Below are 72,089 nucleotides of genomic sequence, written 5' to 3'. Positions count from 1 at the left end.
ATAGAAATGATTTTGAATTTTCATTCCGAATCTGCAAAGAATAATATCATAAACGTACCGAACAAAACAAGAAATGATAAATAAATTAAACGGAATTTATTAAAAAGAAATAGAACTAATGTACAGGATCAAATCCTAACCTTTGGGTAGTCCCAGTGCTGGAAGCATCACCAAAACCACCACGTCCTGAATCCCAGTCTAAGAAGAAGGGAAAATATATAATCAAAAATATAAAAATTATTTGATCATTTAAAAGTTAAAAGTTAAAACTGAAATTTGTAAGCGTCAAGGCAAAAAAATACATTACATCACCATCAAACAGATATCCAACCATAAACCAAAAATATGAATTAAGTTTACAGTAAAATTTGCATCTGTACCTACATACCGTAGATGTGAATGATAAATGCAAATAAAATCCCTAAAATCATGTTTAACATACGAGCATCTGGGTTGTAAGGATCACGAACGTCTCATGAACACCAAAGCTATCCTTGACTTAATAGCACTACTAACACCAGTCTCTCAGCACCTCGGCAAACATTCAACAACAACACCAATCAATTTAAGGAAAATATTGATGCTACCAGCCACCTCCACCAACACTAATCGCTCGCGACCCCCAGAAAGCATTGAACAGAACTAATAGGTAGATCTCAAAACAACATCCCATATATCATTTTACAACCACTTCTTGAGAATGTGCCAATTTTGCCAGTACTTTCTTCACCACCATCTCCTAATCATAAAATAAATTTCATATGTCCACAATAAAGGTGCAAAGGAGATGTACCCAGGAGGTGCACATGATTAAACTGTTAGAGCCTTAATGCAATCCTTAAAACACTTCTGAAAATATTAAGGAGTAGTCCGAGGTCAAGTTCCCAAAAGAAAGCAAAAATACTACCATCACAAAAAGGTAGACCAACCAGTAAGCATCAAACAGCAAAAGAAAAATGCTCTTTTCGAGTCTTCATATTTGCTCTTACTGATAATCTCGAATGGTTACAGAAAATGCATTAGCACCTTACGGAATTACATGATCAACAAGAGGTTTGTAAAATACTAAAGTTGAGCTATTTGTGGAAATATTGTTACCTAGGACAATAATCATGGCAACATATATGTTTACATTAAACTGGGCTTACCTTAAAACAAGGGGCAATTTATGGCATCAAACTTGGCACCATGTCAAAATTAATTGGTCAAGTATATAACTTTTTATATCCAAAAAAATGAATATAAACATACTATAACTACACGCGCACACACACACACACACACACACACACACAAACACACAAAACTGTTCTATCAGGAACAGCAACCCTCATTGAGAAACAGGAAGAAGCTTATCAAATGATTTCTTGTATGTCGTCCCACATAAGTGACTGCATGCTGGAGCAACCCCACCCGCCCCCAAGAAAACTCCCTTTATCAGGAGGTGATCCAGCAGGACATGCAGTAGATAACTCATATATGAAAATATATTATACAAATATATATATGAAATTTTTTATGGTCGAAATAAATATATATATGAATAAACATGTGTACATGTGTATCAATGTGTACAAGTGTATCGATGTGTATATGACTGATAAAATCAATCTATCTATTGCCAAAAATCACCAAGCAATGTACCAAACCCACCAACAATGAAGAATTTACCAATTTATCTAAAACAGATGGATCAGCCCTAGATTTCTGAACAGTAAGAAACAAATACTATTAAAAAGTCAAAAAGAAATGTATACACATTATTAGTCCTGTTATGTATCTCCCGATATGTCACGATGATTTTCAGCATAAACAGCCAATGGAACTCACCCAAAATGAACTTGCAGCATAAGTCAAGAGAGCTTGAAAGCAGGTAAACCGGTTAAATTAGGCATAGAAGTCAACTATCTAAAGGAGCTAGTAACCTAGAAGCAGGTCATGATTTGAAGCCAAGTAAAAACGTAAGTCAAATATTAATCATGTTTGTGGCCCGCAACATACACAACACAGACAACGTTTTGAATTAGAAAGGATATCTACCGGACTATTACTATTCAAAATACCTTGACTGAAATGAAAAGTTTATGTATAAGCTAGAAATATGAGCAACACACATGTAAACCATATCCATCCTTCTACAATAATCAAGGACCCATATCTCCATTACAACATATAGGAAAGGAAAAGGAAAACACTTAAACCACTTAGTAATCTAATGCTGCAGTGATTAACAACTAGACAAACCATACCTAAGCTTCCTTATTTATCATGTCTCTTGTGCCATCCAATTAGCTAACTAAAACATGTGTAGCCTTCCATAACACAATGTCATCTTAGATGGTTTAATTTTTGAAGATACTTAGTTTCAACACTGAACCTCCCATCCAGAATTCACCACATAAGAAAACTACATGACTTTATATATTATAGACTTGTTAAAGTATCTTATCATGCGTAATCTTACAACTACTTAATTGGCTATCTCTTAAGCACATTAATGAATAAGAATTTCATCATATTAAAACTACAAAACACCCACAGAAAACTGCAAAAACATTTAGGAACTTACCAGGAGGACCATAGCCACCAGATGACCGTCCAGCATACCGACCATGAGGTCTTTCGTCAGCATAACCAGGTCTACCCCCCATCTCACGGTCATATCCAGTATAATCATATCCAAACCTATGCATCAAAAGATTAAAGGAACAACGTTCAAGGAAGTTCGACACAGGAAGACCATATAAAGCCAAATATTTCAAACTATATATATTAGGAAAACCAACCATAAACTGATTCTTAGAAATATGCAGAAATTTCCTACATATACGCAAATGAGAGAAAATACAAGCATTAAAAGGTACCATAAATGGAACTACAGGAATGGTGGTATTTTTTAGAACAAAAGGTGCATCTATAGCAAGAAACACCTTCAGGTCCCATTCCTCATCTAACATTAAGGCCTTTTTTCTATTTATTAGTTACAAGGAAATATTTACTTACATAAGCATGTTAAACAAATTGCAAGTGTAGTAAGAATAGAGGAAAACTTTTGGTTATGACAAACAGAATACCAACTTACCCCCTACTTCTCTAAGAACAAATTAGAGGTACCAATTTTACATAATCACTCTTATTCAGGTGTATATGCTACTTTGATTTCATAATTCCTTCTAATTGTATAGAACATTTAACTTTTAGGGACAAGTGATGAAAACCTCTCTAATTTTCAAGCTTTTACAATTTTTCAACAAATCAATCAGAATTGCAAGGTATTTCATAGATAACGTCTCTCACCATTAAAGGTCTCTTATAGTTTGTACCAACACATAAATCATTATCCATCAGACAACAAGTAGTGGTTACAACGGGATAGCTCATGATAATGCCACAAAGATGATTAAAACACGATAAAATCAAGCCACACGTAGCAATACACAATTCTCACATAAACAAAAAGAACAATATCACAGCAAACACAACGACCTTATCATTCTATAGTCCAAATGATGACCCGTATCCATAAAACAAAATATTCGGATCTGAATTTTTAAACAGAACCCCTCCAGAAGAATTTCTATGAATCAAAGAATAGATGCCTTTTGTATTCTATTCTTCACCAAATATTAAATAGAGGCAATGTATTCAGTGCCATGACTTCGCTTTAAGTGGTATGGTCCTGTAACATTGTTATAGGATTCAATCATCAAAATGCAGCAAAACTCTCGCAGTGGATATATGGGTCTTATAGATGGAAGTAGTTGGGGATAATTCAGAGCTTATGTTCTCAAATCTCCAGGCAATGCTTCAATTTGCACCTACTGAAGTCATTCCCTCACAATCTCTCAGTAAACTAATAGCAAATAAAGCACTCATCCAAGATCACCAGTAAAACTCAGGAAAAACCATCAAGACACACTCACCTCCTATCCCCAGGACCAAACCCTCCTCTGGGACTCCCTCTCCTGCCCTCATACCCTCCATCTTCCCTCCTGGACCTCTTGAACGGCGGCGGTGGAGACCTCCGAGTTGGCGAGTGCCTTCGGTCCCTGTACGGAGGAGGAGGACTGAGGCTGCTCCGGCGCTTATAGCCCCTCTCTCTATCTCTCTCCCTCTCTCGAATAGGCGGAGGCGGAGGAGAACGATTTCGATCGTAGTAGTCAGGCCGGCGACTCGGAGGGCGGTCGAGGTCCCTATCGTCTCGACCTTCGTCCCTGTCGCGCCTTCGCGTGGGTGGAGGGGGCGGGGGCGGAGGCGGTGCTTCTTGCTGCGGCGACGATTGGGGGTCTTCGGAGGACTTCTCTTTGCGGTCGCGACGGCGGTCCAAGGACTCGACCGGCATGTTCATGATCTCGGCCATGGAGTTTGGGGATTTGGAGAAGGCGGAGAGAGGGTGGAAGAAACCCTAGAATAGAATGAAACGCTGAAACGACTCAATGACTAATGGGAGAGAGAGAGAGAGTTGATGAGAGGCCGCGGGTGAAAAGAGTCAATTTCACTAATTCGGTGTGAAAATTCATTTGAATAGTGGATTGGGTGGGTGACGTTTTAATTTTTTTCACTCATCAACCATGCACGTTGAGTCAATTTCACAAATTGGGTGTGAAAAAAAGTACGTGGAAATTCATTTTGTTTTATTAATGTGGTTTGCTTGTAATAAACTTATGTTGATAAATAAGTAAAAAGTTATTTCAGTTGTTATATAATTTTCTCCTCTCCTTGCAAGCTAATTGGTTTTCATTTCTTTTGCTAAAGTAAATTAAATGTATAGGTTGTAGAGGTTGTAGAGGTTGCAGCTAACCTATTCAAAGAAATGTCTAACATATGTTGTGGTTAAATGCTTTTATTTGTTTTCATGTTTTTAATTTTTTTTAAAATTCTAAATATATGCTATGGTTTTAGGTTTTCTTTTGGTCACTAGTGATACGTTTTTCATTAAGATAAAGAGAGCAGTCCAACTGTGGAAGCGTCGAGATGAAAGAAGAACTCATGAGTATTCCAACATAATTCTAAACATGCACAAGAGAGGCAATATTATGGTTTGCAACCAAAATGTCACCACATTTCATTATCACCAATTAAGCAACAATAGTACATGTACAACCTTTACCCTTCAATTCGATGATGTTGCACAATCCAAACAAAATGTGTAATCACTATTAACTCAATTCCCATGCATAAAATGTACAAGTATGATCTCATTTCATATGTTGGTTTTAGAATATCATTGCACTAATGGAGAAGAAGAGCCAAGAAGAAGAAGAACTTGTGCAATTTTCATCTTTTAAAATTTTATGGCTGCACAAAAAATTACAACAAAAAAAAAAGTATAATGCAACAAATATATTTCATTTGTTGCACTACCCAAAAATCCAACAAAACATGCAAAAGGATCTTGCTCAACTTCCCAATGCTTTACCCCTTTATTTATATTGGGAAATAAAAAAAATCAATATGTACTTGTTCCTACAAAGTACCCAAATTTCAAGTCAATAAGGTAAATTTAGCATATATATCTACATGAAGTAGTTGAGTAAGAGAAATTTTTTCTTGCAAACTTGTCATCATATTAGAGTTTTCTTGTGTTGAAAATGCTAATAACCACTCATTTTCATCCTCATGATTACGTACAGATGCGTTATAATCAAGAGCAAATTCTTATGATCCATGAAAAACATGGCTTAAATTCTTAGCAGCATTTTGATACACATACCAAACACAAAGTCGATGAGAAGCTTCAGGAAATACATGTAAGATTGAGTTAGCCATTGCAACGATATGTTAGAATCGTCTTTGGTTGCTTTCCAAACATCGCTTCAAGGAAAGTCTCAAATAACCACTTAAACGATTTTGCAATTTCATCGTACAACAAGCTATACCAAATACTATTGTTTGCTTATGATGATTAACCTCGACAAATGGTGCAAATGATCAACCATATTCATTTGTTCAATATGTCGTATCAAAGCAAACAACATCCTCAAAGATGCCATAATCACTTATATAACGTGAATCAACCCAAAATATATTTGCAATCATATCATCCTCATCAAGTTCAAAATAAATAATCCAACTGCACTTTCTGAAAATATTGCAATATAGCACCAACATCTCCCTTTTCCATATTCGTCTTTCTCTTTTTATGTATGTAATTTCAGTAATCTTTATCCAAAAATTCAAGATTCTCTCATCCCCCAACTTAGCTACTCATTAGTTCCATAGTGGCTTTAATTGGTATTCCTGATTTTTTAGCATCATCAACATGTTCTTTTTTAGATTTAGACATACATCTATTAATCCTAGGAAATTTCTACAATCCTTTGTTGTATTGATACACCAAATGATACAGACCATTGAATTGAGAAAAACATATATAGGCTAATCTACGACATTCAATTTGGGGTAACCTAAAAACATGTTATTATAAGTTAAAATTAAAATATATTTATATAAAAAAACCCACGCTAGAACGAGAAAACGTAAAAACCAAAAATGTGAAAACCACTCTTCACACTTCTTCTTCTTCATTAAAACTCGATCTTAGCTCTTCTTATTCTCCATTAGAACTCGTTTTGCTAGCATTGTCATTGCACTGGAACTATTGAGAGAGTAGGTACATAGCTCATCTGGTGGTGGGTCTTATTCATGATCTAAGGCTTTGTTGAATCTTGTTTCATCGTCGTCTTCGGGTTGGTGGAATTGAGGTGATCGTTGGGCTAGTGGAACTAAGGTGATTACTAGACTTGTCATGTTCATCATTATGACAACACATATAACAATTATTTTCACAAATTTGGTTTAGGGTATACCTCCAAGCTTTTGGATCCAATGGATTGCAACAAAATGCAAAACTTAGTAGATCTCTATCATCTTCAGAAATATCGTTGGTCATCCGGAATGGACCGACATTCAATCTCTTCATAATCTGCTCGTGAGCAATTATTTGTCAGGTTTTGCCTTTGCTTTAGCTTTCAACGCATTGTAGTCTTCATACGGAATTCTCTTGTGGGGACCCGACTTTCTATCGCTATTGCACGAGTCACTATCGGATCCTTTGTTGAAGTTGAACCACAATTCTCTATGAACAAAATTTTTACGTCGTTGTGACCCATTTTATCCTAGTGCCAATAAATCATTACAAAATAGCATTTACAAATCAATATAACTGAAACAAACATATATTAGATGATAGAATCTACATAAAATAAGGACATCTAACTTTGTTATTACATTGGGAGAAAACCAAATAAAAATACAACGTAATCCATAATACAATGTTTCTGCAAATCAAATACTCGATGATTTTCATCATCCAAACATGTAAACTTACAAGTGAAATTATGAAAACACATACAAACAAGCTACAACCAATACTCATCGTACCTCATTATGAAGTCGTTTTGCATGCTTTCTCTCACGGATGACTTCAACAGAGGGAGCCAAAGTTTTATCAAGATTTGCAAATCCTTTCACATTGTCACCTTGGTCGTTGGGAGTTCTATCTTGTTTCTCTGGCCTACTTTTTTGAGGTTTAGTATTTTCAGGGTCTACTTGTCCCCCATCACACCCCCATATCAAATATGCTATCATTTTCCTTATTCAGTTTAACTTCCTATTGATGAGGGCATGGAGTGCGCAATGTTATTTCTTTCTCTTCATTTTTTGATGATAACTCATAAATAACCTTGGAGAGCGATTCGTCCATACGAGCAACAGTGGCCACCAAAGTTGCCCATATCCTTTCTTATTGAACTTAACTCTTCAGCAAAGTAAGTCATTATTTTTGCATAATCTCAAAGACTTCTATATTTAATTGTGATAACAACTACCTTATCACTTTCAAACCCCCCTCTTTTTTGTAGCCACTTCTTCATTTTTTTTGTTCTCTACTTTCCCCCACGCAGCGAATGGTAGAACAGGCCTATCCATAAGTACGCTACCATGAGCTATAGCATCAAGGTAAAACAATTGAAGGAATAACATGCAACCACCAATGTAAACTTGATTGTTCTCCTTAAATGACCTAAAACTATCTAATAAAAATTTGAATGAATAACTTGCTAAATTTTTCCTTGCTATTGCCTTGCTATCTCTTAACAGAAGCAGATATTTTAGATTCACATACACAGAAGTGGTTGGACATAGCAACGTGCATAGAGCAAACATGGCAAAACCAACTTTGAAAAAGTCACCTGCTTCTTCTGTCCCCACCATCATCTGCTTCAACTCATTACTCTTTAAAAGCTTCTTCCCAATTTAAAAAGAATTTCACACCTTTACAATGTGTTGCTCATGCATGGATCCAGTGAAGTCAACTTCCTCTCCTCCATCCTTAACACCCATTATGCGCACGAAGTCATCCACAGATATCTTAAGTGTTTTCTCATGTAGCACGATTGATGATTTACAAGGATTCAGTTTATCAACCAAAAAACGACACATTGAATGAGATAGTTTTCCGCACTTCATTTTCAACAACTAAACAAATCTCATTTCTTCAATGACTGCTTTTTTCTCATCACTTAAAACATTTATAGTGTCATTTACATCCTTCGGACTGCATCGTGTGGCTATCTTCAAACAACTCTTCTTCGAGAAGTTCCTTGAAGGTTTTTTAGGTTCATACTCTGCTTTCTGAGTAGCATCCAACTATTGCCATATATCAGTGATTTCCTTCTTGGTCTGAGGAAGAAAATAATAAAATTTTATCAATTCATTATAAGTTGTGAGCTGTAATGTCTCTATTTAAATGTATTGTTGCCAATTTATCACCTTTGTATCCATCATCTCCACTATTTTTTGTTCATCGCCCTTTATATTCCTATTTAAAACATTCACATAAAAAGTACTTTATATACTAGAAGAGACGTTTAACACTTAGAGCAATTCCACCGATGAGCTGAGCCCAAGGCCGAGGGGGAAAAAAAGAAGTCGTTCCAGTGGTGAGCCCAAGCCCGGGCTGGGAGTGGGTTCTACGAAGTCTGGCTGGCCCGAAGGCCAGTTCAGCCCTAGGTCGAGCCAGTGTGTTGTGACGTCATGCGCGACGTCGCGTTGACGTTAGTGCGACGCAATCTCTAACGGGTAGAAGCCACGTGTCACCCCCACAGCGCTCCGATCTGATTCTCTAAATCCAATCCAACGGCTGGCTTTTTTTTTGCAATAAAATTATGAAAAAAAAATTTAAAAAAATACTAAAAAATTCTGATTTTTTTTCTATAAATACCTATCAATACCCTTCACTTTCAACACCAATCCTCATACATTTTATTATACTTCTACTATTTTTCACTATTTACTCAACATTTTCCTCTCTTTCACCTTGTATTTTATTCCTTATTTTGATAGCTTCTTCTATCGAAACTGGAGGGGCGTGGAGCACCATGGAAGATGTTTCCTTGTGTGAGGCTTGGCTTCAAGTTTCTTATTGTCCCGTGTCAGGCAATAAGATGAAATTTTTTCATATGTGGAAAAAAAATTCATGCCGAATTTTGTGAAAAAATTTCGGGGTCGACTCGTACGGAGATTACATTGTCTAGTAGGTGGAAAATTCTCAATAAAGAATTGGAAAAATGGAGATATGCCTTAGTAAAAGCGATGGACAACTATAGAAGCGGGGAAAATCGTACTAACAAGGTAAGTATTTTGTAATTTTTGTTTTATTAAGTTTAATCTCCTAATATATATATTTTGTTAATATTTATTGCATTTTAAATATTTTGTTAATATTTCATGCATTTTAAATATTTTGTTAATATTTCTTGCATTTTCAATATTTTGTTAATATTTCTTGCATTTTCAATATGTTGTTAATATTTCTTGCATTTTCAATATATTGTTAATATTTCTTGCATTTCCAATTGTTTCTTAATATTTCTTGCACTTCCAATTTATTTGTAAGGTTAATTGTATTTTCATTATTTATTTATTTTTTGTTACTTGCATATCTAATATATTTTAAATATTTCTTGCATTTCCATTTTTTTGTTAAATAGATTATTCAAGCACATATGTGGTTCAGTGCAACCGGGGGTGGCAAAAAAAGTTTCAACCATCATGAATGTTGGGAGGTGGTAAAATATTGCAAACGCTTCATAATTATTCCGACGGGTCCTGCCGTTGTGTTAAACGAGACACCACTTCGTGATTCAATGACATCGGATTCACCTCTCAATTCCCCTATGAGTCAAGACTCACCCATCGAAAAGGAGCCGAGGCCCATTGGCCAAAAGGCTGGGAAGGCAAAGAAAGCAGGTAATTCAAGCAATAATAATTCAAAGTTTTTGGAGGAAATGGCAAGACAGAACGACATAAGAATTGAAATGGAGCAGAAACGTCAAGATAACGAGATGGCAATTCAAGCCGAGTATGCACGAGAAAGGGAGTATTTGCTCAAAAAATATATGGACAAGACGGATCGGGAAACCATGGCGATGGATACAAGCTATATATCCCCTGAAACAAAACAATTTTGGAAGCTAGAACGAAGGGATGTTATGAGAAGAAGAGTTTTCCGGGATGATGGGCCTAGCAACACGGATTGGTTAAATGATGGAAACTATTAAATTAGTTGGCATACCTTTTATGTATTTGTATTTTTCATGTTTTCTATTAAAGTTGTTGTAATTCATGTATTTTATTTTAGTAGTAGTAATTCTTAATGACTTGTATTGGATTTCTTTATTTAATAAACAAAGCATTCAATAAAATAACTTTTTATTCAACATATTCCATACATCAAATAAAACAAAATTAAAATATAAAAAACTACAAACAAGGCACAATAATAATAACAAACCACAACCAAACCATAATAAATAAATAAACAACACAACCAAACCATAACTAAATAAAACATAACCAAGGCATCTATGCTCCATCATTCATCTTCATTGCCTTTCACCGCCTATAGATGCTCCATCAAGTCAACTTGACGCATTTCATGAATATAAGAAAATTGTATCTATGTATATCGATCTATCATCCGGGTCAAGAAACGACCATCCCTCACCAACGGTTCTCCACTTGGCCCCATGGGCCTTTCATAAATCCATGTCAAGGCCGTGTTCATTAGATTCGGTTCGTAGACCTCTAAAGCATAATAATCGTACTCATCCTCCACATTCATATTATAGAGGATGATGCAAGTCATCATAATGCTTCTGAGGATCTCCTCATCAAACATACGGGCTGCACCTCGAATAATCAACCACCGAGCTTGAAGGATGCCAAAACACCTTTCGACATCTTTCATGTATCCTTCTTGATAGGTAACAAATAATTTTTGCTTATGGGATCAGGGATTCGGAATGGATTTGACAAAAGTGGTCCACCTCGAGTATATGCCGTCAGCTAGATAATACCCTGTCTGGTAGATTATATTGTTGACTTGATAGGTGATATTGGGGCCTTGGCCCCTCAATACATCGTTGAAGACCAGGGATTGACCCAGCACATTGAGGTCATTTTGGAATCCAGCAACTACAAAGAAGGCATGCCAAACTCATGTGTCGAAGCCAGCAACGGCTTCCAGGATGATACTTTTTTTGGCATTTTCTATTTCCGTAATCACCTTACAAGGCAGTTGGGCAATTCTTCCATTGCCAGTGCATGCAGTCGATGCTACCAATCATTCCTGGAAATCCTCGAGCTTCGAATTTTTGTAGAAGCCGTTGGAGGTCCCTAGGAGTAGGTCTACGCAGGTAGTCCCTAGTGTACAGAGTTTCAACTGCTTGACAAAATCTTACCAAAGCCTCCAACGTAATGGACTTCCCCATCCGGGCAATCTCATCCACATGATCAGCAGATGCTCCATACGCCAACATTCGTATAACAACTGTAAGCTTTTGCTCCGGAAGAAGCCCCAAAACCCCAGCAGCATCAGACTTTTAAACAAAGTATGCATCATAATTGCAAATATCATGCATGACTTTATTGAACAAATGGGGTTGCATTCTAAATCGCCTTCGAAAATCAACATCAGAGTACAAAGAAGTTGGGATAAAATAATCTTCCAAAAGATTCTTACCTCGAGAATGTCTATGTCTGTCCACATTCCGGCGGCGGCCGACTTGTGAACCACGGCGGCGACCTTGGTTCTCTTCATCTTGCAAAGCCACTGCTATGACAACTTGTTCATCGACTTGTCTCTGCAACTCATTGATTTCATCTGCTTTACGGTTTCTCTCATTTGTTTCTCGCTCTTGCCTCTCCAAGTATCTCCTAAAATCTTCCATTGAGAATGAATTAAGTATGAATTATAAACTCTGATAAATGAAAATATAGAAAGATGTGGTGTGAGAGGTATGAGCTGAGCTTCTGGTTTTATAGAAAATTTTGGCAAGATAGACATGTCACATGGCTTGATTTGATTGGATGAAATCTTATATGAAATTTGAAATTTATCCGAATTTTGAACCTAAATTTGTATGAAATTTGAATTTTGAAATTCATCCGAAATTTGAATTTTGAAATTCATCTGAAATTTGAACCCAAATTTATCTGAAATTTGAAATTTGAAATTCATCCGAAATTTGAACCTAAAAATTTATCTGAAATTTGAATTTTGAAATTCATCCGAAATTTGAACCTAAAAATCTTATCCAAAAATTTTATCCGATTATGAATAGTCTTGATACGTAGGAACCCGAAAATCTTATCCGAAAATATTATGTAAATTAATTATTGAGGTAAAAAAATTTGTGAAAAAAATTTAAAAAAATGAATAGTAATTGCCCTTAACCATGGCAATGGGTGGAAACACAAAATACTATTTGCAAGGGCAACCACTATTCACGTGAATAGTGGCTGCCCTAGCTCCCCCCTTGCCATGGCTAGGGGCAAATGGGTGGAGTTGCTCTTATAGATAGTGAAATAACCAGTCTTGCGACTAATCACCGTCTTTGACTCATCTTTTGTTGTGTTTGGATTTTTGCCCTTATTATGCACTTTACTTTTCTTTCTCACCATTTTATAATTCCAATTAATGATGAGCCTGTATTAAACAAGAAAACTATTTTGTCATATCAAATATACTCAATCAAAAATAATAACATGTCAACTCATATGCAAATTGTTAGACTATATCACACAAACTCAATGGAAAAATAACATTTCAACTCATATGCAATTGCCAAAAGAGATATGAAATTGCAGGACCCTTAGTCATTGCATGTTTGTGTTCCAATATATCTCACTCTACGCATTCAACGTAATTCTCAAGCATCCACAACTATTTCAATGCTTGTTCTTATGCTATCCACTTTTATGAAAATTTTACAATTTTTAATAATATGTGAACGAAATTAAATGCATATTAGGTTACCACCCAAATTTTTTTAAATCTTTTAACTCATTTCATAGTTCGAACATCCAAGAATATAACATATCACACAAAATAAAAAGTTGTCTTATCAAATAAACTCAATCGAAAAATAACAAGTATGTCAATTGCCAACTAGGTGATATGAAATTGCATTACCCCTAAGCAATTGCATGTTCGTGCTATAATATATCACATTCTATATGTCCAATATAATTTCGAGGCATCACGAAACACTTTTAATGGTTGTTCTCAGCCTACTGATTGTAATGACAATTTTACAATTTTTAATAAGGTTACCCACCCACAACAATTAAATTCATATTACGTTTTCAAAAATTAACTTTAAGTGGTGAGGTTAGGGTTTAGCAAACCACATGTCATATTACGCAATACTAATTTTACAAAAGATTAGGGTTTATCAAGAGATAAAATGAGATTCTTCAATACTACCCTTACAAAACTTCAAACCAAGTGCTTTAAACCTTACGTAAATAGTTGTCAATCAATGGAGGAATCTTCACCACATAACATATGTCAACTCATATACAATTGCCAAATCATAGAAACAAATTGCATGAACCCTATATAATTGAATTTTAGTCAGTCATATCGAATAAACTCAAAAAATAACATGTCAACTCATATTCCATTTATCAAACTGATTTTTACTGAACCATATATGAAATTGCATTCTCGCTAGTCATATCAAACAAACTCAATTGGAAAGTAATATGCCAACACATATGCCAATTGACAAACAGAAACTAGTCATTGCATTACCCCTATGCAATTGTGTTTTCGTGCTCCAATAAATCATCTTCTAAACATCCAACGAAATTATTATGTCAAATTGCAATGCTACTGACTTTCATGCAAATTTTACAATTTAGAATAAAGTTACCCACCCAAACAAATTAAATTCAAATTTTGTACAAAACTTAGGTGAGGTTAAGTTTTATCCATAAACATAATTAACTTTAAAAAATGTGAGGTTAGTTAGAACTTAACAAGAAATATGTGAGATTGCTCAATACTATTCTTAGAAAACTTCAACCCCAGTGATATCCAGTGCTTTAAATATTTGGAAACTAATTCCTAAATACTAGAGAAAGCTTTCGTGAGAATCCCTAAATACTAGAGAAAAACATTTACATGTTGCTTTCGTGAGAATCCCCCTTAATCTTAAGTTGAAGCTGTGGTGAGAATCCCCATTAATCTTGACCTGAAGCTATGGTGAGAATCCCCCTTAATATTGACATTTTGCTTTCGTGAGAATCTCTCTAAACCTTCACATGTTACTGTCGTGAGAATTCCTAAATACTAGTTAAAGAAGCCTTAACCTTTACCTGCTATAGCAGGTTATGTTTCAGTTTGTTTATAAATCAAATAACATGTGCGTTGCACATGCTTCATTACAGACAAAAGGCACATCCATGCGCTTGGTGCACTATAGAAGGTGTCATGTGAATGATGTGCAAATTCAGAAAAATAAATGCATTAGTTTATTAATTAGTTACAGTAAATGATGTAGAAGCAGTTGAGTAGTTGGCCTTAACCAAAACCAATCTCATTTAACATATGTTCTCTCAAATCAGTCTCACTTAACACCTATTCTTTCAAAATAGTTACAATAAATATTATATAGTAACCTATAATATTTACAACATCGCAAAACTTTTAAAAATTGTTGCAACCAAGGATTGCCTTATTGTAAGTTGTAGATGATTTTTTGCGAGCTAATGAGTATCACAGTAAGGGTAGAATTGTAGGCAGGTTAACCAATTAATGAAAAACATTCGTTGTAGTCTCAAAGAACACTTAAGAATTATCAAAGAAATTATTTTATTGTGATGGAATAAAAATTTCCTATTACTTATCACCCATAAATCATTGTTATGGTAGCTTTATTTGCAAACAACTATTATCATATTACGGTTTAGGATCAGAAACTGGGTTTTGTTGGAAAGTAAATATAGACTTCTTAGGTTTTTTCCTCTTATTAATCATACATGGTTTTATTTTATTAGATTCATCCATTGCTTTAGTTGTTCTGTTATATGCCATATGTTACTTTTTAATTATAGCACACATATTAAAATTCAATAATTCATTGGGATTTACTAGTCTATTTGTTGCGAACTTTTTTCTTCTTCTTCTTTCAATCAAGTAGACATATGCAATATAAGTCATTGTCAAAGAGATTGATTATGATTTAGTTGCTCCAATAATAAAACCAAGATGTGTTTCTGAGATCACACATTTTTATACTGGATGGAGTAAAACATAAAACAAAGTTGTCCCGCATGTTGCACAATTGTTCTTCAATGCAAGAACAATTTTCATAGAGTTGTCAGATGCTCACTCACACATTCCATGACATCTATTTTATTTTCTTGATTATACCCACTTATTCTCTCGCATAGATAACAATGACATCCTCACAGGTAATAATATATAGGCTTTTTATCACAAAACGTTCTTGACATTTACGAAACTATCAGATTGCATCCTTAAAGTTTTTTTGTATCATTCATGGTCCCTAACGTTAATATAGGTGCTCTTAAATAGTCCCTCAGTCAAAAAAACTGTTAAATTCAGGAATATAATCGTCAAATCAATCCAAAATTATAATATATATATATATATATTTTATTTCTTTCCCTTCTTTATTTTTTTCTTCTTCTTCTTGCACTCCTCAATTATAAGCAAATGGGTCTATGTCTGTGGATTTTTCACATGCTCTACTGTGTCTGTGGATTTTTTTCCATCTTTTTTGTAGTCGGACTTTCACTGATCTGTTCAGACAAAATTATTAGGAAGTGTTCTACTAGAAGACTGTGGAAGTTGTGAGGACTTGCTTCTCGTAGAGTTGCAATTTGCCTATATTACATTTTTGTGTGTAGACAATGAAGACTCCTACAGCATTTTATGTTAAATAATAATCTGAGATCTTTAAGATATTTTGAACTTATGCAGATGGGGCAATCACTTGAAGCACTTCTACAGTGGAAATCTTTGGTCAGTCTTTTATTTGATAATAAGTTGAGAACGAGGTTGTTGGCTAAGGGGCTAGTTAATACCCAAGCTAAGTTTGCTAAGGGGCCCACTCAGTCTATCAGGTTTGTAGATGCTCCTGCATCAGACGGAAAATATAGATGCAGTATATGTAGCCAATGAGATTGTAGAAGAAGCGAGGAAGAAGAAAAGCGGGGTTGTTTGCATGATAGATTATGAAAAAGAAAATGAATGTGTGGAACTTTTTGGAATTATTTTGGAAGTTGAATGTTTTCGAGAAAAAAATTGCCATTTGCTCACAGACATACATGTATCAATTTTTGCTTATAATTGAGGAGTGCAAGAAGAAGAAGAAAAGAAAGAAAGAAGGGAAGGAAATACAATATATATATATATATTTATAATTTTGGATTGATTTGATGATTATATCCCTGGATTTAACAGTTTTTTTGTCAGATGGACTATTTAAGAGCACCTATATTAACGTTAGGAACCATGAGTGATACAAAAAAACTTTAAGGATGCAATTTGATAGTTTTGCAAACGTCAGGGACGTTTTGTGATCAAAAGCCTAATATATATATTCTCCAAAAATATGCATTTATGTATAATATGTATTTATTAGCAGTTTTTACACATTTTAATAACCTTACAATGCTAATGTGTCAAATTACAAGTTGTTTTGGAAGAAAAAATGGTTGGCAACTGAAGACTTGAAACAAAATGTGAAATTTACATTAAAAATATCAAATTAAGATGTTAACAAAGCATCTATAAATTTTCAAATTGTTACACCTCTTATTAAAATGTTTTTTTTTATGTCTGTTGATCTAGAAGAGAGGGTGTTAAAATCACAATTTGGGGTAACACTGCAAGGACCTTTGATGTTCAAAGCTTTAGAACAGTTACTAACACCAATATTTGCGGCTTTTACAAGCCTCAAGGTTAAACAATTTCAACATATCCAACTTATTTTTACTTCTTTCCATTATTCATACTTCATTTTAAATAAAGTAAAATTTGATTTGTCATTTATAAACACGCATGAAAAACTGTTCTAAACATCAATGTTTCAACTTTGATTTTCGTCAATCCAGATATATAAGAATTGGCGCCATACAAAACGACGTGTGATTTTTTACCCCCTTTTTTTTTTCTTAATATACAAATGTATTTCTCCTTTAACCTAAGCTAACAACCCCTTCTTATAAAAAATTAAATATAAAAAAAAAACACAGCTTTAGCGATTATACACACGTTGTTAGGATCGTGCATCCTTCTGCAATGCAACAAATGAGATCTCAACAATTAGAAGCTGCTAAAAAACTATATGTAGAAGATTTGAATGTTCTTGATCTAGATGTGCACAAGGTAAAAACACCAACCTTCTTCTTTTGCCTTTGTATTATTCTTAACTCAATACACAACCTTATAAATTATTAAAACTAAAACTTAATTCACTTTTCTCTTATCACTCTTTGTTTTATAATGATTTTCATTATATTAACCACTTTCTTTAACCATGTTCTAGGATGCTTATGTTCTATGTAGAGTGGAGATTACACGATTTGATACGCGTAATGGATGGTGGTACACAGCATGCACGTCTTGCTGCAAACAACTGAGAACAGTCCCCATAGTGATCAGCTGGTTTGTCCAAAACACAACAATCAAATTCCTTCATCTAAATGTTTTTCATAAAATTTAAGCACAACTATCTTTGATTATTAAAATATTATATGAATTTTGAATATAGGTTTAAAGTGAGTTTTGTTCTTAAAAAGTCAATCGATAAAACCAATGTCATGATTATTAGAAGACTATCATAACAGTTGTTTAGAACTTCTTGCTATGAGTTAGTTGTCGAGAAAGGTTGTACCAACCAACAAGAGTTCCCGGATGCAAGTCTAGGAGCAAGAGGGTAGTTTTAAAATTTTCAGCTTCGATTTGGCACAATGAAAAATGATTTGAACATAAGCGATCTACTTATCCAAAATGACAAAGTGAAACTTCTTCAATTAAGCTCCAAGTCATTTGATCAAAAATTGGTTGAACACGAGAAGAAAGATATGGTTACCCAAATGCTTCCACTCACTCCACCACTTTTCTAAAAACAAGCTCCACCTACATCTTCACCGTTTTACCTAGCACTTCTCCAACAGAGTTCACTTTAGATTCAAAGAAAAGGTATAGACTTGTAGTTAGGAAAGTTCTCTTTTACAAGAAAAAAAATAAAAAGGGGCAAAGAATGCTTGAGTCACCACTCTATGCGGTCCAAGAATCAACAAGCCCGGACAAGCCTTCTGACAAAAAAAGACCCTAACACTGGGTAAAAAAGTTTCTAAATTCAAAAGTGTTTTGAAAAAGTAGTTGAAGTTTCCAGTTGTTATTTAGTAGCTTGGCATCCAAGTATTCGATCAAATAGCACTTCAATTAAATGCGACCATTACAAGAAAAAACCATTATATAGAGAAACCCCACCGACTTTATTTTCTCCTCATAAAACCTCAAATTCACCATTTCACCCAGCACTTCTCCAGTAGAGCTCACTTCAGATTCAAAGAAAAGGTATAGACTTGTAGTTAGGAAAGTTCTTTTAAGTTCTTTTACAAGGAAAAAACTAAATAAGTTAAGATTTATTAACTTCTTCACATCAATATTTTCACATTATCTAACGCTTACTAATGCTTTTCTTTTTTTTTATTTTTTTTATTTTACATGTGTCTAAGTGTTGAAGGAAAATGTGATCCTCCTAATATAATTTCACCACCACTAATTAAATAACGGGATTTTATTATTTTAGGTTCGACCCATTCGAGACGCAAGTCTCTTAATTACAATCCCTTGCTTCAAGGGAACACCCTTTGATTCCATCATAAAGAAACAGAACGTGTGTGTTTGATTTTGCAATTGCTCTCAAGTCCAACCTCAGGATGCCTACGTATCTCTTGCGGGAATCAAGCCACTCGTAGTTCAAAGAATCGCAATGAATAAATGACTCATTGCGAGGGAAATTTGATTTGAATTGTATTGAGAAGTGTTTGAGTGAATTTAGCTGAATAAACCAGGGATTCGATATGGAATTGCATTTGGGATGGTTGCATCTAGATTGAATCTCTAGATTGCCTACGTACCCTTTCAAAGGGATCAAACCAACGTAGTTCGGAATTTGGAAATTAACGGGTAAGTGTGGCCCACTAATTGAGAATTTCTGTTTGAGAGACTTGGATTTAATCTCATTAGAGTTTTCATGGGTAGATGACCCATGGAAAATTGGATGGTTTTGTACCACTTTCGTTGTTGTCAATGTCCAAGAAAAATAATGAGTAATTTTAATTATCCCATTAATTTTTCCTAAACATTGACAATTGCGTTTGGGGATTTTCATAGGTAGATGACCTATGAGAAAAATTGGAAATTAATGGATAAGTGTGGCCCACTAATTAAGAATTTGTATTTGAGAGATTTAGAATTAATCTCAATGAAATTTGCATGGGTAGATGACCCATGGAAAATATTGGAAATTAATGGGTAAGTGTAGCCCACTAATTGAGAACTTGAATTTGAGAGATTTGAATTTAATCTCATTGAAATTTGCATGGGTAGATGACCCATGAAAAATTGCATGGTTTTGTACCCCTTTTCTGGTTGTCAATGTCCAAGAAAAATAATGAGTAATTTTGATTATCCCATTAATTTTCCCAAAAAAATTGACAATTGCACTTGGGAAAGTGTTTTGGCCAAATCTGGTTAAGATAAACCAGAGATTTATACTTGATTGCGGTTGCGTCTATTGGGATGTTAGACTGCCTACGTACCCTTGACGGGATCAAACCGACGTAGTTCCAAATTTTAGAAATTAATGGGTAAGTGTGGCCCACTAATTGCGAATTTGTGTCTTTGAGACAATTTGGAGATTTTCATAGGTAGATGACCTATGGGAAAAATTAGAAATTAATGGGTAAGTGTGGCCCACTAATTAAGAATTTGTGTTTGAGATATTTGAATTTAATCTCATTTGGAATTTGCATGGGTAGATGACCCATGGGGAAAATTGGATGGTTTTATACCATTTTTCTTTTTGTCAATGTCCAAGAAAAATAATGAGTAATTTTGATGAACCCACTAATTCTCTACAATTGACATTTGCATTTGTATCCATGCATGATGAGATTAATGGGCTATTGTGGTTGATAAGCCCGTTAATCCATATTGATGCTCCTTTCGTATCTTTTGAGAGTGAGCTCAATGCTTGTAGCACGACCAATCATTTATTTGGAATGGAGTCATGGACACAGTATGGTTGAGTCGCTTGGCACTCCTTTTTGAACAGCTTCTTTACCACAGTGGTTGATTCCCACATTTCTTGTTGAGATTTTGTGGGCATGTTTGGTAGCCATCTTGCATTTGAGAATTGAGGCAGATAGACCCGAATGACGTAAGCATTTTATTGAGCCTTCTTGACCGTCAATTGATTTAGTTCTCGTGAACCTTTGCTGACACTTTTGTGCTTTTACTTGCATAGCTTGGTACTGCAAGTAGTGGACTCACGTCTTCGTCCCTTGGAATACAAAGGAGTACAAGTGCCTGGACACTTTGTTTTCATTTGTTGCAGTCACCAAAAGTGATGTGAGGGACTTGAAAGACTTCATGAGTCTTGGTCCAAGTAGGACTTGCACAATGACAGATGAGGATAAAACTTGGAGCAAATCATTGGTCCTTTTTAAGTGGACTTGTAAGCAAAGCGTGAGGCACTTCTGTTTTGCCTTGAAATTTTATGCTTTCTTCGTCACTGACTAGTTATTGTTTCCCCGGTTATCAAATTTAGCTCCCATGCCGCTTGAGTCATTTTGTTTGGCTAAGTGCCAACTTTTTGGATTGCCGGAGAAAGTGAGAGAGTAGCCATGACTTGTGCCTGACTAAATTCCTTCATTTTCCCATAACAAAATAATGTGGTCTCTCTCTTGAAATAAAAGAATGGCAGATATTTTTTCATATGAGAACACAGAGCGTGATGAGAGGCTCTAAACAATGCCATGTTACCCTTTTGGTAGAGGAAGACAAATGTGCTAATAACTTGTCATTACCCATAGGCCCACCAACAAAATTGGTAATGTATGGCTTGGCTTCATATCACAATGCACAATAAGTATTGCATTACGTTCAGCCTCTGTAAAATATTCAGAGAATTTTGAGAGTACAACCGCTTATCAAGGCTCCCATTTGGCATCTCCTCGAGCTTCTATTTTCTTCTGTTTACATTCAGCAAAACATAGTAAACCAAGGGCCTTGCTTTGCTCAAGTTGGTCCCTTCACAGCTTGGTGCCATTAACAAGTGTCTTTTTATTTTATCAAGACACCCAAGGATAAAAATCCTTATCCCAGTGAAGCATGGATAAGTCATATTATTCCTTGTTGGACTTGAAGACAAGAAGCACAAGAAGAACCTTTTCCGAATAGGATTAGTCCACAAGGATTTCTTTTAAAAAGGTATATGTGCACCACAACTTGAGAGCACCAGCAATTAAAATGATAGCGCTTGATATTTTGTTGTTGTTCTAAACCAGTTCGTACAGGCTGCCTGTTGCATCATCAAAAGAAGAAACAGATTGTTTCTTCCCCTCCTGAGGTTTCACGTGGTAACCCCCTGCCTTCCTTTAGTTCTTTATTCATTTATTTTTTTCATTGAACTAACATAGCTTTTGCATAGGCAGCAAAAGCAACAGCAACAAAAGACATTCTTGTCAATTGGGTGACTTTAGGATTTTCCTTTGCAAGTGACGTGGAGCCAAAAGAACCAAAGCCCCTTGTTGTCTTTTGCTGTAACATCCCAAGGTTAATAACCAAAGAGATAATTGGCAGGAAGTGGAGTTCCACTTTGTTTCTCCTTGCTCATCGCCAGCTACATACAAAGAGCACAAAAGAAACCTCTTGCTTAGCACATGGTGAGTTCATAACCACTAGTTTTCTCTATGCTTTAACTGTTGTTTTATCTTCAGCAGAGCTTGGGTCGGTGGGTCGGTGCTTTCTCATAGCAAAAACCCTTCTTCCTCTTTTTCTTAATCTTTGATTCTTTCAGTTTGATTTATTTTTTTGTTGTTTGTCCATCTCATGATGAACATCATTGAACGAGCTTTGGCTTTTGTGGCGCCACAATAAGGGAAACCTAGAGAACTCTAGGATTTCCTCTACGCCCTTTTCAAGAGAGTTGTGCACCAGTTCTGATTTTTTTTGGTGATTTGCCCAACATGACAATCAGCCCACACGAATTGATGTTGAATTGGAGGTTGGACACATCCTCAAAAGCACTTGATCAGAGCTGCCTGTTGGAATGATGATTGAAATCATCATAGAAGACAATCCTTCATGTTGATCGTGGGCTGGATGTCTGAAGACATCGCTGGAGTTATTTGAGCTGAGCCAAGCCTTGGAGAGAGTCTTAACTTTGTTTATGATGATTGAAATCATCATAGCCAAGAATCTCTGTGGACCTTTTTATGATGATAGAAATCATCATTGCCAGGAACCCTTGAGTTGAATGGAACCTGAAATCTTGAGCAAAAAAAATCAGAAAATTGTGCCATGGAACTAATCTTTTTACCTTGAAATGGCTCTTTCCTTTCTCAAGTCTGCTTGCTAATTTTTCCTTCCTGCGGCTGTTCTCCTTTCTCCTCCTTTTCTTTCCTGCAGCTATTCTCCTCTCTCTGCGTTTTTTTTTTGTCCTCCTCTGTTCTCTTCCTTTTTTTTGTCAAACTTGTGTCATGCCTCTTATAGAGGCTATCTTATGATGAGTTTGAATTCAAGCTGATGACCACTTCTCAACCGAGATACTTATCTCTTGGTGTTTCAAAACCACTGAAATACATCTATTTTATTTTTAAATATTTTTCTTGATAAGATTGCAGGGACAAAACAAATTCAATTCTAACCCAAGTCAAACTCTTAGCTAATTGCTTTTGTGAAAATTTTCCGTTCAACACTAAGTAATGTTACAACTAAAAAGAAACCTTACAAAAGTCTCACTGTCAAGACTCCAGAAAAAAAAAATTGTCAGATTACGACAATATCCCAATCATCGCTCTTAGGAAGAAAACAACTCAAGCCAACTCCAAAGCCACCTATGCTGCCCCCAAAATAGAGTTTGTATTCTTTCATTTACAATTCATTAATCTCACTGAGATTCACAATACAAGTCATTGCATACATTAAACATCCAATCACTCTAGAATATTCCAATTGATCTATTGCTCTTCCATTGTTAGGATATAACTTGATATGTGGGTCATAAGGTGTTAAAACCAGAGTACAATCAAAATTATAAAATTTTCTAAGTATCTTCTCAATATAATGTGATTGAGTCAATATCAATCCATCATTATATCTTTTGATTCTCATACCAAGTATAACATCAACTTCACCTATGTCATTCATATCAAAACTTGATGATAAGATTTTCTTTGCTGTGTTTATAACTTCTAAATCAGTTCCAAAGATTAATATATCATCTACATATAAGCAAATGATAACTCTCTTTTCATTTTGAAACTTGCTAAACACATTTGTCTGAATCATGTATCCTAAATCCATTGGATACAATCACCTTATCAAACTTTTCATGCCACTGTTTTGGTGCTTTTTTAAAATCATATAATGATTTAATTAAATTGCACACTTTATGCTCTTGTCTGGGCATGACAAAACCTTCTGGTTGATGCATATAGATCTCTTCATCTAATTCACCATTTAAGAATGTTGTCTTAACATCCATTTAGTGAATTCAAACTTGTAGATAGATGCTAAGGCTATGAGAACTCTTATGGTTGTTGTCCTAGCAACTGGAGCATATTTATTAAAGTTTTTTATGCTTTCCTTTTGTGTAAAGCCTTTGGCAATCAACCTTTCTTTAAACTTGTCAATAGTTCCATCTGCTTTCATCTTCTTTTTGAAGATCCACTTACACCCTATTGGTTTAGAATAGAGGGGGTAAGTCAACTAATTTCCAGGTTTTATTGCCCATGATTGAGTCCATCTCATCATTGATTGCTTCTTTCCAAAAAGCTGCATATTGTGATTTCATTGTTTCCTCAAATGTAAGAGGATTCGACTGTGTACTTGATGTAATCGTAATTATCTTACTATGTGAGTCTCTTGTACCTTCAACTAGATACATAATGAAATCCGGTCCAAAAGATTTTTCAATTCTTTTTCTTTTGTTCTTTCTAGTCTCACTAGGTTCGTCATCATTATTAAATGCATTAGACAGATTTTGTTCTTGGTTCTCAACCCTTGGTGGAACCTTCACCAATTCCTTAGTGTCTCTATGTATAGATTGAAATCTACCCTTACAAAATTCAGCATCTGTAGATTTGATAACGGTGTTAACACTTACTGAATCATTTGGTTCTATGACAAGAAAGTTAAGCAAATAATCCATGTGGATACAATGAAGCCTAGCTTTAAAACTATATGTTGACAATGTTTTGCACAACCACAGACAACCCCAAACACACTCAAGAATGTGACAAAGATACTCAAGAATATCTAGAAGTTATTTCTGCATATTACAGTCTCTAGAAGGTTTTAATTTGTGAAATATGATGGAGGAGAGTAATTCAAACACTTAGGCACCAAGAGACACATCTAAACACCTAAAAGGTACTTCAAAATCGCACCCCAAACACGTGATGACCGGTCGTTTTATACAAAGATGAAGTATGTAGCTTCTTGCCAACGACCGGTCGCTTTTTACAATAACTTTATATTATGAAAATCTTCAACAAGTTATCGAACCATTCTTTTATTAATGTTATGAATTTAATTAAATCTTGTTTTGTTTTAGTTTATGAGTGATTTGAGTTGATTTATTTACTAATTTAGGATTAAAAGATTTATGGTATGTTTTAGTACTCTAATTTTTTGTTAAATATTTGAATTTGAAGTTCCAATTTCGTTTAGGGTGTCTTAAGAAGAAATTGGAAACAATGGTTACTTGAGGCCTCCTTAGAGATCTTGTACCCATCATCTAGAAGAGAAAAATCTCTTAAATATTTATATCAGAACATAGAGATCCACAAACCTTGCTCATGTTGACAAATTCTCCAAGTTGCTTTGGCAAGCATGGCTTGGTTCATCTACATGGTTTTCTTAATTCCTAGCCCCTTTTAGTTTGGGGTCTATACACCTAGCCCTAACTTGTGAGCTGAATCTTCTTGGCTCCTTCAACATGTCCCCAAAGAAAGTCTTTGTTGAGCTTATATAAAGAAATTTGGCCATAAAAGGACCATTTGCTAATTTTAATAATTTAGGTTAGGACCTTAGGGTTGTTTGGTATCCTACTCAAAAAAATGAACTCAAAAATCCTGAATTTTTTTTATTTATAAAAAACATGAATGTTTAAATATTGATTTTATAATATAAAAACTTGTTTTGTATTGAATTTTAAACTATTTTTAAGATCTGAAAAAAAATTAAAATTAAAATGAGAAAATCAGAAACCCTAATTCCCAAATTGAAATTAACAAAAGAAAAGGGGAGAGAGAGAGAGAGAGAGACATGAAATGGAGGAGAGAGGAGAGAGAGAGACATGAAATGGAGGAGAGAGGAGAGAGAGAGAAAAATATATATAAAACCTCACTTTTTTGTTTGTAATAATTGAGATTTTTTGAGTTTTTTTTGAGTTTGGGTTTTTTAAAAATTGGCCTAACAAACGGTTTTATTGGGCTTTGGACTTAAAATTTGTTTTTTAGTTTATAAAATTGGAATCAAGTAGGATACCAAACGACTCTTAATTTTCTAGAAGGGTAAAGTATCTTGCAGGGGTTCACCAAAAAAAAAAGTATATAGCGGGGCAAATCGCAAGTTACCTACAAATTTAGGGGCTGGAATTGGTAATTACCTTCCTTTTCTGTTTTGGTCCGTGGGCTGTTGTTGAGATTTAACCCAAGAGGGTGAAATCCGACCCGACTCGGATCCGTCTTCTTGCAGATCTCCAAAAACTCATTTCCAGTTCCCAATTAGCAATTGGTGCAACAACAAAATAAGAAATCTCAAGGCTGAAGCGTAATGTAGTATCTAATCTGTGAGATTCCTAAAGGTTTTCTTTTGGGGTTGAAAATGAACAATTTCAGCGCTGAAGATCTGTCAACCATCGGAGGAATCGCAACGGTGTCGCTTCTGCATTCCTTCATACCCACGCATTGGCTCCCCTTCTCCATCGTAGGCCGAGCCCAGAAATGGACTCTCTCCCGCACACTCTTCGTCAGTATGTTTCCTCTTGATCCTCCATTTTTCATTTTCTAGGGTTGTTTGGTCACTCACAGAGTCATAGTCATTGCTCATGAAGGTGAAGGTGAAGGTGAAGGTGAAATTGAAAGTGAAAATGTGCTTTCCTGTGATGTTAATGGTGTAAACTAGTTTAGAAGAATTCTGGATCTGCCATGATTTTTTTTTCTCTGCTTTTAAGTTTTAAGCATTTCACTTTTTTGAGTTTAAGAGTTGGAGGAAAATTAGCGGATTAGATAGATGATTTTTCAAGTTTAGGTAAAAGCTGTAAAGGACCTTTAGGGAACCCTTGTTTAAATTTGTTGCTTTCCAGTCATAACCCAGTTCTCTTTGATGCTGCACAATTCAACTGTAGGATAATTTGGCATTGCATTAGAGAGAGCTAAGCAAGCTTAATCTGCTTAGATTAGATAGATACCAGGCAATCTGGACGAATGGTCCAAAATCAAAATTCAATTTGGCGTTGCTTGGGACATTCTCTAGTCCATTTTACTTTCCAAATTACCCTCATTACAAGGTTTCCTAAGTAAGTTTGCAGCTGCCTTGCCTTGTCTAGTGGGAAAAAAGGTGTTATATGTGGTCTTTGGTTCTCATAGTAAGAATTTTGGGAGTGTATAGTTTACAAAGTTGGAGAATTTTTCATATTAGACTGGGTGATGCCATCTGTCTGACTCGTACACTTTAAACCCTACGTGAGATCCCCAAGGGACTTTAGTTTTCATCCTTCTTCTTCTTCCTCCCTCCCCTCCTCTCTGTCTCTGTCCTTGTCTGTCTGTCTGTCTGTCTGTCTGTCTGTCTCTCTTTCTGTATCACCATTACTATTTTACAACATTTTTTTTGTTTGATTCCAAGCATTATTGCATCCAAAAAAACTGAGTCATTTTAGCGCATGCACTTTAGAACCTGTACTCTTTTCCAATCATGCTAACTCCCAACAACAATTTTCTTAACTATTCATAAGCCGTAATTCCTTTACATAACAAATTGCAGGACACATTTACATGTTTTAAAATTCTCTCTCTCTCTCTCTCTCTCTCTCTCTCTCTCTCTCATATGCTTATTTAAATTTATTGTTTTTCAAAAGTTAGTTTTAGGAGATGGATGTGCTTAAAATTTAGCATTGTCTATCCCATCAAAGAAATCAAAATAAGGATTGCCAAGAACATTTTATTTATTTTTTATTATTTTTTATAATAAGAAACACACACGCACACACACACATATATATTTATTGATGTCAACGGAATAGCAATATTGCAAGATAACAAGCAATCCAACCATGAAGGTACAAGAAAGACCCCTCTTACCAAACTGGCAGTACAATTATTAGTCTATAGATAACAACACTGACCAATTAAAATTTCATAATTGCCTTGAGATATCGCAGCCTCCCAGTCCACATTAAAAAGAACTTAGTTCTTTTGCAAAGTATTTGGGTATCTAAATGAGGATGTATGCTGAAAAACTCTTGTACTATGAAAGATCTTGAAGAAACAATAAAAATTCCATACTATAGTACAAGCTGTTACACTTTGTTCGTTGTAGTGCATTGGTTATATGCCTGCCTCAATACACTTCATGACCCTTGAAAACATGTAGAAAAGTTTCTGTTGAGTTTGACTAATATTTATTGACTTAAAAACTTTACCTATTTGAGCTAAACAATTCCTGTAGACATGGCTTAAAAGTTGACTCAGGTGCCTTTACTTTTCTAAAGGTGCGGTTTGATGAATCTATTATTAAATCGCAGTACCATTCTTTAGTGCAATGCTGAAGGCTTTGGTTTCTTTTCAAGAAAAAGGCTTTGGTTGTCAAGAACACCTTGTAAGGGCCACCTAGGAAGGATTACAATCAAATTTTCTTTCCTGAGGACACTTTGTGGTGTCCTTTTCATTAATACTTCAGCAGATCTAGACTTGACCAGTGCTTTCCTTTTCTGTCCCGAAACATATTAACTTATTTTTTTCTAAACAAAAAATTCTAACACTATAGTGAAGCTGGTTGGTTGATTTTGGGTTACCTGACTGTGTTTTAGAGTAAATGGGAATGCATGAATCCTTGATCTGGAAGATGCCCCATATATTTAAGCCAAGCTATATCTCTGTAAAAGGTTTTCTTTTCTTTTGTTCTGAGTTCACTGATACAAGATTATAGATTCTGAAAAAAATGCATAAAAATTCAGTGTTTAAATGTTATTGTGACAGTGCTTTCAGGACTCATGTTCACTCTGGTATTTTCTTGTGCAGCTGCATTTGGAGCAGTCTTGCATGTAATATCCACTTCAATACTCGGTATAACAGCAGTCACCATGGCAAATACCATAGCCGGCGAGGAAACAGTACATAAACTTGCTTCACTTCTGCTCGTAGTTCTTGGTGGCGGTTACATTTTGTTGTTCTTAACTGGAAAAGGCGGTCACAGTCATTCACACAACCAACCCATGGAAAAGATGGCTGTTGCAGGACTTGTACTCGTTCCTGCATTGTCTCCTTGTGCAACCACACTTCCGGTATTTCTTGCTGTTGGGAATTCATCTTCCATGATGGTGCTTGCTATCATAGTGCTGCTATTCAGGTATCAATATTTTAGGATCAAGTTTTGTATTTCTTGTTTGTCTCTTGATTACCTAATTATGACTTGGGTGCCGGAACTTTCATGAGCAAGTGCGAGAACTTAATTAGTAATTTTTTTGGTTAGTAAATTGGCACAAAAAGTTTTGAAGAGAAGTGGCTTTTTGCACCCACGTTTCACTGAGGGAAGAATAGATAACCAACGCAAAGTTAAATGTGCACATTCCCCTTCTTCTCAAATAAATAATGGCTTCAATCAATATTATTCAGTTATGTTTTCATTTGTATTTGGGAACATTTCAGTCAATATGCACTGATGTTTCTATCAACCTTGATTTGGAAATCTTTATTGACCCCCTGGAGCTTTTCCAATGTGAACTTAAACATTTTTCAGCCATCAGCAGCACGACCCTGATATAATTCCTTCCAAACTTCCTTTTTTTCTTTGGATATTTCATTTTCTCAGTTTGTCTCAGAAATCTTTGTGTTGAGCAGACCTTGTGTAGTGTTTGCCTAAGTGGCTTTTGTGGTTTACCAGACAGTTTAGATTTCTGAACATCCAGAATTGACTTTCTATTTTTTTTTTTTTTTGAATAGAAACATTGTATTGATAATCAAGAGGAAAAATCCTTGATCAAACAAGAAGACCAAAAAAAGAGTCTGACCTACTAAGATTGAAAAACAAACTGTATAAAAAACACGAAAAACACAAAAACTTCAGTATAATCATCTTAAGACTGCCATCATGTCTCTCATGATGGTAGAGTAGTGATAGTCCTTGAACTGCCCCGAAACCGAAGCCCAAAGGGATGCCCAAAATTTAATTCTGTCCCATAATTCCTCAACCCTAACTCCTATATGACCCTGAAAAATTCTTTGATTTCGCTCCATCCAGATATTCCAGAAAATAGCATGAACTAGACAATCACGAAGGATTCCAGCTCTCTTCCCCTTCCCTGAAATCCTCAGATTGATACTAAGGAGCTCAAAACACCCTTTAGGAATCACCCACTCCACTCCGAGAGCACCCAACATCCTCCACCATAATTTTAGGGAATACGAACAATGAATGAACAAGTGATCAATGTTTTCTGCATTCTCTTTGCAATGAATTGACTTTCTATTACTTGGTTGCTGCTAGGTTAACGGTTTTCTGGTCAGCCTAGCATTTAATTTAATTGGGCATTGAAATCATTGAATTACTGAAATGATGTTCTGATTAATTGCCTGTATGTGGTCTAATTTATAATGATTTGGAAACTCCTTCCGCTAACATAAAGGTCCTTGCTTCATGGTATTGAATTACAGCACCATAACCGTGATGACTTCACTGGTTGCACTGTCATTCTATGGTGCCAGTCAGCTCAAGTTTCACTGGGTGGAGCGGTACGACAAACTTCTTGTTGGGTCGGTGCTTTGTTTGGTAGGAATGTTGACACTTGTTTTTCATGATCATGATGGAGAGGGAGGTACCACTGGGGAGCATTTGCATAGGAAAATCATTGCCCTCTGAAGATTTATGTCATCTTTCAAAGTGTATTTTGTGCCTTCAGCGATAAGAGAATGTTGCTCCCGTTTGTATCAACCAGTGTATGCAGCTCTTCCTTTGATGTGCTATTAACGGAGTGTTGTAATGTTTGGTTCAATTGGTTCATTCTGATGTTGTTATATATGACAGTTCTTCTGTCTGTGGTTTTGAGTAAATTGTTTTTGTACGTGCATTAAGCTTGTTGATCCATTACATAATTGTAACTATTTTTTTTTACTTTGTTGCTTTTTTCTAATCAAATAGCTTGCAGAATTGGTTTAGCCTCCCTTGTCCGTTTGATCCCTCGCTCTCATACAAAAACTCCACTTAAAAAGACACAATACTCTCAAAATTAAAACTCACATAAACCTAAAAGTAAAAAAAAATATTAAAACTTCGCAGGCAATCATCTCTTAACAGACTTGTCAAGTATATTATGCAACAAATAACATGTTGTAATTAATTCAAATCTTCTTTTCGAGTATGATACAAAACAGGGCTTCCTTCATTCAACCTCTCTCTGCTTTTGAAAGTTTTCCTCCTCGGACTAATTGGGTATGGATACATTTACATCTAAAGCTAGGGTGGTGGCTTTGATTCACTTTGTTATTTATAGAAAATAAAAATAAATTTTTCTTACATAGAAATTGCTTATGTTTGGTCAAGCAGGTTTTGGGCTGATTTTTGTGGATATGAAGGTCTTGTTTGGAAGAGTGCAATTGCGGGGTTGCTGTTTTTGACGGTGGGAGTTATATATGTGCAAAAGAAAACTTACTACCCAGACATGTCAGAAGGGATCTCAAGGAATCCACCATAGTTGTCTTCAAGGTCGGCATCATGACACGTAGCACCATAAACAACACTCAAAGCAACACTAATCTAATACCCATCCCCGGGAGTCCAATTACCACAAACAAGAAAGTGAGAGCAAATTTTTGCTTTGACTTTAGCTCTCATCATATTCTCATGTGTGGCCCTCGTAATTTCAGGATTTTACATTTTCAAAATTCGACTTCTACGGTCTAACTGAGATTAATGGTAATTTTAGACTACTGGCTATATCTGAAATTTTTTATGAAAATTGATATTTATGAAAGTATGGGCAAATTTTTAGCTATTTTTGATAAAAACTCAACTAAAATATAGCTACTGCATTAAAAAGTTTCATAATTGCACATCCATAATTAACAACAAATATAGAGATATTACATCAACAACAAAATGACCAGGAGGCATGTCAATATCAAGCTGTTGGAAATGTATCCTAAGAGCTAATGCATTTGATATAACAAAGGACACTTATTTTGTCATCTTTTGCACGATTAGAGAAATAATGTAACATCCATAACCCGATTTAATCAACTTAATCCAATTTAATTCTTTTGTGAAATTATAATTTTGTCCTTGGGAGTAGGGGTACTTCGGTCACTTTTTAATCCAGAAGGATTTTGGGGAAATGATTGGCATTGTTTCGTAGAGCTCGCTCTCCCGAATTCGTAGACACGTAGTGGGCCCAAATCGAAGTTTTAACGAAGAAGTTGTGGTCGCATTGGCACAACTGTAAATTTTTCAAAGTTGGATTTTAAAAACAGATCAGCTCTCTCTCCTTTTCTCTCTCTCTCCCCTCCGCATGATACTCAACTTTAGGTGGCGATTTCTTGCCGTCCGATGTCCATTTTAGGTGAAATTGGTTGCAAAATTTTCATATCGATGTCCTCTATCTAACCCAACTATTTTCCTAGCTCAAAAATCAAGGAAATTAAACTGAAACGACTGGAAGTTTGTGCGATTTCGAAGTTTCTGACACCGTTTCTAGTAACTCCAGCCGCCATTTTCGTCGAGTGAGGTATAAAACTTCATCTACTCTTCGTGATCTATTCGTTTATGTAGGTATTGTAGATCAATTTTGAGGTTTTACAAATCGTCCAATATACCCATTTTTGGCCAACAGTTTCGGCTTCGTTCTGGATAGTTTTGGCTAATTTTTGGCCATGGTCCAAGAACAAAAATACTCCCCTTGTTAGTCTGAACATATTGGTATAGGTATTGTAGGGTGTTTAGAGAATTTTCCGTCGCTGAAATTTTCTCAAGCCACCCACTCGCTGCCGGTGCGTGGGCCATGGTGCGGTGGCCCGTTGTGTTCTGATTTGATCCCCATATTGTCCCGAGCACGACGATATGCTCGAATTCGAATTTGAATATCATATGATAGTCGGACGAATTTAAGCCTATTAGACAATATCTGGGTTCGATATATTCGAACCATTTGATCGGCTCCAATTCCAAGTATGTTGTTCTCCGTACCCCTAAGATTATGTAGGAACTCACGGATTGAGAATTGGAATCTCGGATACTCTGAATCAATGATTCTAGGGTTAGGTACATCGGTGACCGTCCGATCGTACAATTGAGAGCAATCTGACCCCTCGATTAAGACCTAACTTTAAGAACATGTTCAGTAAACCTTGTTGGACCTCTAGGAACTTTTGGATTTGAAATCGGAGGTAGTGGGCCTCGTAGGCCTTGTTGACCAAAAATAGAAAGTTTGACCAAACCGTTGACCACAGGTCTTTTGAGACCGTCTCGTCCTTTGGAAAGTACTAGAGTAGCCTTAGGACTTTTCGAGGGTAGCAGGGTCCACGTTAAGTCCCAGGAACTACGATTTGATTTTTAATGCACGGTTGAGGCCGTATAACGAGCTTTGGTTTTGAGATTAGAATGCGCGGTTGGACATTTGATTTAGTGTGCATTACTCTTTGAACACTTGAAACGTATGTTTATAGTACTTTAATTTTGAGATTAGAATATTGTAAAATAAACTGTTTGAGCTGTGCTTATATTGTTCTAAGTGTGGATTTGAATTTTGGAAGAAGAAATGTCTTTTCTGATTGCAGTTGCGATATTTTTTAAGGGTGTAAGGTTTTGCAAAGGAGTTCAAAAGCAAGAACGCTTCAGAAAATGTTTGGTTATGAGGCTGGAGGCCTGTTTGTTTGTTGTGTGTAACATACTTTATGCTTGCTGAAGTTTAGTGACTTTAAACTGTGTTTTTGATAGGTTAAAATTTTTGGTAAAGTCCGTTTTTCAAGGGAGACTCTACTGAAATTTTGATAGAAGTCTTGGCCCTATTTTCCTTTGTTTTAGGGAAGAGGATGTTTGACATTAGTAAAATGGGCTCGACATCGGTTGGATGTAGGAAAAACCATAGGATCCGTCACGGATTCCGAGAAATTTGGGCGAGTCCTGTCAAGTAAAGTCTGGATATTATAAAATATGAGATGAACTAATCCAAAAGTTCCTAATCGTAGGTATATCAAATAGGCATTGATAAACTGTCAAGATTAGCACATACTATGTATGCTCAATTACGAGGATGGTTGGTTTTAAACCATTTGTGTAGTGACACTAATACAAGTATGTGGGTGATCAATCGTGACTGAGTACACTAAGTGGGATCAATAGAAGTTCTCGTATAGAGTTTTATCCACATGTCAAACAATAACTCATAGTTGCAATAATGCAAATTAGTCCTTACACCTGAGGCATCATTGTTGCTCTGTGATGCGTTATTAATCTTTGATAGCTTACAAAGGCAAGTCGTGAAAGATTTACCTTATCTATTATTGGGGTCTCTTAATTCATCATAGGGGCATGTGAATGCACAATATGAAATCTCAACCTTCAATAAAGAAGGAGAATGTTTCGAGATGTGAATCAATGAATCTTCGACCAAAGTACTTGATGAGCATGATTTAGAAAGTGGTTCATATTAGGGATTTAACATAATCGATATGTACCCTAATAATATGATTTGAAATATTGTACAAGAGAAGGACCGTATTGTATTGCAATTCCAACCAAATAGCTTCTTCATATATTATGATTAGCTTCGGTAGCCCTGATATATTGCTAGATATCACTTTTGACTCGTGGAAGTCCTAGGATTGAGTGTGATCAATCCATATAAAGGAAGAATTAGTACTGGGTTTTAATTCTAGTTAATTAGAAATAGTTCTAATGTTTTCCTATTGTCTTGCTAATTAGAACCTAATAGATCGCAAACATTAAATGGTTAACTTTGAGTAATACAAATGAGAATGAGGAAATCAATTTGATTAATTTGATTTGGATGATTTACTACATATAAAAACGTATTTGGGCCTCGATAACAATAAACGGGAAACCCAAATGGTTGGGTATCAAGCCCAAGGCGCTTAAATATTATGACTCTTAAATATTATGAGTTAAGTATCACAAAGCTCAAAATTGGAAGCCCAAATAGGTATGGATGAAAATCCTTAAATGGATGAGTGTGTGAGCATTTAGGATAAGCTCATTAACACACAAACACAATCCAACATCAACCAAATAGGTTTGGGAGATCAAAGAGAGATAAAATAGAGTTTCAAGAGTGAAACACTTCTATTTTTATCAAAGGATTTAGATTGAAACAAATCTTGGAAATCTTGCACTAACATCCTTGTATTCTCAAGATCATTCCTTCTCATCTCAAGATTCCATTGGTGTGGAGACTTAAAGGCCATATTTTTTTGTGAGTCACAAGGAGGAGAAAGATAAAGAAACAAAAATCAAAGAGGAGATCAACAAAGGGGAAATCATCAAGAGAGGACAAAGCTTGAAATAGATCACAATTTGGTTCATATATTTGCTTCAAGGGTAATTAGATCATATCATTTTCTCTTGAGCTTTCTTTTAGTATGCGTATCAATGTTCATGGTTTAAGATACTTGGAAGAAGTTTTGTTTTTGAATAAAACGACCACCATAGACTTCCGCTGTGATTAATTTGATTGAAAAACATGTTTAATATTTAAATGAACTTCTTAAAAATATTTTAAATCCTACAATTGGTATTCGAGTCATAGGTCGTGAATTTGATATGTTTCTAGGGTTTAGAGATATATATAGGTTGTGAATTCATTTAAAAGTATAATGGTAAAAGTAGAGCCAACGAATTTACCATGATGTAAGGACTATTTAGCTATACACATCCAGTACTTGCAATCTGCAAAACCAAATAGCATCCACCAAAAGGTGCACATAACCATGACACAACAAGCGATAGTAGAATCAAGTTCACTGAACACAACAAAATTTAAATTAAAAAAAGCTCTTTTTCTTTTTTTTTTTCTTTCTACTTTTCCATAATTTGTTGGGCTTATGATTTTGTTTTAGAAAAACCCAAAAAGAAATTTAACCCAAAAAAAAAAAAAAGGTTTGCTATTGTTTGATGTTGTTGGATTGATGGGAAGTTTGTATATGGGTCTTGTATTTGTGGATAGGCTATGATTTTGAATATCAAAGTGTGACATTCTGAAAACTTGGAAGCAAAGATCTCCCCTTTATTTTGTTGTTGAGAGAGAGACGATGTTTTTTATTGCTATACATCAATTCTTCTACTCCCATAATTGAGAAGGATATTGCAAACCAATATTGCAAACTGAGAAAAAAAAATAGGAACACAATATGATTTGAAAGAAGAAGTACCTTGTTCACGAAGAGCTCAATGCATGTCTATTCATCTTCTTTAGTAGACAAAAAAAAATCTCACGTGAAAAGCCTGATGGGTAAGGGTGAGATTTGAGATACGGTTTGGTATTTATACCTCCCACTAAAAAGTCTCACACAATTCCGCATATAAAAAAATCCTTCGAAATTAGCAAGTTTTTGAATACCATAAGACTTTTTGTTACTTGTTTTAAGTCTTGATTAAATACCACTAGATTTGGACACTCTCTTTAAAAAATCCTAATAGTCTTAATGAAATACCACAAGATTTGTTTAGATTATTGAAAAGTCTTAATTCAATATGAAAAGATTTATTTATCCCAAAATAGTCTTTTAAAATCCCAATTGAATACACCCCCCTTAAATCACAATATTTAAGTATCTTAAGCATGTGGGCTTGATATCTAATCATTTGGACTTCCCGTTAATTGTTACCGTGGCCCAAACACTTTTTTACACGTAGCAAATTAATCAAATTGATTTCCTCATTCTCATTTGATTTACTCAAAGTTAACCATTTGAGGTGTGCAATCCATTAGATTCTAATTAGTAAGGCAGTAAGAAAACATTAGAACTCTTTCTAATCAACTAGAATTAAAATCCCTTTTAATTCTTCCTTTATATGGATTGATCACTATCAATCCTAGGATTTCCACGAGCCAAGAGTGACATCTAGCAATATGTCAAGGCTACCCAAGCTAACCATAATAGATGAAGAACTATTCAGTTGGAATTGCAATGCAATACGGTCCTTCTCTTATCAATGTTTCAAATCAAATTATAAGGGTATGGATTGATTACGTCAAACCCATAATATGATTTATAATCTCATATGATTCAAAAGAACATGGTTAAGAACCACTTTCTAAATCATGCTCAAGTACTTCGGCCGAAAATTCGTTAAATCTCATCTCGAAACATTCTACTTCTTTATTGAAGGTAGAGATTCCTTATTGTTCATTTACATGCCCTATTATGAATTAAGAGACCCGAATAACACATTAATGTAAATCTTTTACGACTTGTCTTTGTGAGCTATCAAAGATCAATAACGCATCATAGGGCAACCATGATACCTCAAGTATAAGGACCCACATTTGACATATAGATAAAACTCCATATGAGAACTACGGTTGATCACGTTCAATGTACTTAGTCACTATTGAGCACCCACATACCTGTTTTAGTGTCATTATTCAAATGGTTTGAGACAAACCATTCTTGTAATTGAGCATACATAGTATGTGCTAATCTTAATAGTTTATCAATGCCCATTTGATAGGCCCACAATTAGGAACTTTTGAGATATGATAATCCTTGGACTTTGTTTTTTTAATCAACGCAAAAGATAACAAAATAAGTTTGCCCTTTATGTATCATATAGGAAATGTATTCTAAGGAGATTATAACAAATGTATTGGCCCTTAGGATACATTTCTAACACAAGTAACTAGCACAACCGCGCGCATATCTGATGACCTACAAAAAGTTGAAAAGTAGCTCCCCCTTGTTAGTCTTGCTCACCTAAAGAATCTAAAAATGAGATTGTGAACAACTTTTGAATTTGGTTAATCCAACATATGATATAGTTTCAACTATTATAACCTCAAAAAAAAAATTGTTCATCTTCCTTGCAACCATCTCTCCCTGTATTCCTTTCTCTTTATAAGATTAGTGTGTTTACTAGCGTGCCACTTTTGGCAGTGAAAATTCCAAGAGACTGGGATTGTATAATATATAATGCGCACCAATATTGCCTTTAATTAAAAAGATTGTGAATTGGGTGGGGAACTGGCCCAAGAAGAAGACTTCAATATTATTCTAGTGCAAAAGATAGAAACCAAACATAAGACAGCTTGAAACAAAGGGCAAAAAAGTAAACAACAAACAAAGTTTGAAGATTTCTCTATTCAGACTTGGAAATTATACTAAGCAAAGAAAAAGGCACACCAATAAAAATAAAGAAATTCCTTAGGAGTTGTCAACTGGAACTTTCAAAAAGAAAGCCAATTGTTTCAATGTTGAAATTTGGTTGAGATATTCAAATTGAGACATTGTGTATGTTGAGAGAGTTGAAAAATATTTATTATTGACGGCTTCTCCTTTTATTTATAGAGAAATGGAGGTGAGTTTGGTGTTTGGTTCAGCTGCCAATGAAATGTACCCATTTGCCATTGATTTTGGTAAGTGGGTTGTTGAAAAGAAAGAAAACCAAACATATTGCTTTAGTGTGGCTCCCTAAGTAATTCAAAATATCTTCCAAACAACACATTTTTCCCTTTATTATCATACTTATTTTATTGTTATTTTTTGAATCAACCCGAGCCTCCATGCCGGCTCATGTTTTTCATTGATGAAGGTTGGTTAGGAGACCATTTAGCTTCTTCTTTGAAGATTCTTTGATGGGTGACAATCCTTGAAGGCCACATTAATCCAAATGCTACCAAATTTGGATATGTTGTCCAACACATATGGCAGAACAATATTCATGAAGAACACAACTTCATTTGAGCAATGGGAAGTCATATCAGGCATGATTCAAACTTATTGATCGTCACCAATGCTTTCTTCGAACATAGTTCAGGTTTTTACAATCTAAGAATGCTGATCCAAAAGCTCACAAGTTTGGATATCTTGTAGTAGACATCTAAATAAACAACTATTATGAAGATCTTTATATTTATAGAAATATGGGGATGTCTAGCTTCTTAATATCAAAATTTCAAAAGGAGAAACGATTGTTTCCTTCTCGAACCCTCCTCTCTAAGCTCCAACCATCATCTGTCTCCAGAAAATCTTTTTTCCCTTTTCCGAACTCTCTCTCTCTCTCTCTCTCTCTCTCTCTCTCTCTCTCTCTCTCCTTTTTGGACTTTTTTCTCTATAACCAACCGAGCTAAACCCTAAAGTTTGTTTTTAAATGTATCACCTAATGGGCTAGCCCAAATCCTAACTCTAAAACCCTAGCTGGCCTCTTAAAACATATCGGAGGGTCAGCCCGCTCACACTAACCTTCTTGGATTTTCGTAAATTAAAGTATCTTGGGCTTAAAAACTTAGAATAAACTTAAGTTAACCATTATACTTAGCCTTATTCACAAATGTATCATAATTGAACATAAATTATAAGGAGAAAATTGGATTAAACATGCCGGGCCTTACACATATGGCAGAACATTCATGAAGAACACAACTTCATTTAAGCAATGGGAAGTCAGATCATGCATGATTCAAATTGACTAACTGTCACAAACGCTTTCTTCGAACATAGTTCAGGTTTTGACAGTCTGAGAAGGCTTTGCTGATCCAAAAGCTCCCAAATTTGGATATCTTGTAGTAGACATATAAATGAACAACTATTGTAAAGAAAGAAAGTTCATTTGAGTATTGGAAGCCGCTCATTTGGGCAAATCGGGCAATAGATTGGGCATGTCATGCTTTAGTATTTGATGCCTTGAGAAAGCTACACTTGTCCAAATTCTCTCAAATTTGGACATAATGTAGTAGACATTCAAATGAACAACTTTCATGAAGAAAGAAAGAAAGTTCATTTGAGCATTTCAAGTTGCTTATTTCACTGCTTTGACTTGACTAAAAGTTTGAGCTATCAAATTTAACCATATAATATTGATGAACCATAATTCCTTCATTCATTCTGGGCATATTTTCAATTTTGACTCAAACACTTCTTACTATTCTTGGAGGAAGCCAAAATTTTAACTTTGAATTTATTAACATATTGGAACAATTGTTAAAATGATATAGATAATAAAAATACATAACGAGCACTTTTATTGATGTCCAAAAATAGATTCAATTCAAGGGGTCTTTTATTCGGCCTCATGCATCCTTCGAATGTCTTGAGAGTGTATTTGTAAGATAAGAGAAGAACAATGAACACCTAGGCACCAGTGTGATACCGGCCTAAGATTCTTAGATGATATAAATTAGGGATTGTTCTTAAAATACATGGACAAAATTGATCAAAGTGAAATTATAGGGACAATAGTGGTAAATTATGGAGATCAAAAGTGACATTTTGCCTTTAAAACTAAGCTGATTTTAATTTTTGAAATCTAGAATTTCTCTCTTTTTTTTTTCCAATGAAATCGAGAGTTTCAGTCGTCAGTTATCTTTAAACAACAGCAGAAAACCCACAAATCCGGTTTGTCAGGGTTTAGTAGAAAATTCCCAGCTCTAATATCTGACTTGTTTTTGGTCGGGAAGCTCTAATACTGATTGGTTCCTAATCTTAAAAATATTTTAGCCCAACCGTATTATCCCACGAAATCTCTCCGTCTCCCGCCATCTCAAATAGCCCAAAACCCTAAATATTTCCCGCCTTCGAGAAACTCAATTAGCCAAACCCCAAACTCATTTTCCAGTGAAAGTTCACATTTTCTTCAGAGCCAAACACCCATCTTCCTCTGTCTTGTTAGGGTTTCGCGAACCAATTTAGTGCACCACCCCTAGAAAATTAGAATTTGGAAGGGCATTGGAGATGACAGAACTAAACTGGAGACACCAGACGGTCATTCAGGCTCTGCTTTCACGCGGCCCACTCAAGGAGGACCAGTTCCACCGCATCTTCACGGGCCTCACCGGAAAAACCCCAGGTCTTCCTCTTCATAATTTCCCCTAAATTCCCTATTTTCTTTATTAATTTTTGAAATTCAATGGTTCAGTAATTCTAAGGATAAACTGATACTTTCCTTTGGATCGATGTGCTTGTGTCAATACGTTCAAAATTTAAAGAAAAAAAAGAAGATAAATTTTGCTAGAAATGGTATATTTTTGTGTGAAATTCTTCGTGCTGTTAAGTTTATAGTTTCTGGAAAAACCTAGGAAAACAATCAATTTTTTTTTTTTTAAGATTGTGTTTTTAATGTTAGAATTATTCTATAGCAATGATGGTGACTTCTTGGTTGTAGGCAGTGATTAGGAGGATTAACAGGAATTATTTGAACACTTACCTTATGACGATATCTTATTTGAAACAGGTAGTGACCGGCAGCGATTTGATGATTTTCTTCTGAAGATAAACAAGGCACTTTCTTATGTTCAGTTTGAGTTGCGGGGATGCAGATTTCAATATGATGGTCAAGTTTATTACGGAGTTGTCAATAATGTTTCTGACGAAGAATCGAAGCTGGGAACAAAATATTCAGTTGCCCAGATTGCTTTCTATAAGGCTATTGTAAGTCTCAAAACTCTTTTAGATTTCCAGCGTTTATATAGTTTGAAAGCTTTGATTACTTATTTTCCATGGTCAATTGATTTTATGAAGGGAAGAGATATAGCATTACTTATCAGCTAAACCATACAAGCATATTGTCTTGCAGTGGGTTTCAGAAAGTTCAGGGTCCCTTGTTAGCCCTTAACTACCCATTAAGAATGACTTATTTTTAATTTCAGTCAGTCAGAGTTAACATTGTAGCACATTGAGAATGAGGATTAAGATGGCTTTATAGAATGAAATCCAGTTAAAGAAGTAATCAAATATTGCTTGCCATTGATCCTCCAATATATAATCTGCAAAGCTTAGGTTTAGCTTGTCGTAGTTAAACTGACAAACCAATGATCATATAAAGCTCTGTTGAATTCAAGCATTTGTACCACTACAGGAACTCTTTTGAGTCATTGATTAATGTCTTTAATATGCCAACTTATGGGTTCCTCCTTAATTCTTATATACCTTATGTTTTTCTTGTCTTCCTGTAATATTCTTTGAAGGCAATCAAGCTATTTATCAATTTGCAAATCTCCTTTACAAGAATCTCCATCCCCCAAAAATACCTTTGAAATTTATTTATCAGCTGAATCAATAAATTCTCTGTTCGTTTGTGTTTCTGAAGCAATATAAAGTCGTATGACTCTCCTTCATGCGACTGAGAGAGACATCCATACAAACAAAAAGGTTAACAACCTTGTGAATCTCCATGCACTTTTCTTATAGATTGCTGCAGTTGGTTGAAAATGGGGTTCCTCCATAAGCTGTCTCTCTCTCATTCTGACAGACAGAAACACAGAATTCTGAGCTTATTCTCTTTAGTTTTTATCTAAGTTGTGTGCTCAAAATCTATGCAAGTATGTTGTTCAAGCAAGCATATGCACATGTACATGTGTATATGTGAAGAATACTTCCTAGTAAGTTATATAATTCGTCTGAAAAAATGAAAATTCATTTCATTGTGCTGTCCTTTGCTGCTCATAATAGAGGAAAATATAGACATTCAAAAAGTACAAGAGTTTGTTCATTATGGATGAACAAGAAGCTGCCCCAGTTATATTGTCATATGTGTTGTATAAATGGTTGAACTTCAGTTTAGATGCTTGATAATAAGCCTCCGTTTAAGTATTGGCCCTTATGTGAGACTTTTAAGAAAAAGTAGATAAGCTACATATCTACAACTACATAGCAGATTTCTTCTGAAGTTGTATATAGACTAGTGTTTCCGTTGTATCATATTCTGATATTTACATAACTCCATTCAAATTATCTTAGTATGTTATTTGATATCGAATATCAGATAGAAGCAATCGTGCAAGATGGTGCAGCTCAAGGAACCATATCTAACATTGATGCTCTTAATCTGCGTTTAGAGAATCAGGTTTGGCAATTTTTGCTTTACAATAAAAGCTTTTTTTTGTGCAATATATAATCTTTTCTTTCCATTAATATTTTGTATACAACCACTGTTATCCAGCGACCTACTGGCATAGTTAAATTTAATAACATTTGGTCTTCTTTTAAACGTTAGAATGAAACAGATTCATAATTATTTGCCTGCAGACTTACTATGATAAGGTCTTATTTTATTTTCTTCAAACATCAAGATTTTGTGGTGGCAGAGTTCTCTTGATGATTAACGAGATAAAAGTAAACTTTTTTTATTTACATTTGTTTTGCCTGTTTTCAGAAAACAAAATAAAAAATAAAAACTAGAGTTCTCCGGGCATATGTACGTTGTTAACACTTAAGTGATGTGGGCATGTTATTAATACCCCAGCTTAGCAATTTAAGGAATGGACAGAAATAAATCTGCCTCATCAGATGAGACTAGATACAAAGAACTTCGAGTAAATTCGCAAATGTTATTAAACCTGTTCATGCCTTTGTTTGCTTGATAACTCTTGTGTTCTATCTTTAGGTTCTAATGGGTACAACGTCGCAATCACATGGAGGTCTACCTCATGTCCCTCCTGCATTAAAAAATTTCTCAATATCTATGAAGGAAAAAACTCTTGATGAACTCGTACAGGACCAGTGGCTTAGCGTTACTCCAGATAATTATATTGGACTTGGTGTCAGATCCTTCCTCGATCTACGAAGTTGGTTTCGCAGTAATGATGTTCCGGCGTGTGAAGTGTGCAATGAAGCTGGGGTGAAGGTTGTCTGAATGTTGCTTTGCCTTGCTAGTGTTAATTTTTATTTCTTTCTACATCCCTAAATATTCAAAAGCTTCATCACTTGTTTGCTATTGTCAAATTATTCAGCCCACTGCCTTGCTCCTATGCTTTCTTTCTTTTATTATCTTTGTTTTGTTTCTTGCTGGAGGATGCCTATATTTAATTATGTGCATTGCTTCTGTGAATGCTTGTAAATTATGGAACCTGAGAATCTTTTACTAAACAAGTTGGCGCCTGTAATTTGCCAATAGTTTTCTGATGCCGTTGTATCTGACAACTTTTGGGGTTATGTTGGACAGGCAGCGTTGTGCCAAAAAGAAGGTTGTATAGCTCGAATCCATGAGTACTGTCTTAAGAAATTGTTTTCAGAAAGAAAGGTAATGATCAACTTATTTTTTAGTAAAACTGAAAAGAGTTTTTGGTCTAAGTTAATCTGCTTGATGTATTTCAGGGGGAAAGAGTTTGTCCAAGTTGCGGTACTCAGTGGCAATATACGGTAACCAAAGCAGAAGCTGTAGAAGATGATGAACCAAATTACCCTACTCAAAGCCAGCCACCTGTAGGACCCAAGAAAAAGAGGCTGAGAAGAAATGAAATTGGTGATGGAGATATATCTGGTTCCTCTCAAGCTTCTTTACCTGGTGGTCCTAATCTAAGAAGATCAACTCGAAGCTCTATCCGTCTTCAATAATTCGATTTCATGTCGCCTCTTACAATTAGCATGGAGTATGTTGTATATTCTTCTCCAAACAATCTTGCATTTGCTGAAAACGTCATGCAAGTACGAAGTAGGATTTTTGTAAGACAATGCTGTAGAAATCTGACGTGATTGTAGGATTTTTATGAGGGAAGGTTGTAGAATTCTGGTGCATTACCCCATTATATATTTGCTGTGACCAGGAACTTGCGTTTAAAGATGAACATGAAAGATATCTAATTCTGGAGTGGACAGGAGTGAAACTCTGCTGTTTTGATGCGTCAGTGAAATTGTAATTATTATTATTGATTCGATAATGTTCTTGCTGTTAGTTCCTAGCTAATTATCCACAATAGCAGAGTAGTCATTTTTGCCACTGAACGAAGCCAAGCCCTGCTTACTTTTCTTGCCAAGAGAATATTAACAAAGAGATTTATTTGTTCTCTTAACTCTTTCCTGCTCATTTCTTCTAGTTTCTGTCATTAAACAATTTTATTCCTACCGTATATAGAAATAGAACCAAAAATACATTATTTTAGCTAAAATCAAGGGACCCACAAATGAATTGCATGGGCCACTATCAAGAAAAAAGAAAAGAAAAGAAACCGACCCCAAATGAACATGAAGATGCCCGTTTGAACTCTAAATTAGACTTAGGACTGATAAGGGAGGGAAGGGACCTTCCTGGCTGGTAATGGAGGCCCACGCGGAAACGAGGAACCCACCAATGAATTAGAATGTGGAAAATAATTGGAAGTTGACTGGAACGTTCATTAAAAAAAAGAGAAAAAGAAAAGAAAAGTGGACTTGCAGAAGGCTTTAACAACAGCAGAGCAGACCAACAAGGGGAGCTGTAGTAGCAGAGTTGAGAGAAAAAAGAAAAAAGAAAAACCAATCAAAGAGAGAAAAGATGGCAGAGCTTGCTGTTGCAACTGCAGTGGAAAAGCTCACAAACTTGATAATTCAAGAAGCGATTCTGTTGGATGGGGTTGGTGAGAAAGTTGAGCAAATCAGAAACGAATTGAGGTGGATGCAAAGCTTTCTCAAGGATGCAGATCATGCAGCAGAACAAGACAGAAACGAAAGATTTCGCAATTGGGTGTCTCAAATCAGAGAAGTAGCCTTCGATGCCGAAGATGTAGTAGAAACTTACCTCAGAGAGGCAGCAGCAGCATCACAAAGTTTATGGAAAAAAGTTGTAATGCCAATCCATCTTCACAAAGTCAAGAGGGGGATTGAAAAAATCCAAACAAGGATTGACCACATTTCTAAGCAAAAGGACAGTTTCGGCATTGCCAGCATGATCGCTTCGTCACGAGAGGGAGGTGAAGGGAGCATTTCAACAAATGAGAGACTGCGATGGTGGAGACAGCCATTACCCCATATTGAGGAAGATGATTTGATTGATCTTGTACAAGACACTGAGGCCTTGCTAACACAACTATCTAGCATGGAGCCGAGGCGTGGAGTGGTTTCTATTGTAGGTATGGGGGGTCTGGGCAAAACTACTCTTGCAAAAAAATTGTACAATCACATTGAACTAAGGCGCCAATTTAATTGTAAAGCGTTCGTTTATGTGTCTCAAGAGTATAGAAGAAGAGAGACTCTGCGAAGAATCATCAAAGATGTAAATGTTCCATATATAGGTGATTTGGAGGAAGTAGATGAAGAGGAGATGGTAAAGAAGCTGTACGAATTCTTGAGAGGGAGGAAGTATCTTGTGGTTCTTGATGATGTATGGGAAAATGAAGTTTGGGATAGTTTGGAAGCTGCATTTCCTACTAGTGGAATGGCAGGAAGTAAGGTGATGCTGACAACCCGAAACAGGGAGGTTGCCTTACATGCAGATGCAAGGAGCACTCCCCATGAGCCGCGAATGCTGACAGAGGATGAAAGCCTGGAATTGTTACGCAAGAAAGCACTCCCGGGAATGGATCATTTTCCCTCCGACTTGGAGAATCTAGGAAGAGAGATGGTGACGAAATGCGGTGGTCTACCCTTGGCATTGGTGGTGCTTGGGGGATTACTATCCAGGAAAATGAAGACTAGAGAGGAATGGGAACTTGTCCTTCAAAACATCAGTTGGCACCTGATTGATCAAGATCGTGTTTCTGCAATTTTAGCCCTGAGCTATAAAGACTTGCCTTTCTACTTAAAATCATGTTTTCTTCATTTGGGTATTTTCCCTGAGGATTTCTCCATACCAAAAACGCAATTGATGCGCTTGTGGGTAGCAGAAGGATTCTTACCCCAACAAGGGGAAGAAAAAGCAGAAGGTGTTGCTGAAAATTGCTTGAACGAGTTGATTAATAGGTGCATGATCCAAGTGGGAACTCTAACCTCACTTGGGAGGGTTAAAACCATCTGCATCCATGATCTTCTTAGAGACTTCTCTCTCTCCGTATCGAGGGAAGAAAATTTTCTTGGAATTTATACTGGTGGTGAAGTTGAATCATCAGTTTCCCCATCAACCAAATCTCGAAGAATTGCCTTACATTCTAACCCTACGCAGCATTGTGTCCTAACCTCACCTTTCCTAAATCCATATGCTCCCCATTTACGATCGCTTCATTTTTTCAACCGCTTTCTACATCCAGAAGTCTATTTTATTAAAAAGGATTTCAAATTGTTGAAGGTCTTAGATCTAAAGGATACAATTGGATTCATGCGACTACCTAGTACTATAGGGATCCTAATTCAGTTGAGGTATCTTGGATTGAGCCAGATTCTTAAAACTTACTACATCCCACCATCGATTGGAAACTTGAAGAACCTAGAGACACTAGATTTGGGATATTCTTATTCACCCATCCCCAATGTCATTTGGAAGATGAAACGTTTGAGGCATATGCTCCTACGTGATGTGTCCAAACCAAATTGTGTCAACCTTAGATTGGACACCTTGAGCCATTTACAGACCCTAAAAACTATAAGGGCTGGAAGATGGATAGAAGACGGCGGCTTAGCCAACATGATCAGTCTACGACGACTGGGAATAGAAAGATTATCACAAGAAAGGGTAAACTTGGTGATTTCAATACTAAGGAGAATGTGCTACCTGCAATCATTGTCACTGGAGGTGATGAACAATGAAACATTCCCAACATCCATGGGCCTCTCTCATTTCCAACATCTCCACAAGCTGTGTTTGAAGGGGAAAATAGAGAAGTTACCTCATGTACGTGAATTTCCTCCAAACCTCGTCAAGCTAAGTTTGATTGGTTCTGAGCTCCAGAAAGATTCGATAGTTCAACTAGAAAGGTTGCCTTACCTGAAGATGCTTGTCTTGGGGAACCAATCATACAAATGGAGGGAACTGGTTTGCTCTTCAGAAGGGTTTCCACAGCTGCAAGTTCTACACCTTGTTTCTTTAATGGAGTTGGAGGAATGGACAGTGGAAGAAAATGCAATGATGAAGCTCAAGCATCTAAAGATAGAAAGGTGCCTAAAACTGAAAAAGATTCCAGAAAGATTGAAGTTGTTTACTACTACTCTAGAGAAATTAGAGATTGTTGCAATGGACAAAAGCTTCGAGCAGCAGATTAGATTGATGTACATTAGAGATTGATTCAAATGTTTCCAAGGTTAATGTAAATTTGATTTTCTTATCAAGTAAATTGACCTTAATTATAAGGCACAATTTTTGTTATCAAGTTTGATTACTCCTTTCTAATTTGTTGAGATTGTTTTTTATTTTTTATTTTTTATTTTATTTTTATTTTTATTTTTATTTTATTTATAAATTTTTATTTTAAAATTTTTATTTTTTAAATGTACATTACTATATAAATGCCATGAAGGCTACTCTGTTAGAGCATTTTCACCAGTTGCCCCTTGCCATGACAAGATGAGCCCTAGGGCAGCCACTATTCCCTCTCCAGCAAAATGTGTTTCCAGCAGTTGGGGCTTGCCATGGCAAATACTATTCATTTTTTTGTTTTTTTCACAACTTTGTTTACTTAAATAATTAATTTGGATAATATTTTCGGATAAGATTTTTGGGTTCCTACATGTCAATACTATTCATATCGGATAAGATTTTCGGTTTCAAATTTCAGATACATTTCAAAATTCAAATTTCAGATAAATTCAAAATGTCAAATTTCAGATACATTTCGAAATTCAAATTTCAGATAAATTTGAAATTTGAAATTTCATTTGAATTTCAAATTTCAGATAATATTTTCACCCTCTAAGATTGCGCCGCGTGTCATATCTATCTGTGTACATTTTTCTATAAAACCAGAGGTTCAGCTCATACCTCCCACACCAGTTCTTCTCTACACTTCCATTTCTCAAATTTTAGATTTCATTCTCCATTCTCAATGGCAGACATGGAAGAGGTTTTGGAGAGGCAAGAGCGAGAAACTAGAGAAAGAATGCGTAGACGAGCTGCAAGCAAAAGGGCGCAGAGAGAACTAGATGAGCAACTTGACATAGCAGTTGCTTTGCTGGAGGAAGAAAACCAGGGTCGCCGTGGTTCACGAGAAGACCGTCGCCCAAATGTGGACAGACATAGACATTCTCGGGGTAAGAATCTTATGAGATATTATTTTATCCCACAATCTCTGTACTCTGATGTTCATTTTCGAGGGAGATATTGAATGCAATCCCATTTGTTCAATAAAATCATGCATGATATTTGCAAACTCTTACAAGTCTTCACCACCTCCCAACAATTGAAACTTTTTTTCCCTTGCCCCGTAGCACCAAACCACATTTGAGCTTGCATAATCTATAAAAAAAAATTAAATGGAAATGCAAGAAACTTTAAAAAATATTGGCAATGCAATATGTAAAAAAAAACTAATGCAAATTCAATAAATTTAAAAAAAATGCAACATGTATAAAAAAAAAAACTAGAGACATATTAACAAAATATATAAATTGCAAGAAACATTTAAATAAAAATTAATATGACATAGAAATTAATAGAAGGAAAATGACAAATAATTTACCTCACTGCTAAGGTTTTCTCCGCTTCGATGCTTGTCCATCGCTTTTGCAAAGGCATTTCTCCATTTCGCCAACTTTTTATTAAGAACTTTCCACCTACTGGATAATGCAATTTATGTACGTGTAGAACCAATTGCCCTTTCACAAAATGCTTGATGAATTTTTTTCCACATATGAGAAAATTTCATCTCATTGCCCGTTACGGGACAATGACTAACTTGGACCCAAGCCTCACTAGTAAGGTGATGCTGACAACCCGAAACAGGGAGGTTGCCTTACATGCAGATGCAAGGAGCACTCCCCATGAGCCGCGAATGCTGACAGAGGATGAAAGCCTGGAATTGTTTCGCAAGAAAGCACTCCCGGGAATGGATCATTTTCCCTCCGACTTGGAGAATCTAGGAAGAGAGATGGTGACGAAATGCGGTGGTCTACCCTTGGCATTGGTGGTGCTTGGGGGATTACTATCCAGGAAAATGAAGACTAGAGAGGAATGGGAACTTGTCCTTCAAAACATCAGTTGGCACCTGATTGATCAAGATCGTGTTTCTGCAATTTTAGCCCTGAGCTATAAAGACTTGCCTTTCTACTTAAAATCATGTTTTCTCCATTTGGGTCTTTTTCCTGAGGATTTCTCCATACCAAAAACGCAATTGATGCGCTTGTGGGTAGCAGAAGGATTCTTACCCCAACAAGGGGAAGATACAGCAGAAGGTGTAGCTGAAAATTGCTTGAACGAGTTGATTAATAGGTGCATGATCCAAGTGGGAACTCTAACCTCACTTGGGAGGGTTAAGACCATCAGCATCCATGATCTTCTTAGAGACTTCTCTCTCTCCGTATCGAGGGAAGAAAATTTTCTAGGAATTTATACTGGTGGTGAAGTTGAATCATCAGTTTCCCCATCAACCAAATCTCGAAGAATTGCCTTAAATTCTAACCCTACGCAGCATGGTTTCCTACACTCACCTTTCCTAAATCCATATGCTCCCCATTTACGATCCCTTCATTTTTTCAACCGCTTTCAACATCCAGAATTCTATTTTATTAAAAAGGATTTCAAGTTGCTGAAGGTCTTGGATCTAAAGCATGCAATGGGATCCACGCACACACCTAGTGCTATAGGGATCCTAATTCAGTTGAGGTATCTTGGAGTGAGCCAGATTTTTAAAAATTGCTACATCCCACCATCGATTGGAAACTTGAAGAACCTAGAGACACTGGATTTGGGAACTTCTTTTTCACCCATCCCCAATGTAATTTGGAAGATGAAACGTTTGAGGCATTTGCTGCTTTGTGATAAGTCCCAACCAAATCGTGTCAAGCTTAGATTGGACACCTTGAGCCATTTACAGACCCTAAAAACTATAAGGGCTGGAAGATGGATAGAAGACGGAGGCTTAGCCAACATGATCAGTCTACGACGACTGGGAATAGAAAGATTATCACAAGAAAGGGTAAACTTGGTGATTTCAATACTAAGGAGAATGTGCTACCTGCAATCGTTGTCACTGGAGGTGATGAACAATGAAACATTCCCAACATCCATGGGCCTCTCTCATTTCCAACATCTCCACAAGCTGTGTTTGAAGGGGAAAATAGAGAAGTTACCTCATGTACGTGAATTTCCGCCAAACCTAGTCAAGCTAAGTTTGATTGGTTCTGAGCTCCAGAAAGATTCGATAGTTCAACTAGAAAGGTTGCCATACCTGAAGATGCTTGTCTTGGGGAACCAATCATACAAATGGAGGGAACTGGTTTCCTCTTCAGAAGGGTTTCCACAACTGCAAGTTCTACACCTTGTTTCTTTAATGGAGTTGGAGGAATGGACAGTGGAAGAAAATGCAATGATGAAGCTCAAGCATCTGAAGATAGAAGATTGCCCCAGACTGAAGATTCCAGAAAGATTGAAGTTGTCGAATACTGTTAAGATATTAGAGGTTGTTACAGAGTACGACCCGTTCAAACGATGGCGTTCGCCTGAATGGACAAAAGCTTCAAAAAACAGATTAGATTGTTTCAAATGTTTCCAAGATTAATGTAAATTTGTCTTTCTTAACAAGTAAATTGACCTTAATTATAAGGCATAATATTTGTTATCAAGTTTGATTACTCCTTTCTATATAAATACCATGCAGACTACTCTGTTAGGCTCATATTCATAGTGGTTTTTTGAACCGTCCATTTCTAAGACCCCTTCAAAGACCATTCATGCCAAAAATCAACCAAATTCGAAATCGATATGAACATTAATCAATTGCTAACTTAGTGACAACCTAAATGTTCCTTTACGTTCTTGGCACGAAGATGCTTTCAATTCTGGTGTTTCAGTTCAGGATGCAGGAAACAATACCATGCTACAAAATGAATATTTATTTTCCCGTGTTGATTATAAGACATAGAGGTAGGAAGAAATGCTTTAAGAAGTAGACGCAGAGTTGGCAATACAAAGAATACAACAAATTGTAATCATTATTATTAAGATAATATTCTTGTTAGTTTCTTGCCACAATAGTAATCATTTTTGCCATTGATGACTTAAGTAGACGAAGCCAAGCCCTGTAACTTCTCTCAACTCTATTTCCTACTCATTTTCTTCTAGTTTCTATCTATATTCACGGCTTGGCCTTACAGCTCTTTTCCCTCTCCAATATCGCTTGTATAAAAGTAAAATAAACAAAAATAAAAATACCACTGAGTTCTACTGTATTATTAAACAATTCATTCCTTTTCGAATTTTGATTTCCGTATATAGAATAGAACCAAAAATACATTGTTTTAGCTAAATCAAGGGACCCTGCATGGGCCACTATCAGCCAAAAAGAAAAGAAAAGAAAAAGGCAAAATGAACATGGGGTATGGAATAAGGTTCTCTCCCTTTTGACTGATGAGGGAGGGGCCGGAGGTGCACGCGGAAGCAAGGAAACCACCCATGAATTACACTTCGGAAAGTAATTGGAAGTTGACCGGAAGGTTCATGGAAAAAGAAAAAAAGAAAAGTGGACTGGCATGGAACGCTTTAACAAGACACCAACATCAGAGGGGGGAGCTGCAGTAGAAGTTGAGAAAATAAAAACAAAAAAGAAAAAAAAAAATCCAATCAAAGAGATAAAAGATGGCGGAGCTTCCGGTTGCAACTGCCGTGGAAAAGCTCACAAACTTGATAATCTAATCAGGAGTCACAGTAGTTGAAGATGATAATGGAGAAATGGTACCAACTAGGGTTACTACTGGATGGAGAATGTGTATTGATTACCGCAAATTGAACTCAATCACAAGAAAGAATCATTTTCTTTTACCATTTCTTGACCAAATTTTGGAAAGAGTTGCATGGCATATGTATTATTGTTTTTTAGATGGTTATTTAGGATATTATCAAATTGAGATTTCATTGGAAGATCAAGAAAAAACAACTTTTACTAGCCCATTTGGAACTTTCAGTTTTAGAAAAATGTCTTTTGGTCTTTGCAATGCACCAGCTACATTCCAACGTCGCATGATAAGCATTTTTAAACTGTTAAAGATATTTGATCTTTTTTGGGACATGCAAATTTCGGAGATTCATACAAAATTTTAGTGTAATTGCAAGGCCATTGAATAATCTCTTGGAGAAAGATGCTAAATTTGATTGGATTTATGCATGTCAAGAAGCATTTGAGAAATTAATTAAAATACTAACATCAACCCCCCTAATGCAGCCCCTAGATTGGTCCATGCCCTTTGAAATAATGTGTGATGCTAGTGATGGTGCTATTGGGGCAGTGCTAGGCTGAAGAAAAGACAAGAAGCCTATTGTTATCTCCTACGCAAGTAGAACTATGAATAGTGCACAGAAAATTACACTACAACTGAAAAAGAATTGTTTGCTGTGGTTTTTGCATTGGAAAAGTTTAGATCATACATTTTGGGCTCACAAATTGTTGTTTTTACAGATCAGTTAGCCTTGAAGTATTTGTTGACAAAGAAGAAAGCCAAAGCACGATTGATTAGATGGATTTTGCTTCTCCAAGAATTTGATCTTAGAATCAAAGACAAGAAAGGAGTGGAGAATGTTGTTGCATACCCTTGAGGAACCTTATGCACATTTGCCTATAAAAGACTCATTTCCTGATGAACAATTGTTTGGTGTTTCTAAATTACCATGGTTTGCTAATATTGTGAATTTTCTTGCTACAGGCCTTATCCCACCTCACAAGAGAAAAAGAAATTTGTGGTTGAGGTGAGAAAATTCTTTTGGGATGACCCGTATCTCTTCAAATATTGTCCTGACCAGGTAATCCGTAGATGTGTTCATGATGATGAAATATTTAGTGTCATAGCCTTTTGTCATTCTGAGGCTTGTGGAGGTCACTTTTCTTCCAAAAAGACTTCGACCAAAATTCTTCAATGTGATTTTTATTGGCCTAGACTTTACAAAGATGTGTATGAATTTTGCACGACTTGTCCAAATTGTCAAAAGCTGGGAAAAGTTACTCGACTTAATATGATGTCTCTTAACCCAATTTTAATCATTGAAATTTTTTACTATTGGGGCATTGATTTTATGGGTCCTTTTCCCCCATCTTTTGCTTACTTATATATTGTTGCTGTGGATTATGTTTCAAAATAGATTGAAGCCATACCATGTCGGAAGAGGGATCATAAGACTGCTTTGAAAATTTTAAAAGAAAATGTATTGCCCAAGTTTGGTACTCCTAGAGCGATCATCAGTGATGGAAGATCACATTTTTGCAACCCGACCATGTGAAGCTTTGATGAAAAAATATGAGATAACCCATAAGATTTTCACTCCATATCACCCATAGACAAGTGGCCAAGCTGAACTTGCAAATAGGGAAACAAGCAAATTTTGGAAAAGACTGTGAATCCAACCACGAAGGATTAGTCATTGAGACTAACTGATGCTTTATGGGCATACCGTACTGCATACAAATGACCTCTTAGTATGTCCCCATATAAGCTAGTTTATGGTAAACCTTGTCATTTCAATTAGAACGTAAAGAATATTGGGCTATCAAATTGTTTAACTTTAGCCTTGGAAATGCAGGTACTTTGAGAAAACTCCAATTGAATGAACTTGAGGAAGTCACGAATGATGCATATGAGAACTCACAAATTTACAAAGAACGTGTTAAAGTTTTTCATGATAAAAATATTTTGAAGAAAAATTTTGAGCCTTCTCAACTTGTTCTTTTGTATATTCTAGACTTCATTTGTTTACTCAAAAATTAAGAACTAAATGGACAGGGCCTTTCATTGTTAAAAGAGTTTTCCCATATAGGACTGTTGATGTTGAGGATCCCAAGAATGGAAATATTTTTAAGGTTAATGACCAACGATTTAAATCTTACTTGGGGAGATATGTTCTAGAAGATGAGATAGTTTCTTTGAACAATCTTGTTTACCAGGATTGATTACCAGGATTGATTGGACTTCCCTTAGTCCATCTGTTGTATATAATTAGTTTAGAAATTTATGTTCACTTAAAAAAAAATTATATATATTCAAAGTTTCTGTTTTTTTTTTTTTGTTTTTTTTGTTTATTTTCTTCATTTATTTTTTTTTAAAAAAAAACTGAAAAGCATGAAGAAAAAAACATATTTATGAGGTTAATGTACTGTATTGGTTTTTTTCATAGTCTGTCTATGACAAGAGTGCATTGCACTTATGGCATGTTTACTAATCTATAATTGGATTAGGAGGAATTGAATTGAGGAGGAGTTGGATTGAGGAGAATTAGATTCCGAATTCCTATTGAAGTTGTTTACTAAACCATATAGATTGAGGGGAGTTAGATTCCGAATTCCTATTGAAGTTTACTAAACTATATGGAATTGAGGTAAGAGCGGTACTAATTAGTAAAATGTCCTCGTTGTTGGTTTAAAGTAGATGACAAATTTGGAATTTTAAAAATTGTGTGAGGATATAATGGGTAAAAAAGATGATAGCCTAATGGGTTAGTTCTCCAGGAATTAGAATACCACCTCCCACACAAGAATTGAATTCCTCCAAAATTAGGAATTCAATTACTAATTTTGTCTGGGCCCCACTTACTTTTCAATTCCTTGATGTGTAGTAAACGCATGAATCCTCCATATGTGGAATTCAATTCCTAATGAGAATCCCAATTTCTGATTAGTAAACACACCATTAGATTTATTTGATATTCATGAATGATTTTAAGATTGAGAATATATGAAAGATATGATAATTATCCCACTTTTGTGTCTTTTTCATTTATTTCTAGATAGTGGATGATTCATGAGTTATACTTTGACAATTTACACAAGCACACTAACACTTTTTGTGGGGTATAAAGTTAAAAACCAATGTGTTTAATATTTTATTTTTGGTAAACTGGGATGACCTTTCTTTTGACTCATCTTGGTTTTAAAAAGTTCGTGAAATAATAGTGTTCTATTCAAGCTTCTACTTAGTAACCGGGCCTCTTGCCTAATCAGCAGTAAGTGTTTGCGTCAAACGGTGACATTCTGGGTGTGAATAATTTTGTGTGGCTAGTATAGTTTCGTAGCCCTTTTAACATGAGTTAGTAAGCTCTTAGGGGTATCTCTACACCTAGTGCCTTAAAGCCTTTTTGGTTTGAGAGTCATTGGCTTAATACTCACTATATGGGTTAATTAGAAAGTTTAATGGAGCTAGGCATTGCACAGCCCACATTTTGAAGGGAAAAAAATAGTATTAAAAAAAAAAAACTTTGGTTTGTTTCTTACAAGGGAGTTTGACAACTCTTGAGATCAAAAGGTTGGTGTGATTGGAATTTAGCTAATGCCACTCAATTGTGTTGGTTCACTTTACACTAAGGGAAATATGTGAAAAGTTTACTGACTAATTATAAACGATTTGGACTTCGTGGTGGGATTAACTTGAAATGTTAAGTAAGTGTTCTCTCTTTTAATGTTGTTCATGAATTGAAAATTCGGACTTTGTGCTTTTGTCCTTTTTGTTAGTGACAAGTGTTGAAATAATTTTTCAAAGCTTATTTTATTTCATGTTTCTGAATAATTGTGCTAGCCTCATGCTTCATGTTTGTGGGTGTCACCCCTGGAAATCCTCACGAAACTATAACTCGTCCTTTAGGGTTAACCTAAGGGTTTAAAGACTTGTTGCATATGCTAAATACAATCGTTTCCCTTAAAAGTGGCTTAGTTGTTTTTATTTATTTTATTTTTCATTTTTGCTTAAATTTGAGTTTCTTTTAGTCGCTTGGATTGCTAGGGAATAGCAATAAACTGGTTGGGAGTTGTGATGAGAGTCTTAAATTGTATATTTTTAATATAATTTTGGAGACTTTATGATATAAATTTGGCCTATTAAAGATAATTTCACTTGATGTTACATTTCATACTCACCAATTGGATTTATGAATTTTCTGTATTTAATTTGGTGAACTTATTAGGTGAATTTATCTTTTGTAGGAAGTTGGAAAGCCAAAAGATGATAATATATATTTGTCCAAGTTCAAGCCAAGTGTGAAGAGAATTGCTAGTAGATTTTATTGAAGAATTGATTGTGGGATTATTGTGATTTTAAAGAGGAGTAAAGAGGGAGAAGAGAAGACAAAAACGTTGAAGCTAAGGAGCCTATTTCATGTCATTCATAGCCATATAACGCCCACTACCTCACCATTATTTCTTTTCCACTAACTCTCCACCATCAACACATGTTTAATCCAATTAATCTCTCACTTAAACCCTTCATTACCCACCATGAATGTATTAGCTTTCCACTCACCTCATTGACTACTATAAATCACCCATCAACTTATTTGGCAAGGAGACCACTAAGACAAATTTCTTTATCCATTTCATTCAAAATTTAGTTATGTTTTTCTTTGTAATGAGTTGCTAGAACTCTAGCTAAGGCTAAAGGGAATGTCCCTTGAGTAAGTTTGTGCATTGTTCTTTAATCCAATATATGGTGTGAATTGCTGACTTCTTTTATATTTGGTTGTTCAATATTTTCATATCTTTTTATTTTGATTGATATTAAGTCCTACTATTTTTTCATGAGTTCAATTATATTTTTCTCATTGTTAAGAACTGACTTAGCATGGTTTTAAATTAAAACATTAGATATTAAGCATTTCCATTTTTTGAACAATCATTAATAAAAAATAACATTGAAAAATTAAATTGATTTTAATTTCTTTATCTTCTGGTCAAAGTTTCTCAATGATAATTTGATGGAGTTATAATTTGGATTAAAGAGCATGAAACATATTTTGCTTAAAGAATTGAACCTTGATGTCCATTATTGATATTCATTTTTACACTCAATCTCTCAAATCAAATTACTTTTTCATTTTGCTTGTCACTTTTATTTTGGTATGTTTAATTATTTCTTTGTCTGCAGACATTTGCCTATCTGTCCCCTGAGGATATGATACTTGGACTTCCAAGATTATTACTACGTGTGACTACTTGCACTTGGTTAGATGCAACAAGCAGCAACATCACAAAGTTTATGGGAAAAAGTTGTAATGACAATCCATGATCACAAAGTCAAGAGGAAAATTGAAAATATCCAATCCACGATCGACCACATTTCTAAGCAAAAGGACAGTTTTGGCATTGCCAGCATCGCTTCACCGAAGGGAGGTCAAGGGATCATTTCTATGAATGAGAGGCTGCGATGGTGGAGGCGGCCATTAACCCATACTGAGGAAGATGATTTGGTTGATCTTGTAGAAGACACTGAGGCATTGCTAACACAGCTATCTAGGACCGAGGTGCCGAGTGGTTTCTATTGTACGTATGGGTGGTTTGGGCAAAACTACTCTTGCGAAAAATTTGTACAATCACATTGATCTAAGGGACCAATTTGATTGTAAGGCGTTCGTTTATGTATCTCAAGAGTACAGAAGAAGACTCTGCGAAGAATCATCAAAGATGTAAATGCTCAAAATATAGGTGATTTGGAGGAAGTAGAAGAAGAGATGGTAAAGCAGCTGTACGAATTCTTGAGAGGGAGGAAGTAACTTGTGGTTCTTGATGATGTATGGGAAAAGGAAGTTTGGGAAAGTTTGGAAGCTGCATTTCCTACTAGTGGAATGGCAGGAAGTAAGGTGATGCTGACAACCCGTAACAGGGAGGTTGCCTTACATGCAGATGCAAGGAGCACTCCCCATGAGCCGCGAATGCTGACAGAGGATGAAAGCCTGGAATTGTTTCGCAAGAAAGCACTCCTGGGAATGGATCATTTTCCCTCCGACTTGAAGAATCTGGGAAGAGAGATGGTGACGAAATGCGGAGGTCTACCCTTGGCAGCGGTGGTGCTTGGAGGATTAGTATCCAGGAAAATGAAGACTAGAGAGGAATGGGAACACGTCCTTCAAAACCTCAGTTGGCACCCTGATTGATCAAGATCGTACTTCTGCAATTTTAGCCCTGAGCTATAAAGACTTACCTTTCTACTAAAAATCTTGTTTTCTCCATTTGGGTCTTTTCCCTAAGGATTTCTTCATACCAAAAACGCAATTGATGCGCTTGTGGATAGCAGAAGGATTCTTACCCCCAACAAGGGGAAGATAAAGCAGAAGGTGTTGCTGAAAATTGCTTGAACGAGTTGATTAATAGGTGCATGATCCAAGTGGGAACTCTGACCTCACTTGGGAGGGTTAAGACCATCGGCATCCATGATCTTCTTAGAGACTTCTCTCTCTGTGTATCGAGGGAAGAAAATTTTATTGGAATTATACTGGTCGTGAAGTTGAATCATCAGTTTCCCCATCAACCAAATCTGGAAGAATTGCGTTACATTCTAACCATACGCAACATGGTTTCCTACACACCTTTCCTAAATCCATATGCTCCCCATTTACGATCCCTTCATTTTTTCAACTGCTTTCAACATCCAGACTTCTATTTTATTAAAAAGGATTTCAAGTTGCTGAAGGTCTTGGATCTAAAGCATGCAATAGGATCCTCAGACACACCTAGTGCTATAGGGATCCTAATTCAGTTGAGGTATCTTGGAGTGAGCCAGATTCTTAAAAATTGCTACATCCCACCATCGATTGGAAACTTGAAGAACCTAGAGACACTGGATTTGGGATCTTCTTATTCACCCATCCCCAATGTCATTTGGAAGATGAAACGTTTGAGGCATTTACAGACCCTAAAAACTACATGGGCTGGAAGATGGATAGAAGATGGTGGCTTAGCCAACATGATCAGTCTACGACGACTGGGAATAGAAAGATTATCACTAGAAAAGGTAAACTTGGTGATTTCAATCCTAAAGAGAATGTGCTACCTGCAATCATTGTGGCTGGAGGTGATGAACAAGGAAACATTCCCAACATCCATGGGCCTCTCTCATTTCCAACATCTCCACAAGCTGTGTTTAAAGGGGAAAATAGAGAAGTTACCTCATGTATGTGAATTGCAGCCAAACCTCGTCAAGCTAAGTTTGATTGGTTCTGAGCTCCAGAAAGATTCGATAGTTCAACTAGAAAGGTTGCCATACCTGAAGATGCTTGTCTTGGGGAACCAATCCTACAAATGGAGGGAACTGGTTTGCTCTTGAGAAGGGTTTCCACAGCTACAAGTTCTACACCTTGTTTCTTTAATTGGAGGAATGGGCAGTGGAAGACAATGCAATGATGAAGCTCGAGCATCTAAAGATAGAAAGTTGCCTAAAACTGTAAAAGATTCCAGAAAGATCGAACTTGTTTACTACTACTCTAGAGAAATTAGAGATTGTTGCAATGGACACAGGTTTCGAACGGCGGATTTGATTGAATCACCATAAAGCCTCAACCAATTGTTTCCAACATTAATGTAAGTTTGTTTTTTATTAAGTAAATCAACTTTAATTATAAGGCACAACATTTGTTTTTAAGTTTGATTACTCCGTTCTAATTTATTGAGAAATTTTTATATACACTACTATATAAATACCATACAGGCTACTTTGTTAGGCTCGCATTCATAGTGGTTTTATGAACCGTCTCTAAGACCCCCTTCAAAGACCATTCATGCCAGAAATCAACCAATTCGGACATTGAAATAAACATTAATCAATTGCAAACTTTGTGACAACCTAAACTGTTCCTTTACATCTTTGGCACATTATGAAAATGAAGATGCGTTGAATCCAGATTTTGGTTCAGGATGCACGAAACAATACCACGCTACAAAATGGATATTTTATTTTCCCATGTTGATTATAAGGAAGAAATACTCTTAAGAAGTAGACACAGAGTTGGTAAGGTGCTCTCATTAATTGTTGAATACAATTGCTTCGAAAAATACAGATTTCAGATTCCTATTGAATGAACTTTTAAAAAACAAATTAAAAAAGAAATAAAACAAAATGAAGATGTGTAATTACCTAGGTACACGGGTGATGATATACCGTCCCTTCTCTAAATCGTATATAGTCTTTAATTGTGGTTTCCGTGATTGCAATACAAAGAATACAGCGAATAGAGCAATTAAAAGAAACGCAAAGAAAGAGAAGTAAGTGACTGACTCATTTCCAACAATCTGGCCCATATTGTCAAGTTCCCATTCAAGGGGCTCCAGCATTGTTTCAACGAGGAAAGCACCAAGTGTCCAATCAAGAGGATGTTTCCAGTCTTGTTGGCAATCCAACCCTGAAAAGAGTAATAACATTAACTTGATCGTATACAAAAAGGTTTCCATCTTACAACAAATATCAGTTCAAGGGAAGCTAGATCACGATATTAAGTGTTGTATATGGTTGAAAGAAAGATGCAATAAGGACAGCTCCACAAAATGCAGTAAAATGAAGTTTGAAGACATGCAGAGTGCATACAAAGCCTTCTACATTGCAGAAATGCATTCTTTGTTATTACGCATGCATCAATACCAAAAATATCAGTTGTATAGCTCATAGGATTTCTTGCAGCTTTTTAATTAACTCACCTGATCCAATAGATACATAAAGAATATAGATGAAGATTACCAGTTACTACCAAGCCTGCAAGTGTACAACATACCTTTTCTCATCCATGGGGATTCCTAGACTGTCATGCAACAGTGCCACCATATATGCAGATGAGAAACAATATTTCAATAAATCTGAGTCAACGATGCTGTGATGTTGATTTTTCTGTTTATCCCAATCATCTTCACAGTAACGTTGACCTGCTGCCTCCAACTCAAACAAAGAAGCCGTGGGAACCAGCCCAAAAAGCTGTACACGGTTGAAAACAGGCAAAAGTACCAAATTAATGACTGAAACAAACAAGAAATAAGGCAAAAGGTATTCAGGTTAAACAAAAAGTAGCCTAGAACTAAAACGTGAAATTTTTTAATTATCTTCGGCATGTCCTTACACTCCCTTTATAGTAGATTCAAGCGAAATTGAGTTTACAACACCCTTCGAACTTAAATATATCCTTTAAATTTTTTGCAAATAGGCACTTTATAAAAGGCATTCCCTTGTGGCACATGCTCCTATAAATTGTCAATTCATTTACAGTGACATTCAGTGATCAGGGTAAGCTAAGTTGCAAATGTACTTAGGCTGAAGTGAACCATTGATATATTCTAATGATTGCACATTCATACCTAGGTGGATACGAATTTCTAATTTCTGGGCAATACTTAAGAACGTGAGTGCTATCACGTCACTACTTTCCTAGAACCTAGAACAGCACTCAAGCACATGTTAGAAAACCAAATTTGTTGGAAATCCCTAATATTTTATAGTTCTTAAGTGTATTTTATTTCTAAACTTGCATAGAATGATTGAGGCCTTGATTGCTTGATAAGCCCCCTTGAGATTAAGACAAACTTTTTGGTATTTTGTGTTGGAATAAAACTTCTTGACAACTTTAGACAATCAAGAAAGCTGTGCAGCTTTTCCAGTGGAGTTCAGGAATCAATGGACCAGATATTTCTGGCAGTAGGAAACGGGAATATATGATTATGCAATAAAGGCCTCGAATCCAAATTCAAGTAAATCGGTTTTGCTAGCAAGTTTAGAACTCATGGAAATGATTAACTTACATAAGAGAACAGGTCTCAAGGGCATTGTAAACCTTACAAGTGCCTATTATTCTGATCATATTCTGAAGCACAGCTCATAAACTTTAATAGTTTTGTTGGTTTATTTTTTCTTCCTACACCTACTTTGAGTCAGTTGACTAACTCCTGAGCAAGTGCAGTCCCTTTGTGCCATACCATGTAATTAACAAGATAAATCCCTCGATTCCCAGGGTTGCACACAATGAGCTATGCTGCTTGCAAAGGCCACACTTAGACCCGAGTAAATTGGACTTGTTCTTAAAACAGTGAGCTTGTGTAGGCTTTGCTTAGCGGAGGGTGCCTTGCAAGCCTATGTATAATACGAAAAAGTAAAAACCTTCCTAAGTTAACAGTATAATTTATAAATATGTACTTTAAAATTCATTCATTTTTCTTTTTCAAGTTTCAGACTCGAGCTCAAGCTCAGCCGGTTTTATAGCTTCTGAATTTGTAATGAACCAGGTTTAAACCTGAAGGTTGAGCTCAACCTAGCAAGCATAGCTTAAATGAACCGTAGCCCGGCTTGATGTGGCCTGCTTGCATACCTACATAAAGCAGCAACAGAGAATTTGAAGACAGGCGCAAACTCAGGCCAGTGCTTCCTAAACCATCTTGAACCTAAACCAAAGAAGCACTCACCTGTCTGGTTGAATATGAGCCCAATGTTGACTGACAACACTTTAGTGTGTGTAGTTGCAGTTTGAACTATTATACCTTATAGGTTAGTAAGGTTTGCAATTGGGTCCAAAATTACATTTCTGTCAAATAAATTGACAGAAATGAGATGCGTTGGTCATACATGAGAGGATAAAAGTGCGATTTGACAATGGGTTTTATTTCTCTCCCCCATTTTAAACATTTAAAAAAAATACCTTCAATCCCTAAAATACATTTCAGAAAGTTTCAATTTCTAAAATGACAATCCTAATGCCCCTTCTAAATGATTTTACTTTAGAAAGGGAATTAGGAAATAATCTCATTATACTTCTTAATGAAATTATGGTGTAAAATACAAAGTAGTTTACTGTGACCAGTAACAATTAATAGCCTAATTATAATTTGAAACAAACCTGAAACTCATGCCAGCTAAACTTTAACAAAGAAAATGAAATAACCTGTTTATTTACCAACCTCAGAAGTAAATAAGAAGTTCTTGGTAGAAACTGGTTTGCCTCGTAACTCAAAAGGAAAGGATGAGACAATTTTGCAAGGTGCGTGCATGCATTTGTCTGCATTTTTAAACAACAGCTATTAATGAATCTTTTTTTCATACAAGTGACCTAGAATCTCATGAACCAATGAGTTATAACTTCACAATTTATCTAACAGATATCTTCTCAAAAAGAATGCTTCTATAAACAAGATAATTTATAGGAGAGTAAAATTGGTAAAATAGCATAAAATCAAAGTGTATTTCCATGGATGTATAGGTAGATATTATTTATAAAATTTATTAATATGCAGGCAGTGTGATTTTTTTTTAAGCTTGATTAGTCATGCTGTCAATTGACGATACAGTTACATAATCATTTACTATGTCATTTCCAACTGAACTCTGCATCAATCACAAATGGCTTTCAACATGCAAGTTGACCTTGTAATTCTCTTTACTTTTATTCTAGCTATATGGTGAATAGGTCAGTTATCTAATGAGATCTTAGAGCATCCACAATGGACTCCCTAAACAACCTCCTTAGATAAAATTTAGGAAGGAAGTGAGAAAACCCACCTCCAACCATGCTCCCTATCCAACTCCTAAAATTGGGAGACCTCTAGGAGCTCCTAAATCTGAGGAGAGAGAAAGGACTCCTAGTGGCTCCCTATAATTAAATGCTTCTTTACTTTAATGCTATTTTAAGTATTTATTTAATGCCAATTATTTTTTATTATTATTTTATATGAAGAGAGAGCATTTATGCTAAATTTAAAAATAAAATAAAAAATCATTTATGATTCCCTAAACTAGGGAGCATGGTTGGAGTTGAAATTTTTTTAAGGAGCTCCTAAAATAGCTTTCTAATGTTTTTAGCTAAATTTTAACTAAAAAAATAAGGAGCATGATTGTGGATGCTCTTAGTTCTCAAAAGTTGGATCAAATATGGATGCACAATAGGTGAAATGTTTCTCAGGAAATCTCTCACCCCTTCACATGTGAACTAATAGGAAAAGACGAAGAAAGAATCTGACTTAAAGACCTTAGGAAAGAGCGCTTCATGGATAGATTTAGCAATCCAAGGGAAAAATGCTATTTTTCATCCTTTCTCTACTAATTGACAACCCCTTTACTGGCTGCACCTCACTTGCTCTATCCACTTAACTTCATCCATCCATTGGCACCACTTAACTTACTTCATCCATCCACTGCCAATGTACTTTTAAAAGGTGAAAGAGGGTCACCTGCCTCAATCTTAAGGGCAATACCGGTGAGATAACCTTGTACAAACTTGAAACAAATCTGTTGGTTTGAAGTCCACAACATTTACTGCATCTCATTTATTGGGATAAGGCAAGTGTGGGTGATGCAAAATAATGGATTAGGGTTGTTCTAATTTCGTTTCCTATTTTATTTTGTATTTTCCTGTTTTGGTTACTTTCCTGTTTCTAGTAGGATTAAGATTACTTTCCTATTTCTAGTAGGGTAACTTAGGACCACTTTCCTATTATAAATATGTGGTTGGTAATTCGATAGAGACGACTTCATGGATGAATGAAATTATCTGTTCTTGTGTTCTCTCTTGTTTCTCTGCCTTCTAAACCCTAATATCTCTTTTCTCTTCTAGATCTCTCTTCAGTCTATCTATTTCTCTCTGATCAGCTCTTCTATCATTATAATTCTGTTTCTAATCCTCAGTTTTCTTCTCCTAATCTTTTTGTTCGGTATTTCTATATTATCTTGAATCCTAACTCCTCTTCTTTTCTAAATCCCTTTCTAATTTCTAAATTTCTTGTTACTTGTTCTAAATCGGTAAGTTTCACCAGTTATGCTGCATTTATTACTTCATAGTATGAAACTCCTCAAAGACTGATGTTTTGCACATGTGTGGGGGTGTGCTTTAATTCAAAATTATCCCAGCACAAAACCATAAAATAGCATCGAGGATTTTCTTGCCCCTTATAAAAACTTCCAAGAACAGAGCTCTTTCCTAGATCCATTGTTATGGCGCTTAAAATTCAATTTGGTCTTCCATCTTACTCCCTTCTAGGGAGACACATTATAACCAAAAGTTCTATTGTTGCCACTAATGACATATGCAATAGTGACACTGAGAAATAGGCTAATTAGTAGTTCTTTTTTCGGGAAAGGGCAACTTTATTGCTAATATACAATAAAACAACTTTTTATAGACAGGTTATTTTATGGTTATATAAGGGGCAGCTAACACGAAAAGATATAAAGAAATAATTCCACTAAACTGTCCAACAGAAGCAGGAAGTCAACTAAAAATTGGTACCAGCACAAGATAATTGAATTTCAAATGAAAAGGAAGATCAGAAACTCATGACACTGAAGGAGCAAAAGATGATGCTACCTTGCCTTCTCTTTAATAATGACAAAGCTTCAGATTTGCAAGAAGAAAAGTTTCCACCCATTGAGGACACCAGAAGTTGTGTATCACTTGCATTCACTGTCAGCTTATATCCTCTAGGAATACAAGGGTTACCAAGACTTCTCTCCTTAGAATTCGAAACTGCATTACAAGTGATTTTTTTGCCACAATCAGAAGCAGATTCAAAAGAAAAAAAGGCTGAACGTGCAACAAATTTATACTTGAGGCTTAATGTTAACACGCCCATATATGCAACAGATTAAACCACTAAAATGCTGCATGCTAAGATTTGTTTCATATCCAGATATAGTTCCAAATATAGTTTTGTATAGTATTGCATGTTTGAATACCAAACTATTAACTATCTGAAACAAACAACAATGCATAAGTAGGTATAGCCATGAAGAGCAACAATGGTCCAAGAACAACAAAGCAATGTATGCAAGGTAGTCAAACCTACTAAGGAATATGGATACAAGACGACATCAACATGCTGATTAGAGAGTTCTCAAACTTTAAGAATATGGATACGATAATAATCATAGTTCTGTAAAGTCTTAACAAAAAATTTTTAGCATTGCTAATCTAATAATGGTCAATCTATAACCTAAAATTCCGTTGTTTTTTTCTCCCAAGTAACAACTGTGTTCATTCATTGTCATGCTTCATTGGTTATATTCGAGCATCAAGAGCACTTTATCATGCTAAGGTTCAGTCTAATGTGCTAAAGTGTCTTTATATTTTTTAGTCAGTCTTTAAGTGAGTTGTGCATTTAATTTTCGATTCTCATTTATCAAAATCTCAAAGTTTCAGACCCATAACTTTATATACTATCACGAAATATGAATTAAAAAAATCCAGGAAAATGCAATTGAGATACATGTTTCCGCCTTTTGACTCACCCAGGCATTCCAGAACCCTCAATGAGCTCAAGCAATTAAAACTAGTTAAAATTATAGTGCTTGAAACCTCTGACTACTTTATAATGATTGTATTGAGCTTTAAAATAATGAAAATATTAGAATGTGCCACTGATGCCTTAGTAACACTAAACTAAAGTTAATCTTCATCCCTTTCCTTTTTCTTCTTTTATTTTTATTTTTTATATAATAAGAAACTTGATTTTTTATTAAAAATTAAACAGTACAACAAAAGTGCACAAGTAGTCCACTTCTAAGAGAAAACTAAATGTGCAAACTGCATCAGCACCTCAATGATGTGAATGGAACCAAAAAGGCACAAATCAATGGTGTGAATGGAGCCAAAGTCCAGACGCAACTGAAGGTTGTGCAATATATATTTTAATGTATAATTATAGTAGTTCAAAGCCACGAAATCAACTTTTATCCCATGGTTCCGAAAAAGAGAAAGGTCAACAAATCTTACAAGGTGTCAATTCTCTAGACTTCTGCAGCTCATACAGTGATTCCCAAGCTGCATCCTGTACAAAAAAAAAACACAAAACAAAAGAAAAAAAGAATTTGTCACAATATTTGGTTGAGGATCTTCCACTGTATCATCAAAACATTTTGAACGTGGTCAAGTAGCCTCAAGTTTAAGCTAATTCATAAAGCACTAGAAAAATTAAATACAAGTGGTACTTTAACTATGAAAATCATTGATATTAAGAAGAAATTAAAGTTAGAATCCATTAGCCATCCATACATACTTATGGTGAAAAAAATTAATAAAACATACAAGTAATCCGATTAAATTGAGTCCAAACTAAAGATTTTATATCCACAAGCAATATCATTTATGTATGCTGCAGATAAGGGTATGTTAATTAATAGATAAAAGTGACCAATGAATGAGAATATTTATAAGAAATACCAAGTTTCCAAGTGCTGCGCTCACACAAACTTGTACTAGCACATGTGCTAGTTACTAATTAAACACAGATTTAGATTAAGAACACAAGCTCTATAAATTTACAAACAGCATAGAGTGAGCTAATTACGTAGATATCAGAGCTTCTTAATTAATAGAACCACATAACCAATGAATTAATATCTAGTTAGTCATACACATGCCAATTTATAACATACACAGAGTTTCCAATTTATAACTATGTTATCCTGTCAAATTCCAATATATACACATATGTAGTTGCTCAAACACATTTGAATTGGCACATGTACTGGTCAGACATAGGTATAGATTAAGCATACAGAGTGTATAAAATCACAATATCCAGGCAACACAGTTGTCCATGTTTGGAGTTTCCTCCACAATCTTTCATGACCAACCAACTCCATCAACAGTCTTATAATTCAAAAATAAATTTACAAACGGAATTCAGATGCAAACACCTGGCCAAATAGCGGCAAGCCTTGACTGTAAAGGTGGTAAGTAACTCCAAACAATTTGATAATTCGAGACGGAGAAGAATTCACTTCTAGTGATTCTTTTGCAGCATAAGTGACCTGCAAGTGATTTGCATTTTCAAGCATTATTATTAACACAAAAAAACACGGCTAGAAATGCTATTGTTTGTTTAGAACGATAAACTAAAGCCAGTAGTAGTTGGTAAATGAAAATAAACCTGCAAAGAAGTCCCACCAAGTTCAACAATCCCAGTAGTTTCCTGAGGCTCACTCTGCAATGTTCCAAGACCATAGTTGGCACTCACCCAAGCATAAACACCTTGTTCCTCACCTGCGCGGCAAAATCGCAAATTCCAATTCACAATGTGACCAATTCACTCAAGCAAACCCTAACTACTGTACAGGACATGAAGATTTTAACCTGGAATGACCCGGGCCCACTCGTCCTTGAACCAAAACCCCGACGACCTCAGCACCTTCCTACACGATTCCAGAAGCTTCTCAGCGACCTCAGGCCCCAACGCATCCAGCTCGGGGCCGGCAAAGAAGAGGAGCTTGGTGTTGCCTCGCTCCTTCTTGGGCACCTGCAGCTTGGCGAAGCGGAGGAGAGGGACGAGGGACCCGCCAGCGCGATCGGGGTTGGCGGCGAAGGCAGAGAGGCCATGGGGGGAGGAGGTGGAGCTGGAGGGCGCGGTGCCATCGAGAAAGTGGAAGATGCGGAGGCGGACGGCGGCGGGGCGCGCGGAGACGACGACGCCGAAGAGGGTGGATTCGGAGTGGGCGAATTTGGGGGAAAGGTGGAGCTTGTGGGCGGTGGAGAGGAGGTAGAAGAGGAAGGGAAGGGTGAGGAGAGAGAGGGAGGGGATGAGGCATTTGGAGGGAAGGCGGTTGACGTTGCGGGAGGAGGAGCTGCCACTGGGAGGCGGTGGTCTCTTTGATTGGATTTGGAGTTGGAGGGTTGACAAATCCATTGGAGTTGGTGGCTTTGGCTACATTTGGTTTGGTTTTGGTTGGGAGATTTGAGATTTGGGCACTGAGCACTGGCCACTGGGCAGGCAGGGGAGCATGCAAATTCCAACGGAACTGCAGATTGTTCCCCAAAAAAATTGTATCGGGTTTCTGCAACGCCTTTCTTTTTTTAGTTTAAAATTTGGATTATTTTTGGACATACCCCTCAAAGTGCATTTGACTCTAACTTTGCCCCCTAAAATTCATTTTGTCTCACTTTACCCATTGTTCACTCATACTTGTCTCACTTCACCTCAACTTTGACAAAATATTAATGGATAGTTGGGGAGACAGAGAGAGAGAGAATTGGAGAGGGAGGAAGATGAGAGAGAGAGAGAGAGAGAGAGAGAGGGGCAGAGTGTGGATCGGGGAGGAGGGCTAAGGTTTGGGTAACATGGGTAGTTAGGGAGACAAACCGAGAGAGAGAATTGGAGAGGGAGGAAGATGAGGGGGAGAGTGAGAGAGACAGAGTGTGGATCGGGGAGGAGGGCTAAGAGCAACTCCACCCATTTGCCCTTAGCCATGGCAAGGGGGGAGCTAGGGCAGCCACTATTCACGTGAATAGTGGTTGCCCTTGCAAATAGTATTTTGAGTTTCCACCCATTGCCATGGCTAAGGGCAATTACTATTCATTTTTTTGTTTTTTCACAACTTTTTTTTACTTAAATAATTAATTTGGATAATATTTTCGGATAAGATTTTTGGGTTCCTACGTGTCAATACTATTCATATCGGATAAGATTTTATTTTATTAGTTGTATTGGTTGGTATTCATTAAAAAAAAAAAATGAGGATTTGGTGTTAAAAGTGAAGAGTATTGGTTGGTATTTATAGACACGGGCGGACCCATAATTTTTTTAGCGGAGGTGCAATATTGGCTAAGTATGAAAAATGGTTTTTCGGAATAATTATTTTCTCAAGATAATTTTTGGCGGCTTTTATTCCTTACACATCAAATAAGAAAACTTGATTTTATGGGATTTTAATATGAAGTATATATTGACTTAATGAGCCATCATTTTTAGCCTAAATCGTATTTTGCACTAAAACCGATTTTTCATATTTTGATTTGGTGGGAATTTGATTTTCTAGTATTTTTATTTGAATCCAAATGGGGGGTACTTCCTTATTTACATTGTAAACTTAAGTAAATGGAGTAATATAAAAATAAATTAAAGTAAAAGGACAAAGACATTTACTTAAATGTTGAAAATGGAAATAAGGTATAGAGGAAAATGTTGAATAAAGAGTGAATAATAGTAGAAGTATAATGAAATGTATGAGGATTGGTGTTGAAAGTGAAGGGTATTGATAGGTATTTATAGAAAAAAAATATCAGAATTTTTTAGAATTTTTTAAAAAAATTTACGATTTTTTTTCATATTTTTATTGCCCAAAAAAGCCACAGCCGTTGGATTAATTTGGAGAAGCAGATCGGAAGGCTGGGGAGGCGACACGTGGCAGCGCACTTTGGACCTGGCGCACTGACGTCAGCGTGACGCGAGGCTGACGTCAGCAACACGCGAGTTGGACCTCGGGCTGGTCTCGCCTTCGGGCTGGCCCGAGTTGGTGGGTCCCACACCACCCCCGGGCCTGGGCTGTACGCTGGAGCGACTTCTTTTTTTTTTCCTGCCCTCGCCTCGGGCTGGGCTCCCTCGCTGGAGCTGCTCTAAGGTTGGGGTCGTGGTGGGTGTTGAGAGAGAGAAGGATGGGGGCAGATGGAGGGGGAAGGGAAGAGCAGGGTACTACTACTGATGTAGTTTTTTTTAATCTTCTTTTTTTAAAAATTTTTTTTTAATTTAATTTATGAATTTTAAGTTTTTGAATTTTTAATTAATATTTTGTGAAAATGGGGTAAAGTGACACAAAATGAGTTTTAAAGGGCAAATTGAGACTCAAATACACTTTCAAGGGGTATATCAAAAAATAAGCTTTAAATTTTCATTTTTTTTCTTTTATGAAGTAGGAAGGATAAATCCCAAGAAAAAAATTAAATTTTTTTTTAATCAAATCAGAAAGGGTGATGTCAAACAGAGCTACAATTAACTCAATACATCCTACTACCAAATTATTTATGGCATGTTTACAAATGTGTAATTGGATGAGGAGGAATTGAATTGAGGATGAGTTGATGGAGAGGAGTTATATTCTGAATTCCTATTGAAGTTGTTTAATAAACTATATGGAATTGGGGTGAGAGTTGTGGTAATTACTAAAATATCCTCGTTATTGGTTAAAGTATATGACAAATTTGAAATTGAAATTTTAAAATTGTGTGAGGATATAAGGGGTAAAAAAAGGTGAATTCATAATGGGTTAGTTCTCCAGGAATTAGAATACCATCTCCCATCGAATAATTGAATTCCTCCAAAATCAGGAATTCTATGAATTCCTAATTTTGTGTGGATCCCACTTACATTTTAATTTCTTAATGTAAACGCATGAATCCTTCATATGTAGAATTCAGTGCCCGATGAGAATTCCAATTCTTGATTAATAAACACACCATTATTGAATTACTCATTTACCTTTATATAAAATGACCGAAAATGATATATTGAATTGTGAAACAAATTTTATTTTAATAAGTACACTTGACTCACCACATTCAACTTTATTCAAACGTAAGTGAAAAACTCTACTTCCAAAAACCTTAACTCCAAACAATTTGTTTCATCGTTATTTAGTAATTTATTAATGCAAACAAATCTCATGGATGCTTCACACATGTCGAGGAATCATCAAAAGAGGATTAACTTTGGTATTTTTTTTAATTTAGGTTGAAAATCTAACCAACCCTATTGGCACATAAAATTATTCGTTATAGTAGAGGCAATTACACAAGTAGCAACAATCTCTATTTTAAATGTATAATCATATGTACAAAC

At 35.8% G+C, this 72,089-nt stretch overlaps 4 protein-coding genes and 2 pseudogenes across 7 annotated transcripts in view; 4 read left to right on the top strand and 2 right to left on the bottom strand.

The window, feature by feature from the left end:
• Positions 1–4,488, bottom strand: part of LOC18774748 (serrate RNA effector molecule) — a 9,575-nt gene extending 5,087 nt beyond the window's left edge. For both annotated transcript variants that reach the window (XM_020565974.1, XM_020565975.1), the window contains exons 1-3: positions 3,924–4,488; positions 2,570–2,685; positions 141–198 (exon numbers count right to left, since the gene is read on the bottom strand). In XM_020565974.1, coding sequence (XP_020421563.1) covers positions 141–198; positions 2,570–2,685; positions 3,924–4,360 — 611 coding nt within the window. In that variant the 5' untranslated portion in view covers positions 4,361–4,488. The remainder of the gene's footprint in view (positions 1–140; positions 199–2,569; positions 2,686–3,923) is intronic.
• LOC18774239 lies at positions 26,204–30,996 on the top strand. Its single transcript, XM_007205781.2, has 3 exons — positions 26,204–26,597; positions 28,864–29,191; positions 30,496–30,996. Exons 1-3 carry the CDS (start codon positions 26,450–26,452, stop codon positions 30,698–30,700), a joined length of 681 nt encoding a protein of 226 aa, XP_007205843.1. The 5' UTR covers positions 26,204–26,449; the 3' UTR covers positions 30,701–30,996.
• On the top strand, positions 40,333–44,660 carry LOC18774821 (non-structural maintenance of chromosomes element 1 homolog). Its single transcript, XM_007207277.2, has 6 exons — positions 40,333–40,852; positions 41,237–41,433; positions 42,767–42,847; positions 43,388–43,627; positions 43,946–44,023; positions 44,098–44,660. Exons 1-6 carry the CDS (start codon positions 40,738–40,740, stop codon positions 44,335–44,337), a joined length of 951 nt encoding a protein of 316 aa, XP_007207339.1. The 5' UTR covers positions 40,333–40,737; the 3' UTR covers positions 44,338–44,660.
• LOC18773169 (probable disease resistance protein At1g58602) lies at positions 44,766–51,457 on the top strand. Of its 2 annotated transcripts, none has more exons than XM_020566144.1 (2): positions 44,766–46,147; positions 49,542–51,457. In XM_020566144.1, exons 1-2 carry the CDS (start codon positions 45,254–45,256, stop codon positions 51,336–51,338), a joined length of 2,691 nt encoding a protein of 896 aa, XP_020421733.1. In that variant the 5' UTR covers positions 44,766–45,253; the 3' UTR covers positions 51,339–51,457. The 2 variants fall into 2 exon arrangements, with proteins under 2 accessions (XP_020421733.1, XP_020421732.1); XM_020566143.1 differs by having other exon boundaries at positions 44,766–47,770; positions 51,165–51,457.
• Positions 57,946–59,002, top strand: LOC18772203 (annotated as a pseudogene).
• Positions 60,456–69,690, bottom strand: LOC18773187 (annotated as a pseudogene). Its single transcript, XR_002272288.1, has 8 exons — positions 68,615–69,690; positions 68,412–68,524; positions 68,179–68,292; positions 67,253–67,307; positions 65,849–66,007; positions 63,450–63,547; positions 61,282–61,482; positions 60,456–60,919 (listed from the first exon to the last, which is right to left on the bottom strand). The product of XR_002272288.1 is annotated as a probable apyrase 6 (transcript).

The sequence above is a fragment of the Prunus persica genome, chromosome G6 (genome assembly GCF_000346465.2).
Source record: "Prunus persica cultivar Lovell chromosome G6, Prunus_persica_NCBIv2, whole genome shotgun sequence".
NCBI classification, from domain to species: Eukaryota; Viridiplantae; Streptophyta; class Magnoliopsida; order Rosales; family Rosaceae; genus Prunus; species Prunus persica.
This window is presented reverse-complemented; position numbering and strand designations above follow the sequence as displayed.

Excerpts from the sequence above, each read along its gene's own strand:
- LOC18774239 (XM_007205781.2), top strand. The coding sequence starts at position 26,450 with ATGAACAATTTCAGCGCTGAAGATCTGTCAACCATCGGAGGAATCGCA. Across the intron at positions 26,598-28,863 it reads CTCCCGCACACTCTTCGTCA|CTGCATTTGGAGCAGTCTTG; the intron begins GTATGTTTCCTC and ends TTTCTTGTGCAG. Across the intron at positions 29,192-30,495 it reads ATCATAGTGCTGCTATTCAG|CACCATAACCGTGATGACTT; the intron begins GTATCAATATTT and ends ATTGAATTACAG.
- LOC18774821 (XM_007207277.2), top strand. The coding sequence starts at position 40,738 with ATGACAGAACTAAACTGGAGACACCAGACGGTCATTCAGGCTCTGCTT. Across the intron at positions 43,628-43,945 it reads GCAATGAAGCTGGGGTGAAG|GCAGCGTTGTGCCAAAAAGA; the intron begins GTTGTCTGAATG and ends TATGTTGGACAG. Across the intron at positions 44,024-44,097 it reads AATTGTTTTCAGAAAGAAAG|GGGGAAAGAGTTTGTCCAAG; the intron begins GTAATGATCAAC and ends GATGTATTTCAG.
- LOC18773169 (XM_020566144.1), top strand. The coding sequence starts at position 45,254 with ATGGCAGAGCTTGCTGTTGCAACTGCAGTGGAAAAGCTCACAAACTTG. Across the intron at positions 46,148-49,541 it reads GTGGAATGGCAGGAAGTAAG|GTGATGCTGACAACCCGAAA; the intron begins GTGATGCTGACA and ends CTCACTAGTAAG.